Source organism: Stegostoma tigrinum, chromosome 21 (assembly GCF_030684315.1).
Source record: "Stegostoma tigrinum isolate sSteTig4 chromosome 21, sSteTig4.hap1, whole genome shotgun sequence".
Taxonomy (NCBI): domain Eukaryota; kingdom Metazoa; phylum Chordata; class Chondrichthyes; order Orectolobiformes; family Stegostomatidae; genus Stegostoma; species Stegostoma tigrinum.
The window spans coordinates 41,854,329-41,926,417 of NC_081374.1; the positions used below are offsets into that span (position 1 = coordinate 41,854,329).

The 72,089-nt window shown below is 43.1% G+C and overlaps 1 protein-coding gene across 2 annotated transcripts; it reads right to left on the minus strand.

Annotated features, from left to right (window-relative positions):
* Window positions 1–5,464: 5,464 nt before the first annotated feature.
* On the minus strand, window positions 5,465–55,457 carry ampd1 (adenosine monophosphate deaminase 1 (isoform M)). 2 transcript variants are annotated; one of them, XM_048553273.2, is made up of 15 exons: window positions 55,311–55,457; window positions 51,842–52,016; window positions 46,926–47,091; window positions 39,064–39,229; window positions 32,355–32,574; window positions 30,918–31,047; window positions 23,761–23,955; window positions 21,019–21,150; window positions 18,838–19,001; window positions 17,472–17,598; window positions 16,645–16,808; window positions 14,062–14,182; window positions 12,589–12,762; window positions 9,896–10,006; window positions 5,465–5,829 (listed from the first exon to the last, which is right to left on the minus strand). In XM_048553273.2, exons 1-15 carry the CDS (start codon window positions 55,330–55,332, stop codon window positions 5,671–5,673), a joined length of 2,226 nt encoding a protein of 741 aa, XP_048409230.1. In that variant the 5' UTR covers window positions 55,333–55,457; the 3' UTR covers window positions 5,465–5,670. The 2 variants fall into 2 exon arrangements, with proteins under 2 accessions (XP_048409230.1, XP_048409231.1); XM_048553274.2 differs by lacking the exons at window positions 46,926–47,091; window positions 51,842–52,016; window positions 55,311–55,457 and adding an exon at window positions 44,320–44,427.
* Window positions 55,458–72,089: the final 16,632 nt, after the last annotated feature.

The window sequence follows — 72,089 nt, forward strand, 5'->3', positions numbered from 1 at the left end:
CCAGTATCTGGCGATGACCTTCACTCAGGACAATCAGCCTTTCTCCCCATAATAATATCCTGTCCTCTTTGGCGATCTGCTCTCGCCACCGCCACCAGCTGTTAGTTTTTCCAGGTTGGGATCTTTTTGTGTCCACAATCTGGTATTGTTAGCAGTGAGCAGAAGGATGTCCAGAAAGTTTAAGGCCAGAATGGACTCTTCCAATGGCGATATCACCAGTGGTGTCTCCACTGAAGGTGGTTCAAGGCATCTACATTTGCCATTTGGCCTCCCAGATATCATTCCAACTTTGTAATTGTATGCACTCAGAATAAAAGCCAACTGCTAAACTTACCCTGAATCTGTGGGTGACACGGACCTGTCCTCTTTAAGCAGCCTGAACAGATGTTTGTTGTCCATTACTATGACAAATCTACATCTGTAAAGGTATTGGTGAAACTTCCTCGCACCAAAGGTGACCCCCAAACCTTCCTTCTCTATCTGTGTGCATCTTCATTCTCCATCAGCCAAAGTCCAGAAGCATAGGTAATCAGGCAGTTCTCTCCAATGGATCATCGGTGAGCCAGCAGTACCCTGATACTGTACAGGGAGGCATCGCATGTCAGCACTACCTCTCGCTTGGGATCGTATTTTACCAACACCTTAGGTGACGATTGCTGCTCCTTCACTTCCCTAAAGGCTACATCTTGACTATGAGACCAATTCCCAAGCTGGCCTCTTTTCAGTAGTAGGGTGCCAGGATGGAGGCCAGGTTACATATGAACATTCCATTGTAATTTTCCAACCCGAGGAAAGACCTAAGCTCTGATTCAGACATGTGAGCTGGGGCACCTTCAATAACCTTCATTTCATCTTTCAATGGATATCACCTGTTCTTGTCAACTCTGTACCCCAAGTAGGTCACTTGGGATGCCTGGAATACATATTTTTGCCTTCTAAAGCATACAATCACCTGGGAGAGATATTCAAGTACTATATCCAAGTTCTCCAAGTCTTCTTTATTGGTCTTCCCAGTTATTAGTGTGTCATCCAAATAAATGTCATCTGAGATGGACCTTGTAGAATGTTTTCCAACATCTGGGGAATGGCACGGGCTGATGATACACCAAAAGGCAGTCTTGTTTATTGGTATAAACCCTTATCAGTAGTAATTGTAGTACGCTTCTGGGAATATTCAGCTAATCACAATTGTAAGTACACATGGCTCATGTCCAGCTTCATCAAGGACAGCACCACCCTGCCAGCCCACCAGTTTTGTGTATAAGTCCTCTATGCGAGGGATTAAGAATTTATCCAACTCAAAAAAGTGTTTTACCATTTGTTTGAAATCCCCACAAAGGCAACTTGACCTGTCAAGCTTCACAATCGATATGACCAGTGCTGCCAATTCCACAAACTGGTTCAATCATTCCTTTGCTCTCCTACCTCTTGATTTCCACCTCTACCTTCACACACACGGCAAATGGCACTGGGCAGACCTTGTGGAATCATCAAATTGCTTCCTGGTCATCAAGTAAGGTGGCCTGGTCTCATTTGATAGCCCCTGGATCTTCCTGCAAAGTTTCCGGGTATTTATAAGTGTGAGGTCATCCATTTTGGTAGGAATAACAGCAAAATGGGCTATGTTTTAAATGGTAAGAAATTGCAGGATGCTGCTGTGCAGAGGGACTTGGGTGTCCTTGTGCATGAATCGCTAAAAGTAGGATTGCAGGTGCAGCAGGTAATTAAAAAGGCAAATGGAGTTTTGTCTGCCATTGCTAGAGGGATGGAGTTTAGAAACAGGGAGGCTATGCTGCAGCTGTATAGGGTCCTGGTGAGGCCACGCCTGGAGTACTGTGTGCAGTTTTGGTCTCCTTACTTGAGAAGAGATATACTAGCACTGGAGGGGGTGCAGAGGAGATTCACTCAGTTGATTCCAGAGTTGAGAGGGTTGGATTATGAGGAGGGACTGAGTAGACTGGGATTATACTCATTGGAAATCAGAAGAATGAGGGGAGATCTTATAGAAACATATAAGATTATGAAGGGAATAGATAAAATGGAGGCAGGAAGGTTGTTTCTGCTAGCAGATGAAATTAGGACAACAGGGCATTGCCTCAAAATGAAGGGAAACAGATGTAGGACTGAGGTCAGGAGGAACTTCTTCACCCAAAGGGTTGTGAATCTGTGGAATTCCCTGCCCAGCGAAATGGTTGAAGCTACCTCGCTGAATGTTTTTAAGGCAAGGCAAGATATATTTTTGAACAGTAAAGGAATTAAGGGTTATGGTGAGTGGGTGGGTGAGTGGAGTTGAGTCTCAAAAATATCAGCCATGATCTTATTAAATGGCAGGGCAGGCTCGAGGGGCCCGATGGCCTACTCCTGCTCCTAGTTCTTATGTTCTTAACTGGGTCTTCACTTGGGCAACCATTTTCCAATCAAGAAATGTTCAGCCAATCAAGTTAAATATTTCTCAAATAATTTCACCCCATCAAGTTTGGGCCTGAGCCTTTTACTACATTCAGTGGTAACTAAACCAGCTGCTTTTCCTAGGAACTAAAGTTGTACCCTTATTCTGTAGGGGTTTCCCAGTATATGCTCTCAGTCTCGCTGAGGTCCTACGCAAACTTAAAGGCTGGAGCCTAGAATGAATTTTGGTAGAGACTGGTTCCCCGATCACTGATGCAACTGCACCCATATTGACCTCCATTTGGACTGAGTGACCTTTTGACTAGTTGTTTATTTTGATTGGTTCTGATTTGGATGCTGCTAAGCAATGTAACTGCTCCAAGCCAGATGTAGGTGGGCTTTCCAGGTTGTGAGCTCTCCTGGATAACGTCCTATAAGTTCCCTTGTTCAATTCAGACCAAGTGGGATGCTTTTGTGGTCTTGAGTCCACATACCAGCAGCAAATGCAATGGCTTGCTAGATCTGAACCTGAGGAAACTTTAACCATTTGGTCGAGGCTTGGCTTTGTTTTGGGGTTTTGCTGTGGGCTGATCTTGGGTCCCTCTGTTCAGGAGGTGTCCTGAGTGAGGCTATGCCTTCACTCAAGTGGTGTTGCCCAAGCTCAGTCAGACTGGCGAGAGTGCCCACTTTCATCAGAATACCCTGCGACTCATATGCTTCACCTTGTTGCGTTTTCCAATGACAAAACAAGTTGGGTTTTGACTAGCTGATGCTTTTGCATGGTTACATCATTAATCCCACATACGAACAGGCTCTCAGCATCTCGCTAACTCACATGTCCCTACCTGTCATCTTAACTGATACAGATCCCTCTGGTTCTTGAATGCTGAGTGAAACCAATAATGTCTCAGTATTAGACGAGGTTTTGGGTCATAATATTCCTAACTAAATCCATCAACTCCTGAAAGGTTTTATCATCTGGTGCCTCAAGCAAAGTCAGTCTCCTAATAACTGAAAATTCTGCAGGTCAAAAGCTGTCAGGAGAATTATTGATAGCTTTTCATCTGCCCCAATGTCATTTGCCTGGAAAAATTAGCAGATACTTTCCACATACTGGGTCTAGTCTTTGTTGGCAGAATCAAATGAGTTAAGCTTCCCAAATAGCAGCATGATGCCGGAAATGCTTATCTCAACTCAAAGGTGACTATTGTGAGCAAATCTCTTCAGGGGCCTGTTTTTCTCTCATCACCACTGAAATAACTCCGCAAAGGTCAATATCCCATCTAAGTCACCCTTTCTTTACATGTGCATAGTACACGACACTGACCCAGCTGACACAGAGCCAGGTCTCAGAGTGAACAGAGTCCCTGACTCCCTGGTTTTCATCTGTCAGCTAAGGCTCCCTGATTGGACGAGGTCAACAGCCCCAATCGGGTAACTTGTATTCTACCTGGCTGATCTAACTACAATCACTTAAGCAGTGGTCAGTTCCCATTACCAATATTCCATATTGACTGTCAGGTGTATTCAGCTGCTAGTTACTTCAGCCAACTGAGGTGCACTTATCTTTATTTGCATGCTGACGTAGAGCTACATGTTCATGCCAGAGCTATGATTGACACATGAACCAAGATATAACCCAGTCTAAATATGAAGAACTGACACCTCCTAGTTTTATCTGTCATATTTCAGCACACGTTTTCCATTGATGCTTCACTCATGCCCCACCCCATCCTGAAAGCAGCGAACCTTATTCTGTTTATGGCCCAAAGAGCAAAATGGCCTCTCAAACACTGTCAATCTGGTATGGTGCCTCACTGGTTAGCACTGCTTCCCTACAGCACCAGGCATCTGGGTTCAATTCCATCCTAGGCCGACTGTGTGGAGTTTGCACGTTCTCCCTGTGTCTGCGTGGGTTTCCTTCGGGTTCTCTGGTTTCCTCCCACAATCCAAAGATGTGCAGGTTAGGTGGATTAGCCATGCTAAATTGCCCGTAGTGTTCAGCAATGTGCAGATTAGGTGGGTTATAGGGTGATTGGGTTTGGGTGGGATGCTCTGAGAGTCAGTGTGGGGATTTGTTGGGCTGAAGGACCTGTTTCCTCACTGTAGTGATTCTATGACTCTATGATTCTCCCCGAGTCTGTGTGGGTTTCCTCTGGGTACTCTAACTTCCCCCCTCAGTCCGAAGATGTGCAGGTTAGGGTGGATTGGCAAATTGCCCATAGTGTCCAGGGGTGTGCAGGCTAGGTTGATCAGCCAGGGGAAACGTAGGTACGGAGTGGGTCTGGGTGGGATGTCCTTTGGAGCATTGGCGAGGATTTGATGGGATGAATGGCCTTCCCCCCAACTGTAGGGATTCTACGATCAGCAGTGGTTGACATCTTCTGCCAATGGAGATTTGTCAACCAGGCCATATTCTGGCAGGCATGAGCAACAGATAGCTTGATGGAAATCTCCCTCACTGCTTCAAAAAATCTGAGGCCAATTGTAATTTCCTGATTGTCTCCCAGACTGAGGGATGGATATTGCGTGCCATCCCAGGCAGGCTGACAGGGGGCAATATGCTTCCATCACTAGAGAAGCATAGAGTGAGCCATTAAATCTTGTTGATAGAAATTGCTGGGTGACCTGCTTTGGAACAGTCAAAACAAAAGCTGAATTAAAGACCAACCACAATAAGGGTTAGTTACAGCAAAGCAGCACACTGAAATGGTGCAAGCAGGGGCTGACCTTCTGAACTTGTCTAACTCTATAACACTTGGAACTAGAAACAGTGGTTGAATTTGGACAAGGGAAGAACAGGGCTTAAATTTTAGAAAATATTATACTGCAAGGTAAGAATGTTCAGAATTCCAGCTGCCACAGAGGCAATGCACAGTCCCAAATCGTAGTCTGCATTTATACCTTAATGAAACTGGACTGAAAATAAATGGAGCTTAATACCATTACATTACTTTAGATCAAATGATTGTGCAATGGAGAAAGGCATAAGTATGCAAGTGACTAGAAAATGTGAGGCGTTCTTCAGAATTGAGGATCCATGATCATAGCAGAAGATAAAAACCTTAAACTCAGCGAAAGGCCAGGAAATCATCTATTTTTGTTTAAGTAAGATTTCACATCAATCACTAATATTTTTCCCAAAATGTTGCCATTGGCTTATGAAGATGCTATGAGTCTCTCTCAAGGTCCAAACAGCTCTAGAGCTACAGGAGCAGCTTTTGTGCTTAAGGGCAGAACAGCCCACATTGTCAAGCTCCCACTGATGTAGCAGTGCTGTTTTTACTCCAGATCTTTCAATCCTTCCTTGATCAGGTTCAGTTCGTAACAGAGTGTTTCGTAGCGGTAGGCCATTCGTATCTGAGGTACATTTGTCTTCTGAATGCAGTTTCCTTCCGGCCCTTCCTGATGGTAGTTAGATCCCAGAAAGTGAGCCTTCTCCTGAGAAGTAAGGTGAAGTAAACATTCAAATCAGTGCTTCAATCCCAACGAAAGCACAAAATCCTTCTGGTAAACAAAGTGACAGAAGGGAGACGGTGAACAAAAAAAGACCCATCCTTTTAAAAATATAAAACCAGTCCGTCTGGTTCATTAATGCCTTTTAGGGAAGGAAACTGTCATTGTTACTAGTCTTGCCTATATGTGACTTCAGACCCACAGCAATGTGGTTGACTTTGGGCAATTAGGGATGGGCAATTAACACTGCCTCGCTAGTGATTCCCTCATCACGCAAATGAATACAGAACCAAAAAGTATTGCTCCTCAGACTTGTACAAACCTGGATCTGTGCTTACTTGCATTACTATATATATAATGTTTATATATATGTTATATATATAGGGGTTGGTTAGCTCAGTTGGCTGGATGGCTGGTTTGCAATAGTGAGTGATGTCTAAGCCATGGATTCTCCTTTCATTTCAGGCATAGTGACCCCCAAGTTTAACCACTGCCAGTTGACTGTCTCAGACTGAGCAGCCCTATAGTCCGGTGGCACTATGATGACTTTACCCATAACTACAGATAGTCGATTGATTGACTGATTGGCCAAATAAAATGGCTAGATAACACAGCCAGACTAACTGATGAATTGCAGACAGAGTAAGATAGAGACCTCTGATGATCTAGATTCTTTAAAGATTTAACTCCTTTCTGAAGCCTGTGCTTCAACACAACATGGTTTAGGTTTTCATCATTGTAGCTTGCTTGGATTTAGGAATGGGAAGATCAAACCATGGCCAGGGTCTTACATTCATTTGCAAATTTGTGGCTGGATGATGTCTTGATTACTTACAGGTCATGCTAACCACGAGTCCACTCAAGACACACTGGTCCCGAATCTGTCAGCAAATGTTGGAGACTAATAAAGACCTAGCCACCTTTTGGCCAAGGAGGCGAAAGTCAGATCTTTCGGTCCCATAAGGAATCTTTCTTTCTCTAGGCATTCTTCACTGGGGGGGGTGGGGAAATGGAATTGGGGCCCAGGTAGATTTGCTAATCCACACAGATACTCCCTTACTTTGTCAAACACCAGTTCTGTGGACAAAAAAACTAAAAGAACTGCAGATGCTGGAAATCTAAAACAAAAACTGAAACTAGAAGGGCCACTGAAGGACAGTCTGAAGCTCTGCAGAAGGATCGCTGGACATCAACACTGATTTCTCTCCATAGATGTTGCCAGACTGGCTGAGCTTTTCCAGTAATTTCTGATTATGCACCAGATCCGAGGTCCACTCCAACCACTACAAACATCAGCATTATTCCTGCTGGCTCCAAATTGCAGTCAGTTTTATATTTTTACCAATTAATTCACCCTCTGAGGGAATGGTGGATCACCATCTGTTTTAGCCTTCACCCCAGCTTAATTTTCACCCCCAGTTAACATCAGGAAGTGTAGCCTTTAAGAGAAAAGAAAGGGTAGTTATTGATGTACACCTTTGATTTTTTTCTCTCCGTGAACCTCATGATGTTGCTAAAATCAGGGGATCTTACACATTTGAAGGAGGCCATGTGGTCCATCAGTGCTATTGACTTTTGAAAGTTTCTGTTGAATTTGCTCCCAACCTCCTTTCAGACAATATATTGCAAATCATAACAAGTCGCTTTGGCACACTGATAGTGGCCCTACCCTGGGCTGGGAGGCCCAGGTTCCAATCCCATCTACTGCAAAGGTGTGTTAAGAATAGCTTGATTAGGAAATATAGGTTAAACATAAGAATATCTCCAAATAGTTGTTTTGCTGCTTCTGTCAAATCTATGTTCTCTGGTCACCAGTGCACCCATGGATAGAAACAGTCCCTCTTCATTCGCCCTATCAAAACCCCTTGTAGGTTTGAACAACTCTGTTAAATCACTATTAAATTCCATAAACACACCCCAAGACAAATAAGGCAGGAAACTGCAAAGTAAAAAGGACTCTTAAAACATGATGTATGGAAAAGAAAATGTGAGTAATGGCTATTTGTTAAGAGCGGAAAAGCAACAGAGGGGCAAAAGGGAGGGCAGTGGAATGACTGATCAACCCAGGAATAATTGATGATGGATGTTACAGTGATTGAAGTTGAGTTACAGTGGATGTGTGAGGTTAGTACAAGATTAACAAGTAGGGGGCGGCACGGTGGTTCAGTGGTTAGCACTGCAGCCTCACAGCGCCGGGAACCGGGGTTCGATTCCAGCCTCGGGTAACTGTCTGTGTGGAGTTTGCACATTCTCCCCGTATCTGTGTGGGTTTCCTCTGGGTGCTCCAGTTTCCTCCCACAGTCCAAAGATGTGCAGGCTAGGTGGATTGGCCATGCTAAAATTGCCCATTGTGTTCAGGGTTGTCTGGGTTACAGGGGGATGGGTCTGGGTGGGATGCTCCAAGATGCGGTGTGGACCTGTTGGGCCGAAGGGCCTGTTTCCACACTGTAGGGAATCTAATCGATATCTCACTAACTAATAACTGTCGATCTTTTGGTAGGAGCAGTTATAAAGAGGTCAGGACAGGGTTAAACATTTCTGCCATTTCTCCAATCACTCCTGCTACCTCTTTCGGACCTAAGGCATGTTCCTAAAGTGCAGTGTCCAGAAATGGTTTCAATATTCCAGTCTATTACCAACTAGTGATTTACAGATGTTTAGCACAACACTGTTTCTTTTGATTTTTATGCCTGTGGTTTTCAACATATACTTTTCCTTATTAGTATATAATCAATGTGAATCAGCACAACATCGAGGGCCGAAGGGCCTGTACTGTGCTGTAATGTTCTATGTTCTATGTTCTATGAGTTGAATTGTGCCGTATGGACTATATTTAATAAACTGGCTAAACTTTCACCTTGAAGTGGAGAAAGGTATTTAATCAAAAAAAGCTAAGGCGTGATAAGACTAGGAGGTTTTTTTTGTTCATTCACAAGATGAGGGCATCATTGGCCGAGACAGCACTTATTGCCGTTCCCTAATTGCCCAGAGGGCAGGTAAGAGTCAATCACATTGCAGCGGGTCTGGAACCACTTGTAGGCCAGACCAGGTAAGGACTTTAGTGAACGAGGTGATTTTTTTTCCAACAAGTGACAATGAATTTACGGTGATCATTAGACTTTTAATTCCAGATTTTGATTAAATTCAAATTCCAACTTTTGCAGTGGCAGGATTCAAGCCCATATCCCCAGAGCATTCACGATAATAAAATGTCAGGCTGGATGAACACAGCAGGCCCAGCAGCATCTCAGGAGCACAAAAGCTGACGTTTCGGGCCTAGACCCTTCATCAGAGCGGGGGATGGGGTGAGGGTTCTGGAATAAATAGGGAGAGAGGGGGAGGCGGACCGAAGATGGAGAGAAAAGAAGATAGGTGGAGAGGAGAGTATAGGTGGGGAGGTAGGGAGGGGATAGGTCAGTCCAGGGAAGACGGACAGGCCAAGGAGGTGGGATGAGGTTAGTAGGTAGGAGATGGAGGTGCGGCTTGGGGTGGGAGGATGGGATGGGTGAGAGGAAGAACAGGTTAGGGAGGCAGAGACAGGTGTCCGACCGACCTCTATCTTCCTCCCATCCCAAGCTGCACCTCCATCTCCTACCTACTAACCTCATCCCACCTCCTTGGCCTGTCCGTCTTCCCTGGACTGACCTATCCCCTCCCTACCTCCCCACCTATACTCTCCTCTCCACCTATCTTCTTTTCTCTCCATCTTTGGTCCGCCTCCCCCTCTCTCCCTATTTATTCCAGAACCCTCACCCCATTCCCCTCTCTGATGAAGGGTCTAGGGCCGAAACGTCAGCTTTTGTGCACCTGAGATGCTGCTGGGCCTGCTGTGTTCACCCAGCCTCACATTTTATTATCTTGGATTCTCCAACATCTGCAGTTCCCATTATCTCTCCCCAGAACATTCGCTGGGTCTCTGGATTAACAATCTAGCTACAATAATAGGTGGCCATCGCATCCCTGTGTCAATGTGTAAAAGAGTTAGCTTTTCAAAAACGGCTTTGCAAGGTCACCAGCACAACCTAAGTATCCCCAAATCACATCCAATTACCTGTTTCGAGAAGCCGCTCTGCAAGACACTGTTCCGTGCTATCTCACAGATGTCACAGGTACTAAGTTTGAAGACCTGAGCAGCAATGGCATATTCCTCCATCAACGGTTCCTGTCAACAAGTTACAGAGTTTAAAGATATGGCAATAGTCTATTTAAATTAACAGTGGGAATACAGGAATCTAGTAGCATAGTGGTTAAGTTACTAACCAAACAGCCTAGAGGTCTCGGTTAATGAGTTGGTAAACATGAGTTCAAATATCATTGTGCCAACTTGTGAATTTAGAATTCAACAAAAGACGTGGATCAAAAAGCTAGTAATCTGTCTATGTGAAAATCAGGCAAATGTGAGGTTGTCAACTATGACAGGAAGAATAGAAAAGCAGAACATAATTTAAGTAAAGAGGGTGATGACTGAAGTCTATAGTAAAACAGGTTCTGGGTGTCCCCTATTGGGGCTGTTAATCTGGTCCGTTTATGGTGCCGTGGCTGACATAAAAGGGTGAAAGCCAGGAAACTGGGCCTCCTGGTTCTGAACATAGAACAGTACAGCACAGTACAGGTCCTTTGGCCCACGATGTTGTGCGAACCTATTATCCTACTAAGACCAGTCTACCCTGTATACCCTACATTAAACTAGCATCCGTATGCCTATCCAAGAGTTGCTTAAATGTCTCCAAGTTATCGGACTACACTACCACTGCCAGCAGCACATTTCACACGCCCACCACTCTTTGTGTAAAGAACCTACCTCTGACATCTCCCCTATACCTTCCTCCAATCACCTTAAAATTATACCCCCTCACAAGAGCCATTTCAACCCTTGGAAAAAGTCTCTGGCTATTCACTCTTCCCCTGCCTCTCATTATTTTGTAGACCTCTATCAAGTTACCTCTCATCCGCCTTTGATCCAATGAAAAAATACTTAACTCCCTCAACCTTTCCTCATAAGACCTGCCCTCCATTCCAGGCAGCATCCTGGTAAATCTCCTCTGCAGCCTCTCTAAAACTCCCTCATCCTTCCTGTAATGAGGTGATCAGAACTGAACACAATATTCCAAGGTAAACACCGCACCACAAGAGCCCAAACCTGCCCAGTCTCCCACCACAAAGCATTGAGATAATGGCCAAGACAGTTCCATTGTCAATAGCTCACAGATGGTAATAGATCGGGAGATTCCTGTGCTGTATGACTCTATGAAGCTCCACACAATAACCTGTGCAAAAATCTATCAACGCCAGCTAAGGCTGAGGAATTCATGGTTCTGGAAATGTGAGACACTCTGTTGATTCTGTCGATAAATTGCTGCCTATTTTTCAATGGAGTCATACTGAGTAGGAGGTTCCCTGGCACATTTTACCATCTCTGTTAAACTATCACACCCCAGTTTGTGACTTGGGCTCTGGGGAAGGCATTACTCATGACCTCCAGCCAGCTAGATAATAGGGAGGAGATGGAGAATGGGGAAAGAAAAGCTACTCTTGTCACACCCAGCAAACCCAGCTGCAAATTTTAGTGAAAAAAGCAGTTGACCCCTAACCTGCTCAGTTTTGAAGAACATCTGAGATAATTGAAGATGTACCATGAATTGTGTGCTCACAAGAACAGGTCATTTGGTGTCTGAGTCCTCTCCTGAGGGCAGTGTTGGGCACGGGCTGCCTCCAGGCCCTTGCTCAAATGGCTTTAATCTTGGCGGCTTTGTAATCCTAAAGCATGTGTTGCCCTCTTAGGCCTGTTACCACTCAACTATGTACTCCTTCATTGTAGTGATAGCTTTGTGCCTCTGAGTCCGAAGGTTCAAGCCCCACACAAATGATTTGAGCAGTTGATTTAGGCTGCTACTCCAATGCAGTGTTGACAGTGTATTACAAGTGCCATATTTGAATGAAACATTAAACTGACACTCCATCTGTCCTCAGAATGATGCAGATACCATATGAAGAACAGCAAAGATGTTATCTCTAGTCAATATTCATTGCTCAATCATTGTCAGTTGAAAAATAGCTCTTACTTCTTGGCTGTTTTGAGGGCATAGAAGTTGTGAAAGATGCTATGCCAATGCGAATTCTTTACTTTCTTCCAAATGGGGATGGTGGGAGAATGGGAATCTTGCTGACACTTGTGCCCGCTAAGTTTCATTGACTGTGGAACCTCAGATGGTGCCTGGTGTTGAGCAGCTGCCTTTGGAGAAATTGGCAAACTGCCTCTGCTCTAGTATCTAATTTCTTATTATGTGCAGAATTTATCCTTTGAGCTATCAGGATTGCTTTAAAAGTGTTTATACTACAGAAAAAAACCCTAGATATCTTTACAGTAATGCTGGCAAAGCAAAAGTCTGCTTTAGAAATGATCTGGGTTGTGATAACAGGATGAAAATGATGAAAATGATGAAAAAAAAGAAACGGTTACTATATTGGAACAATTAATTCACAATAGTTACAGGGCACTGTACCCAGTATTCAGTTAAGTTTTCCAACAGAGTTAACTTAATCTAAGTTCTTCTTTCTTTTGTTTGCAATTTAACTGCAGTATCTAAACAAATTGTGTTTTTGTTTAATGTTGAGTAGTTTGACCAGTCATATTGCATCTGGAACACAGCACTTCCTCTGCCTTCAAAATAAAAAATGTTACCTGGTAACATGCGTAAAATATTTTGAGGGGTTCTAGTCTGGGTCCACAACAGTTGCGCTTACCTTGGTGTAATGGAATTGCATGGGATCATCAGTGGAGAGTGAGACCATCAGCCCCTTCCTCAGAAACTCAGGAAGTGGATTCTTGGCATACTCCAGGAACAGGCTGTTATTGCTGAGAGGAGACAAGGCGATGGGGGTCTGAGTCAGAAAGTACAAGTACTGCAGCACTGGGCTCTGAAAAGAACAATGGGACCTCTAAATATCAGTATTATAATCTTCATTTCTGCATTCAATGTGTGCCTCTATATGTCTGAACATGTCTGGTCTTCTCACAGAACAATGAGAACAAACCCCAGTCCCAGATCTGGGACGAATGGGGTAATATTTGAACTAATAAGGGATTAAATTGTCCAGGAGTCTTTCTCAACCCAACCTTTGAATTGCCCACTGATTGTCATTGATAAACCAGATGCTAGTTCACCAAAGAACCCATGGACATTGATCATTCAGTGGTTGCTACTAACAGCTTCAAATGCAATATTTTACAGAAGCCATTTCCCAAATATATGGGAAAGGTATTCAGTCACCACCCCATTGTTCTCATGGGCACCAACAACCACATTTTTGGATGGGATTTGGAGAGTACTCCAATCTGCTCCCCCTTGTAGATCTCTTGGCTACACATGGAAAACCCACCACTGGATCTTTCAGGTGAAAACACTCCAGCTGGAAACCTTCCTACTGGAAACACTTTCTGTTGGAAATAGCTCCCAGTGCCTCACTGTCCATCCCTATCCCACTGACAGGAGCCACTTGTTGGAATGACCTGTGGACAGAGCTTAGTGAACTGGTCCAAGCCTTCCTGAACAGCCCGACAGCTTATGCGACTCAGTGTGCTATCCTCCATCGACCCTATCCTGGGCTGGGGAGGCTGGAGTTCCCAGCTTGGAGATTTCCCAGTCCCAGCTCTGTCACATTGACAGGCTTGCCCTGTTTGACTCAGCAGTGTTTTCCAACAGAGACCAGGTTCCCAATCAGGCTCACATTACTTCAGCGCTAATAGCTACTGCGCCATTAGGTTTGTTTTTACTTTTTCAAATGGATAGGAATGGATTGGGAGGAATTAGCTCAAATGGTAGGGCACTCACTTAGCATGTGAGAGCTAGTGGGATCACTGGCCACGTTCTCCAGTTTGGTGGAGTGGCACGATGGCTCAGTAGTTAGCACTACTGCCTCACAGCTCTAATCCAGCCTCGGGTGGAGTTGACTCGTTGTCCCTGTGGTGTTTCCTCCCAGGGTGTACAGGTAAATGTGGGGTTTACAGGGATAGGGTAGGATGCACTTTGAAGGGTGCGTGCAGACTTGATGGGCTGAATGGCCACTGAGCACTGTAGGGATTCTACGAGAGTGAGCTAGCCTGTGTGAGTCGATTACTCCAGTTGGGAGATTGAGGAAAGTCTATTTGTTCGGATTCCCTGCAAACCCTCCAGATCTAACTCCTTCTCCAAAGTCTGCATCTCACTGCATTCCAACCTTTTTCAGATTGAGTCCGTGGGAGATGTTATCTGCTGTCATGAAGGCTGCCAGCAGATGTGTCACAGCTCCCGCCTCACCACAGTGTGGACGGAACAAGAAAGTGTTTAACCCTCTCTCCCTGAAAGAAAGACACAAGATAAAAGCATGAATATTACCTCACTACAAAACCCTTTGATTCACAGAATTAAAATCCATCTTGATCATTTGTCTGAAGCTATAAGGATAACATTTATCACTTTCATCCTTTTGGCGATGTAGTATAATCGTGATAATTCTGATATGTTCCAACTTCTCTTGCTCCCCCATTGCTTCCCACCTCAGTACTCAGGTTAAAATAGCAGCTCAGGTCTCAGTGAGTTTTGTGCATATCTAAAGGGGACACCATCAGCCTGAGACTGAACGTCATTGACATGACAATTTAAAATTTAGTCAGTCAAATTGAAATGAGAAAGGAAGTGGATAAATCCCTTGATTTATTTTAATTGTCCCACTTCCTTGCCAACTATCACTCTATTTAATGTAGGCTGACAGTTTGATTAAGTGGAGGCTACAGTGTACTGGCAATGTTGCTGAGCTAATTACCTAGAACACCACGTTAAATATTCTGGGAATATGGGCTCAAATCACATTGTAGCATAAGATTAAAAATGGAATTTGACAAAAACCTAGCTCCTTTATAAACATTGTCATAAAAATCTGAAGAAGGGTCCTGACCCGAAACATCAACTTTCCTGCCCATCGGATGCTGCCTGGCCTGCTGTGTTCCTCCAGCCCCACACTGTGTTTTGTCATTAAAATCTATCTGCTTTACCAATAGCCTCCAAGAAAAGGAGACCTACCATCAGTGGTTGGCCAACATGTGACTCCAGACCCACAACAATGTGGTTGACTCTTAATTGGCAACAAATGCTGGCCTTATCAACATCCCATGAATACATTCTTAAGAAGTAGAAGTTAACGGGTTGATCGGTTCTAAGTGGCAAATGTTTTTGGGTGGTAAAATCCTCCTACACATCTGCCAAGCTATAAAAGGTCGTTACTCTAATGAGGGAATTTTATTTTACAGGCATTTGTTCCAAAATTTCTTCACAGCTTTGCTAATGTGCTTTGTTTTAAACTCAGCAATTTGACTGGCACCAATAGAAAGACTGAGCTATATCTGCAAACCATAGGAACTCTTTATCACTTAAACCATGAGTGACAATCTTCCAAGGACATGTCTTAGATTTGGCGTAACACAAAGGTGGAAGTTCTTCCTTTCCAGCAACTTTGAAAAGAATTGTTACATTGTACAAATCCCTTTGAGTACTGGGATCTTTACTTATGTCTTCAGCGATTCAGGATGCCCTTTCACTTCATCATTGCACCGTAATAATATCTATCTCCATACGATATGTGCTCAGTGCTTGAAACTGGAAATTCTAATAGAAATCAATGTGGAGTGAGGGAGACCCCGAGCGAAAATCAGCCTGAACTATTTCCCAGGTAATGATTTTCTGACACATTCCATTCTCAAATACAAGCACTCTCTCACACCCACCCCATCTACTTCAAAGAAAAGTCATAAGTATTCTTCAACAATTATAATCAAACAAAGCCACAGTGTAAAAGTGAAAATAATGAAAAAGTATTAAATCCCATGAACTTTTAGGGGAGAAATCTATATTTAATGTTGGGCTAATGGAAGGTATGGAATTGAGTTTTCTTAGAAATTGATTTCTGGTACAACACCTGGCTTCCAGTAAACGATCATTTGTTCCAGAACAACAAACCAGCATGGTGAGCCAGCCAACCTAGGGAAAAATGTTCATAAGAACTTCAGAATAGGGATGAACGGTTCGCATAGTGCTCAGAACAATCTGGCTACAGAGCAAAGAACATTTCACTCCAGTGGAGGTGGTGGAGGCAGGTAGGTTAGGAACATTTAAGGCATATCTTGATAGACACATGGTTGTGAGGTGAATAGGGGGATAGAAACGCATGGCCAATGAGTAGTGGGTCAAAATAAGAGTTAGGAAATGGTGGGTCGAAGGGCCTGTTCCTGTGCTGTATTGTATTGTATAACTGGGTGGGTTTTTACAACAATGACAATTGTCACAGTTGTTACAACTGGTACTAGCTGCCAATTCCAGATTTATTCATTGAATCTAAATTTCACCACCTGCTGTGGTGGGATTTGAAGCTATATCCCCATCCTCTTGATTACTAGTCACGTAGTAACATTATCAATTCACGACCATTGTTGGGGGGGGGAACAATATAGATTGGTAAGGATAGAAGTAATGGGATTAGGTGATGGTTAAGAAGTGGACAGCACATCTTTGAACCAGCTCAAATTTACAGAGGGTGGAAAGTAGGAGGTCTAGAAAGCACTGAAACAGCCATGACTAGAGGTAACAAACTGCTGAATGCATCCAAGGCAGGGGTGAGGAATGGTCAGTGTTACAGAGGTGGAAGCATCTGGTAACAGAATGATGCGAGGAATTAATCTGTGGCCTCTGTCCATGTAAATGGTCAACAAATATAGCAGCAGGGTTCACAGTCTCCTATCGCAGCTCATGCCTGATGGAAGGGCTTTACCTTCGGAGGTTGTTGAGGATCATGATGTTAAGATACATATAACAGAGGTAGTAAGAGTATGAAGGATTCTTCGGCATATTCCATTCCTCCGGTTTGGGGCTCTTTGTGCAGAACATGTGGCCACTGTGTTTGGACTCATCATCGACACTGTCAAACCCGGTGATCTAGGGAATTTAGGAAAGGACAAGATGAATCATGAATCGTACAGAATTCTCCACTTCTACGATAAAAATTTGCATTTATACACTGCCTGAACACCATGTATCTTAACCACCCCAAGCTGCTTCACATCAAACCTATCAATCCGTTGTAAAGAAAGCAAAACCAGCGTTTATACAGCACTTACAGCACTACAGCCTCAGTGCCTTAATAGCCAAGCAAAAACTTGTAAGTATCATCAAAGTTGTAATGTAGGCAATATGGCAGGAAAATTTACGCGTAGCAAGCTGCCACAAACAGCAATGTATGTTAAACAAGTTGAAGGGCAAACAGTGTTGCTCCCACGTAACACTTGTTTGCCGCTGTAACGGAATAACACCCTCTGTGATGATACGTAGAAAAGGCCTCAAAGTTGAGGACAACAATCAGAAAATTTCATAAGTAACAAAAATTAGTGTAGTGTATCTCAAAATTTCCAAGGTAAATTTCACTTTAGTACAATATTGTCAGGTGGGTGGTAGACAAATGGGAGCTATTTTTACATCTTTCCTCATGTCCATTAAAATCAATGAAGAGCTTCTAACTCTATCAGAGGCTTCTGTCATGTACAAAGTTACTGAGCCCATTAAAGGGCAATGGATCTGATCAGTTTGGTGATCCTCACTCACATGTTTCAGGAAGATGCTGAGCTTGATGTTATCCTGAGGGTTCACCGTTGCTTCAAAAATTGGCATGAAGATGTTTTCAAGCATTTTTCCAAAGTGTGGGATGAAATTTTGGGCTCTGAAAATATCACTTGAAAGTAATTAACACAAAAGTGATCAGAAACAAGGCAAGCAAATTTGGTACCAAATCTCAAAATATATACAAATAAGCAGAAACTTCAGGTCTCTAAGAAGCAATGGAGAAAATCAATAACTCCTTCGGTGTGTTTCAACCTGATTGTGTTTTGCAACATCACCAAGTTGTTCATCCAGCTCCACACCTCGTTATCTCAGACTCCAGCATTGGCAGGTCCTGCTAGCTCTGACCAAGTTGGAACTGTCAAGATATTTCAGATATTGTTACACACTCTCCTTCATATGAGGAATTCAGTTCAGTTTTTGTCTGCTTTCCGCCACTCAGACTTTCTCTTCAGTTTGAGGAGATGGTGGCACGGTGGTAATCTCGCTGAGCTGGTATACCAGAGAGCCAGGTTATTGCTTCAGGTTCACATCTCACCCCGGTAGCTGGTGGAATTTAAATTCAGTTCATAAATAAATCTGGAACTGGAAACTAGCGTGTGTGACTGCTATCTGGGTGATCGGCCAGTTATGGTAAAATCCATCTGGCTCCCCTAATGCCCCTTCAGGAATGAAAGCTGTTCCCTTACATGTGACTTTAGACACAGAGCAATGCAGCTGATCTTAATTGGGTTAGGCTCTGAAATAGCAGAGCATACCATCCAGTTCAAGGGCAATTAGGGATGGATGCAGAGGCTGGACTTCCCATATCTTGTGAAAATAAAAGTATTAGTATGGCCAAGTGACTACCCTGAGGAGTAGCAGCCTCACTGTTAAGAAACACTAATCCCAGCCTCCCACGATCCTGACATTCCATGTGCAGAGTTCCCAGATGATGGGACACTTCTTGTGACAGCCTGTACTGCACCATACTTCCACTTCACTCCCTCCCGGATCAGATTTTTTTGCAGTTATCAAGAATAGATTGATACAAGAAAACTTGTGTTTGCCTCCCATTGTACGCGAATGGAACTCAGAGCACAAATTGTCTGGAACTTTCCTTTTAAACAGACACCACCATTCAAACAGCAAACAAAAATTCAGAGACTGGCTGAGAAATGTCAATTTTCTAATTTTCTTCGCCTTCTCTCCTGCTTTGTAACCCTTGGGGTGCCCTGTGCACACCCCATTCCCTTCAGTTTGCCATATATCAGCAACCTGTCTCGATCAGAGTCTGGCCAACAACTCAACTGCAGTTCCTACTATCTCTGAGCTCCTAAGCGACTCATTTTTGGTACAGCTTTTGACTTACTAAATTCTGGGGACCTGAATCATCCATCTCATTTTGGGAGAGAAGACCCTGTGCTTGATGAACCAGGTTGCCAGCTTAGACCACTCATCTGGTGACCGCCCATAGATGGACAAACGTGGCTCTGCATGTTGGTACTTGGCATCTTCCAAATCCGATGCCACTTCCTGCAACAATACAGAGACAACACCAGTATGACCAACAGCCATTACTGTATTTTAGGACATTGCGCGAGTTAATGGGTTGGGACAGACACATAAACATCGACATACCGAGAGCTGGTGATTGAATCCACACCAATGTTTCTGCAACTCTGTATCTCCACTGCCAGTCATATCCCAGTGGGGAGGAAAGTCATTAACGACTGTGCTTTTATCCCAACCCTGCTAGCAGGTACCCATCACAACCAAGCACAACTTTGGTTTTTCACCCAGCCTAGATTCATACAATCATGGAATCACTACGGTGCAGAGAGAGACTAATCAGCCCATCGAGTCTGCACTAACCCTCTGAAGAGCATCCCATCCAGACTTACCTCTCCCCACCATATCCTCATAACTTTACATGGGGTCTTTACCATGGCTAACCCACCTACCCTGCACATCCCTGGAAACTACAGGGCAAATTGTAGCATGGCTAATCCACCTAACCTGCACAACTTTGGACATCTTCTTAATTTGGGTTTCCATCAAAGGTAGCGGGGAATAATATTTGTAGGGCGTAAAATCTGGGGTTTCTCACCAAGGGGGATAAAGATCGGCTTTATTCCCAGTACGGGCTGGTTGGCATGGATATGTTAGACCTAAGGGCTCGGTTCCATGTTTTATGTCTCTATGACTCATAATCATCCCAGTTTAGCTGCTACAACAGCCTGCTTTCAGAAATCATCTGTGTCTGTACATTGCTAGTTACCTTCTTAAATAGACAGAACAAGGAGCAGACTGAAGGACTGCAAAGCAAACTCAGACTCTAGGTTCACACAGAGTTGTTAGTTAATGCAATTTAAATGCAGAGAGAAGGATCAATTCCAGAGTAGTTCTAACCTTTTGGCTTCTAAGCAACATCAATTACGTTTTGAAAATAAACAAAGAAAAGATTTCCCATCAATTTTCTTGAGGTAAATTCACCTCACGTTTTAAGGGTTTGTAGAAACATTAGTTGATTGGAAGGTGTTGTTACTACAGATGAATAAGGAGCATTGTATTCCTTTAATTTTTTATCCATCTCCCTTGATGACCAGTTCAAACTGGGCTGCTGTTGCCCAGCAGCTGTCCCATACTTGCCCAAGAGACACCACTCCTTATATCAGCCTGAGCATTGAGTGGTGATGAGCTATTTGACCCCATGTGCCATCACAGCTGTACCCTCAGACGACCTTTTCACATTTGGGTCGATTGCAACTTTCAGATGAATTGTGGAAGATCATTGATCATTCAGTATTAAGGTGAAAGCGTCCTACTCTACATTTAAATTGGACTGGTAAACTGTTCACTCCTAAATGGCTTTGCCTAGACACTGTGCTGGATTCAGATGGCCCATGATACATTCTAGGGGGAAAAGGAGGAGGAAGCTGCTTGGAATTCTGGGAACCTATAAGAAGCAGAAGTATTCCTCCGGTAGCCCCCAAAATAATTTACCACTTTTGTCTGTTTGCTTGGTGCCATTCAATCAACCTGCCATTGAAACTGATCAGAGCATCCATAATGTAACCACTTCTGTTCTAAATGGACAATCAGGATTCTAGGCACATCATGTGACCCATCATTCCCCATAGATACCAACTTGGCCAAGTTTACATCAGCCCCATTTATGTAGATTCTGGAAAAGTCCCAGGGAACTGCCAATTTAACATCTTTATTTAAACATGAAAAGAAATAAAAAACAGATAACTACGGGGCTCAGCCTCGATCCCCACTGCCAGCCCCTGCTGAAGGGTTTAGGACAGTGTGGCTAGAAGGGAGGAGGAATATACAAAGAGGTCACAGTTCAAAGAGCAAAGAGTGTGGTAGGTTTCACAGACAGGAGGAGAGATGTCATCGTGGCTCTTGAAAATGAGGGTATCAAAGTTTGATATATTGGGACAGAGAGCTCTTGTCGAGCAACCAGGACCTGAGTGAGGCTTAGAGCAGTATAGGATGTAAATATTGATGTGGAAACAAATCTATTAAATCGATAAGACTTTACCTTTATGATGTGAGCAAAATATTCTCCTTCAATGGCATTCTCTGTCTTCAGGTAAAGGTCACGGAGTTCACTGGCACCCACTGGATTGTACTTGGCATTAAACTTATCAAAACGTTGGAAAGTCTGACGACCCTGATTAAACGTAATTTCAAACTTGTTAGTTCCTGCATTTCATATCCTACATTTGTATTATTCTCTGGATGAAGACATCACTAACAAATTTAGCATTCACTGCCCATCTTGATCTGACCAAATATGTTACTAAGCCACTTTCGAGGCAAAGTTGAGAGAGTATGCTTCCTTAAATAACTCTCTTGAACCAATTGAGCCTTTATGGCAGTCTGTCAGTTTTAGTGCTCACTTTGACTGTAACCAGTGGACCTGGGCATGAGCAAGTCTGGGGTCCCAAAAAGGCCTAAAATCTAATCTTCTGAATCTAAACACTAACTGTTACCAACAGTTTCTATAAACACAGCTCCCTCAGTCTCCTGGGACTTTTCCAGAATCTACATAAATGGGGCTGATGTAAACTTGGCCATTTGCTGAACTTTCCGAACCCAGGACTTTACCATCTAGAACACAACGGCAGTAGACACAGGACAATCCCATTACCTGCAAGCCCCCTCCAAACCACACACCAACCTAACTTGGAACTTTTGTTCCTTTACTATCGCTGGGTCAAAATCCTGGAATTCCCTCCCTAATAGCATTGTGGGTCAACTCACAGCAGACTACAGCAGTTCAAGAAGGCAGCTCACCACCATCTTCTCAAGGGCAACCAGGGATGGGCAAGAAATGTTGGCCAGCCAGCGATGCCCACATCTTACGAGTGAATAAATAAAGTACCATTAGGCTTTTGGTTTCAAATACTTTTTTAACATGACAGACACTAGAGCTTCTGAAGAAGCGTCCTGACCCGAAACATCAAACTTTCCTGCTTCTCTGATGCTGCTTGGCCTGCTGTGATCATCCAGCTTCACACCGTGTTATCTCAGACACTAGAACCATTTGGGTTTGACAGATTTCATGCTTACTGCTTCCAGTCGCAACCCCATCTTTTACATCCTTTCACTGTATGGACACAGATGACTGAATGGCTACAGTGAGACCCACACCATGAGGCTATCTACCCTGCTGGGTACTGAAATCCTGAACCACTTGCACATGAGGTAAGCTTGTAGCTGCGGTCAAGACCAGCTGCAAATACCTATGCTTCACCAGTTATTACAAAATCCCAATCAATACCTAGTAAAAACAGAATGGAAAAACAAAGCTGGTCACATCAGTGGCCCTGATAATGTGATCAGTTGTGTTGTAACATCAGTTGTATCAATGTGAAGCATTGATTCCCATAGGAGGCAATGTTAGGGCTGGAGTTAGGTTCTACTTGGACCTTCTTCACTGGAATAAATATTTAAAAATTATATCCGTACCCTCTAATTTGAAATGCATTGTCATCTGTAGGTATCCTGAATACTTTTGATACAATCCAATTGTCACTCTTTAGGGTGAGCCAGTTCATAAGAGACACATGACAAATAAAGATAACACAGTGTGGAGCTGGAGAAACACAGCAGGCCAAAGGCTCACACTTACATAATGCTGGCCATGATCATCATTTCAAAGGGATTTACAGGGAGTGAAGTACTTTTGAAACGTGGCAGCTAATTCGTGCACAGCAATCTCCTACGTGCAACAATAAAGACTAGATATTCTGTTGCTGATTAAGTTAATTGATCCTATCCCTTCCTCCACTCTGAAAAACAACTGCTTTACACAAGCTTCAAAACCTCCCCTCCCCCCAGCGTATCCCAAAACCAGTCCAGCTCGTCCCCGCCTCCCTAACCTGTTCTTCCTCTCACCTATCCCCTCCTCCCATCTCAAGCCGCACCTCCATTTCCTACCTACCAACCTCATCCCTCTCCCTTGACCTGTCCGTCCTCCCCGGACTGACCTATCCCCCCCTACCTCTCCACCTACACTCTCCTCTCCACCTATCTTCTCCTCTATCCATCTTCGGTCCGCCTCCCCCTCTCTCCCTATTTATTTCAGAATCCTCTCCCCATCCCCCTTTTCTGATGAAGGGTCTAGGCCCGTAACATCAGCTTTTGTGCTCGTGAGATGCTGCTTGGCCTGCTGTGTTCATCCAGCTCCACACTTTGTTATTTCTGCTTTACACAACTCTCTGTTTCCTGTCACTCAGCCAATTTAATCTTTTCTCATTTAATAAATAAATGACAAGCCTGGTCTATGCTATTTCATCAAATGGATTTTGGAAATCCATGGGCTCTATGTGAACTGCTTTGTTACTGTTACTTCGTTACAAAAAAAAATCAATACGTACCGATACATAAATAACTATCTAGTGAAACGCCTTTCCCAAAGGAAATATAAAAGCAGTGACTATGAAAGATAGATAATGTCCTATACAAGCCAAATTCTAAAACAGAGGCCAGATTCCATGTAAGAAACCCCATCAGACATCTGCTTTCAAAAGCAGAGCAGTAAGGCAAATAACTTGTGTTGCCATCAGAGTCGTCTAACATCCTGTGCCCCTGCCTTAACCACTCACTCTCAAAGGTTACTCATACAGGGTAAATTCAGCACTCCTGCCCATCAAAGTTACTTATGCAAAGCGAGAATCCGTCAAGAAATATGGCCTTCAGTCTTGTATCAGTCCTCCAAACCCACACATCTTCAAACACACACAGGAAGACCCAAAATGTAACAGACTCCACTTACTGCATGCACATCCAGAGAATCAACCGTCAGATCATAGGCATTCAGCTTCAGCTTATCAAAGAGCTCTTTCAAGGTTAACTTCTTGTCTTTGGAAGTCCAAACAATGCGGTCTGAATCAACCCTCGAGGACTTCTTGATGAAGCGTAGGAGATGCTTCTGATTCATGCAGGCTGCTGCGTGGATGTGTGTGTCAACCTGAAAAGAGAAAAAGTAGAAACAGGCATTTATTAGGCCTTCTCTGATGCGTTAAAGTCTGAAGGTCATGGTGCACAATATCTGCAAGGTGTAAAGGGGTGAGAAAACTGGATGTCAATCTAGAAATTGGCTTGTATCTACCGAGATTTTTTTCAAAAACTTTACGCTAGGATTGAATTGATGACTTGATGAAACATGAGTTGAGTAGGAGAACGTGTGCGCAATATCTAGAGCAGAGCTATTGATTTCTGCACCAGAGCAAGTGGGTCATCCATCTTTCAATGGTTTTTGGGTCAAGGAGGGTAATGGTGAAATCCAGTGTATTCTGTATATTAGGTAGAAATGGACCATTGTGGTTGCAGGCAGATTAGTTCAGGCTTGCAGAATGGCAGAGGCAAAGATTAGAGTCAGGGATAAAGAAGTGGGTTTGTGCCTAGGGCGATGGCAATGGTGCATTCGTGTTTAACTGGAGAAAATTGTGCCTGTTTTGAGAATGTGGAATTCGGACAAATATGGAGGGTTTATATAAGAACATAAGAAATGGGACCAAGAGAATTAAGCCACTTAGCTTACATTACACCTGATTTGATTGTGATTTCAATTTCACATTCCTGCCTGCACCTCCATAAACCTTCAGTAGTCTGCTTAATCAAAATCTGTTTGACTCAGCCTTCAGTATCTTCGATGATCTAACCCACACTGCATTCTGAGGGAAGAATAAGAACAATAAAGAATAGAGGTGTGATGAGGTCAAACTGGAGGTTGTCAGTGCTCATGTAAATACCAACCCTACATGCAGAACATGCCCAAGTGGCATGCATATGAAGGAGAGTCAGAGCTAAGCATTGAGGAGACAGAATCTCTCAAGAACTCCTTAGCTAACAATGATGGAATGAGACAAGAAGACCTTGCTAGATCTACTCTGGCAATGATTGAATTACTGTGTAACCATTGAGCTTTACAACTGAGGTAAAGCATTGAAGGCGAATGTGAAATCAACCAAAGGCCATAGAGATGCAGAAGATGATGACGAAGAATAATATATAGATAGAGAGGATGTCGTTTGTGACTTTGGTTCACACTATTGTAGCATTGGAACGGTGATGGAAACCTGATTGGGAGATTGGGCAGTTTATAATGCATGAGAAGACTGGTTGTCTAGTGGAGCCTGATTGGTACCAATATCTACGTCTAACTGTACCATTCTTACTCCACTTACTAACCAATCAGCACCCTCTTCTTGTGCAGTATAACTGTTGTTCTCTTGAGATTTGGTAGTCTTGCAATTCTGTCCTGTTAGGTAAGATGAAAAGTTTTGACAGCATGCGGTTTTTCTTTAAGTACCGAGCTCATTGCTAAACTTACATCACAAGGCACATCCACCAGCAAAACATCTGTAAGAACTTTATAGAAGAAAATCTGTAGAAGAAGAAACTGAAGCATGGCTCATCTATAAATCTCTCTCCACTTCAATTTTATGCATAGAAACATAGAAAACAAGAGCAGGAATAGGCCATTCGGCCCTTCAAGCCTGCTCCATCATGCAATGTGATATTGGCTGATCACCCACTTCCCAATATTCTTTGATCCCTTTAGGCCTAAGAACCTTGTCTATCTTCCTTTTGAAAGCATTAAATGTTTGGCCTCTATTTGCTTTTAATAGCAGAGAATTCCACAGGCTCATCACCGATTGTGTGAAGTAATTTCTCTTCATCTCAGCCCCAAATGGCCTACCCCATGTCATGAAAGTTTGATCACTGGTTCTGGACTGCGTGACCATCGGGAATACCCTTCTTGTATTTACCCCAACTAATACTGTGAGAAATTTATAGATTTCTATGAGATATCTCCTTTATTCTTCTAAACTCCAGTGAGTAAAGCCCTAACCAAGCTTCATACTTCAATCCAGCCATTCCCGGAATCTGAGATAACAAGGTGTAGAGCTGGGTGAACACAGGCCAAGCAGCATCACAGGAGCAGGAAAGCTGGCCTTTCGGGATGAAGGGTCTAGGCCCGGAACGTCAGCTTTCCTGCTCCTCTGATGCTGCTTGGCCTGCTGTGTTCATCCAGCTCCACACCTTGTTATCTTGGATTCTCCAGCATCTGCAGTTCCTAGTATCTCTGATATATCCCCGGAATCAGTCCGGTAAAATTTTGTTACATTTCGTCCACAGCCAGCACATCCTTCTTCAGGTAAGGAGACTAAAACTGCACACAGTGCTCCAAGTGTGGTGTCACTAAGGCCCTGTACAATTGCAGCAAGGCGTCCCTGCTTCTATACTTGAATCCTCTCACTATGAAGCCAACACACCATTTGCCTTCTTCACTGCTTGCAGAACCTAGAATACTAACTTTTGGGAACTGGTACATGAGCATACCCCGGTCTCAGTGCATCAAGAGATTTACCAATCTGTCATCATCCAGACAATAACCCACCGTCCGATTTTTGATACCAAAGTGAATAATTTCACATTTACCCCCATTATACCTCATCTGCCATGCATTTACCACTCGCTTATCTTGTCCAAGTCACACTGAAGCTTCGCTACATGCTCCTCACAGTTCACACTCCCAACCAGCTTTATTTCACCTGTAAATTTGGAAATATTGCATTTAAATCCCTTATCTAATCATTAATATGCATTTTGAATAGCTGGTCCCTGGTGTATCTCACCAGTTACTGGCTGCCACTCAAAAAATGACCTGTTTACTCATTTCTTCCCTATTTTGCTCCCATCATTTATTGTCTTTCGCTTTTCTCTTTCACTCTCTTGACACACATCCTTCTGTCATCTTAATTCAGTGTTTTTATCTGTTCTTCTTCCCTCCTTCCCTGCGTCTTGTCATTAAGTCATACAGCATGGAAACAGACCCTTCAGCCCAACTCATCCAAGTTTCCTGAACTAAACTAGCCCCACTTGCCTGTATTAGGCCCATAACTATTTAAACATTTCCTATTCGTGCACCTATTCTAATGCCTTTTAAATGCTGTAACTGTACCTGCATCCATCACTTCCTCTGGCAGTTCCTTCCACTTTTGAACCACCCTCTGTGTGAAGAAATTGCCCATCAGGTCCTTTTTAAATCTTTTTCCACTCACCTTAAAATTATGCCCTCCAGTATTAAACTCCCCCACCTTAGTGAAAAGACCTTTGCTATTCACTTTACACCACTCTTGTTTTTATAAATCTTCATAAGGTCACCCCTCAACCATTTATACTCCAGTGGAAAAAGTCCCAGTCTATCCAGCCTCTCCCTATCACTCATACTCTCCAGTCCCGGCAACATCCTGGTAAAGTTTTTCTGAACCCTCTCCAATTAAATAACATCCTTCCTATAGCAGGGCAAACAGAACTGTACACAGTACTCCAAAGATGGCCTCACCAATGTTCTGTACAACCTTAATATGACGTGGTCTGAGCAATGAAGGCAGGCATGCAAAATGCCTTCTTTACCACCTTAATATCCGTGATGCAACTTTCAAAGAACTATGTAGCTGAACCCCGTGATCTCTCTGTTCGATAACGCTTCCAGGGCTCTGCCATTTACTGTTTAAGTCCTGCCCTTATTCATTTTACCAAAATGCAATACCCTACATTTATCCAAATTAAACTCCGTCTGCCACTCCTCAGTCCATTGGCCCAATTAATTGAGATTCCTTTGTAATCTTAGACAACCTTCTTCACTGTCGACTATACCACCAATTTTGTTGTCATCCACAAACTTGCTAATTCATTTATATAAATCATGAACAAAAGTGGGCCTCCACCGCCCTCTGTCTCCTTCCATCAAACCAATTTTGCATCCAATTGGCTAACTCTCCCTGAATCCCATGTAATCTAACTTTACTGGTCAGACTATTTTGTGGAACCTGGACAAAGGCTTTACTAAAGTCTGTGTAAACAATGTCTGCCACTCTGGTCTCATCTACCTTTTTGATCACATCCTGAAAAACTCAATCAAGTTTGTGAGCCATGATTCCCCATGCATAAAGCCATGTTGACTATTGCTAAACCTTGCCTCTCCAAATGCATGCAAATTCTATCTCTCAGAATTCCTTCCAACAACTTACCCACCAGTGATGTTAGATTCACTAGTCTATAATTCCCAGGCATTTCTTAAATAAAGGCACAATATTAGCCACATTGCAGTCCTCCAGCACCTCACCTGTGGGTATAGATGATATAAATATCTCTACTAGGGCCCTGTAATTTCTCCTCTAGCTTCCCACAATGTCTTGGGACACACTTGATGAGGTCCCAGAGATTTGTCAACCTTTATAGTTTTTATGACCTCCAGCACCACCCCTCCTGATTTGTTGACTGTTTTCAAGACATCAATATTCACTTCCCCGAGCTCCCTGGCTTCCATGTCTGTCTCCACGCTATATACTGAAGCAAAATGTTTGTCTAGAATCTCTCCCATTTCCTGTGGTTCCACTAGTAGATGATCTTGTTGATGTTTAGGGGGCCCTATTCTCTCCCTAATTGCTCTTTTGCTCTTAATGTTGTTGTACAATCTCTTTGGATTATCCGTAACCTTACCTGCCAAGGCTATTCCCTCTTTGCCCTCCTGATTTCCCTCTTAAGAATGCCCCTACACCCCTGATACTCTTCAAGACATTCACTTTTCCCAGTTGCCTCTACCTGGCATATATTTTCTTCTTATTCTTGACCAGAGCCCCAACAATTTTAATCATCCATTGTTCCCATTGTAGCCTTACCCTTCACTGTGACAAGAATCTACATCTGAGCTCTCATTATCTCAGCTTTGAAAGCCTCTCAAATGTCAATTACCACTTTACCCGAAAACAGTCTACTCCAATTAACTTTTGAAAGTTCCTGTCTACAGTCAAAACTGCCTTACTCCAATTTTGAACTTTAACTTTTTACAAGTCCTAACCCTTTCCATATCAATTATAAAACTAATAGAATTATTATCACTGGTCCAAAAGCGCTTCCCTACTAACACTTCAGTCACTTGTCCTGGCTTATTTCCCAAGAAAAGGTAAGAATTTTCTCCTTCTCTTGTAGGTACACCTATGTATTGAAAAAGAAAATTTTCTTAAACACATGTAGCAAATTTCTCTCCATCCAAGCCCTTAACACTATGGCAGCCCCTGTCCCTGCTTGGAAAGTTAAAATTCACTAATATTACATTCCTATTATTCAGAGATGTAACTGAGATCTCTCCATGTATTTGTCCCTCAATTTTCCTCTGAGTATTATGGGGTCTACAGTCCAATTCCATCAAGGTGATCATCCCCTTCTCATTTCTGAGTTCTACGCACATAGCTTCATTGGATGATCTCTCAGGAATATTCTCTCTAAGTACAGCAGTAAAGCTTTTCCTAATCAAAAATGCAACACTCCCTCCTCTCTTGTCTTCCTTTCTATCCTTCTTACAACATCTAAACCCTGGAAAATTGAGCTTCCAGCCCTGTCCTTCCATCAACTATGTTCCTGTAATAGCTGTGATATTCCAAGTTCCCATAGGTGCCCTGAGTTCATCTGCCTTACCTGTAAGACCCCTTGCTCTCCCTACCAGGATATTAATTCTCCTCCAGTTCAGTTTGAAACCCATTCCTTTTAAACAGGTCTTTTTTGTCCCAGGAGAGATCCCAATAATCCAAAAATCTGAATCCTTGCCCACAGCACCATCTCCTCAGCCATTGATCTTTCTGCCCTATTTCCTTGCTCCAATCTCACTGGCATGTGGCACCAGGAGCAATGCAAAGATTACTACCTTTGAGGTGCTGCTTTTTCACTTCCTGCCCAACTTCCTACAAAGCCTCAACACTTTCTCTAACTATGCTGTTCTTACTAATGTGTACAACAGCATACAGCTTCTCACTCTCTCTTTTGACCAAATGCTTCAAATGCTTTGAGACCTCCTTGACCCTGGCCCTAGGGAGGCTACATATCATCCTGAATTTCACTCATGGCTACTGAATCTGTGCCATTGACAGGAGAATTCCCTGCATTAATTACTTATTTGAACCTTCAGAGACCCTGCTTAACAGAAGATTCATTCTTGTTGTCCAGATCTAGCTGCCACTGCTATCCCGTGGCTTTCCTCTGTCTATCCCCTGCAACAGTTTGGTATATCTGTTTGAGACAGGGATAGCCACAGTGGAGTCTTGCAGCACCTGCCTATCTCTCCTGACAGTCACTCAACTATCTGACTGAATCTGCAGTGTAACCACCTCTCTAAAGCTACTAGCTATCACACTTTGTGCCTCCTATATACTCCTCAGTGACTCCAACTGCCTCTTCAGCCAATCCAAATGGTCTGACAGGAGATGGATCCAAACACACCTCCTGCAATCATAGTCTCCCGGGACAATCAATTGTTCCCTAGTCTCCCACATCCACTGACTGCCACTTTACCCCTTAAACATATGCTCATGTAGATTTGCCTTAAAATTCCCACTCTTTTTCCAAATCCGTTGTTTGTAGACAGATTGCTACTGACACCCTATACTGTAAGAGCATAAAGCCTATATTTTATATTATAGGGCCTAAGATAAGAAGCTCTAAATACCAAACTTTTTTTTAGAAAGTCTAAGCTTGCCTCAAACATCGTTTTTCATTTTAACCATGCAAAAGAAGAATAACAGGTAAGGTTTAAATTCTTAAAAATCCAGCACTTAGTTTAAATTCGCAGCAACCTAAAACACCCTCCTCCTCAAATCCTCTACCAGACGGTTCTCAGCTCTCCAACTTTGAATCTCTTCCACTTCTTCCACTCTTGTAGTTCATGTTGGCCCCTGTCTACTGCATCTCTTTCACATCTGACCATCTTTCTCTCCTCTTCTCTTGCCCTCTCTATGCCCTTCCATGTCACTTTTATTCTTGCTTTTGAGTGGACCAGTCTGACGTTTGGGAAGATAGAGTAAATGTGGGTAAGACATGTGTCCGACTTCTGTAATATATACCAAGATAAAGAAAGAAACACTCCACCTTTCTGACATTGTAGAAATCTCTGTGAGGATTAGTCTTCACTTCCTTCATCTCTTCCATTTCATTCAGCATCTCGTGCAGATTGAACTTAGAATTCAGAAATTTCAAGCGACGGTGGGCGTATGTTTTCCTACACCAAGGAACCAAGAGAAGAAATCCATCTCAATCAGGATCATTTCAAGACACAACGGAATTGATTCTCAAATAGATTCCATTGTATGCGATCACACAGCACCAAAACAATAAGGATGGCGTAGTGCTATTATTGCTGGGCTGTTAATCCAGAGACCCAGGTAAAATTCTGGGGACCCAGGCTTAAATTCCCACCATGGCAGATGGCGGAGTTTGAATTCAATAATAATACAGAATTAAGAGCCTAATGATGTAACCATTGTTGGAAAAACCCATTTGGTTCACTGATGAGAAAACAAGGTGTAGAGCTGGATGAACTCAGCAGGCCAAGCAGCATCAGAGGAGCAGGAAGGCTGACATTTCGGGCCTAGACCCTTCTAAGCCCACAATGTCAGCCTACCTGATTGTCTGATGCTGCTTGGCCTGCTGTGTTCATCCAGCTCCACACCTTGTTATCTCAGATTCTCCGGCATCTGCAGTTCCTACTATTTCTGGTTCACAAATGTCGTTTGGGGTAGGAAACTGCCATCCTCACCTGGTCTGGCCTACATGTGACTCCAGACCCACAGCAATGTGGTTGACCCTAACCCTCTGGGATGGGCAATACACACTGGCCTAGACAGCAATGCTCACATCCCATGAATGAATAAATAAAAAATATACATTTGTGCCTTAAAATCAAGCTCAACTCCAGGAGCTGGGGCTTGGGTTAATGTTATCATATCCTGCCTAATCAGATTGGGTAACCATATTCCACCCTGTCCAAGTTAATACTACTAGTTCTGCATTGAGTGAGTTGGTATATCCTGGGTGATTGAGCATGTCAGGAGATGGTGTTGAATTGCCTGAGCACTGTATGGGTGTCAGCGGTGATGTGGCCAAGCTCTTTTGAACTTACCTTTCAAAAGGTTCCCAAATCCAGACTGTGGCTCACATCTCTTCTGAGATCAACGATCCAGGGCTCCAAAAAGATTAGGGGTGAGGAGGGGTATGATGTGTGAGGGTTAGGAGATGCTGACCAAAGGGGCCTATCAGATCAAGGGAATAGGGGATGGGCTCACTGCCCACACCCAGCCATTATTTTATTGTTCTGGACTCCTTTGACTGTGTGAAAATCGGGACCTCAAAAGCTACGAGCAATGATGGTGTGCAGAGTGAGTATGTCAATACTAAGCCAAGGGGGCCTCTGGATGTAGAGTGGTGCCTTGATTTAATAACCCATTAGGAAAACCATTTCTCACTGATTTTAATTCACAGAGGTCAATTTAAAATATCTTTTCTGTTTTCGGCAAAATTGTAACTTACACAGGCCCTTGAGCAATCAATGCAATTAAAAAGTTCATGTCATCCAGGAAGGTGGCCAGGTCTAGGAATGGTAAGTCTTTGGGCTCATTTCTCTTGACTGATTCTTCATTTGCATAAACGTAAATCACTCCATCTTTCATCCTACATACATAGCCAAGATTTTCAGGTAGGTCCTTTGGACTAAAGGGGTCTCCCCCTGTCTTTAAAGGTGGAGTAAATACTGAAACAAAATAATGACACTTTTTAGTCTATGTACAAACAAAATTCCAGACACAAAGCACAAGTTAAGGATTGTCAGGCCCCACAAAAGTGCCCTAATTTGTTACAGTTCCAGATCGGATATCCCAAATTGTTGAGGTCCTCAGCAAAGGCAGACAAACTGCTCCATATCTATTAATTCACCCTTTGGTTGGTTGCAACAAGATTGAAGTAAAACAGACCCCTTCCCTCATGGACACGTGCCTTAATATTGAACATGGTTTCATCACATCCTTGTTATCTTTGTAATTGCAAGCAAGCACAATCCAGTCTGTTTTGACTTGTCTTTTCCTCAGTACAGTTAGCTGTTGTTTGAAGTTTCCTTTGTATCTGTAGATTTGAGACTCTAAGTAGCTACTTAATTTACAGTCACATCCACATTTATCAGCAAATTTCAGAGAACACGTTTTGGAATTACAAGTGAAAAATGTCAACTGTACTTTAGGGCAATGACTCGTGGTCATGACACAGGAGTTCCAATGTTCCTTCACCACTAGTTTCTGACTTCCAACCTCTTTGCCATGCCATTTTATTGATGTTGCTATGGTGGTAGTTCTGAACCTGACACCACTGTCCTTTTTTAATGATGCTACTGTAAATATACTGCCCTCCACCACCTACAAACACCTTGCAGTGTTCCTGCTTTGAAACAGAGTCAGTACATCATTGCCATTCATTCTGCTCCAAGTTCATTCCTGTAGAATTATGATCAGAGGGAATACTTTCAGGGCTATGGGGAAAGTGTAGGTAATTGAACTCATTGGATAGGTCTTTCCACGAAACAACAGCCTCGATGACCTATGAGTGAGGATAATTCCAGAGCCAGACCATGCTATGTCGTTATGTGGTAACATTGAAACAATTTTAAAATCTAAATATAGGCCCGGATCTTCCTGCCGGCATTGGTGTTAAATGCATTGACTCCTGAAGCATGCTACAAACCAGCCTTTTTACAAGTTTATAACAGGGACTTCCAATCCCACCTGTGGCATTAACGAGTCAGCACAGCCTCTCCATGGAGAAGATCATTGGGCACAGTAAGAGTTAGAGTCATAGGTTCACCAAAAATCCTCAGACAGCACCTTCCAAACCCATGACCACATCCATCTAGAAGGATAAGGGCATGGGAACACAAACAACCTCCAAGTTCCCCACCTAGTCACTCACCATCCTGACATGGAAAAATGTCACCGTTCCTTCACTGTTGCTACGTCAAAATCCTGGAATTCCCTCCCGAATAACATTATGTGTCAACCCACAGCAGGAAGATTGCAGCAGTTCAAGAAAGCAGCTCACCACCACCTTCTAAAGGGCAACTATGGATGAGCAATAAATGTTGGCCAGGCAGCGACACCCACATCCCAGAAACAACTCATCCATGCTGACCAGACATCCCAGTTTGACACAGTCCCAATTGCCAGCATTTCACCCATATCCCTCTAAACCCTTCTAAGCATATACCCACCCAGATGTCCTTTAAATGTTTTCATTGTACCCATTTCCACCATTTCCAATGGGCAACTCATTCCATACATGCACCACCCTATGAATGAAAAAGGACCTCAGATCGTTTTAAAATGTTCCCTCTCTCACCTTAAACCTACGCCCTCTAGTTTTCGACTCCCATGGGAAAAAGTCCTTGACTATTCCTGCTACTCATGCCCCTCATGATTTTATAAATCTCTGTAAGGTCATCCCTCATCCTCCGATGCTCCAGGAACAATATTCAGCCTCTTCTGATAGCTCAAACCCTCCAGTCCCATTCACCTCCTTGTCAATCTTTTCTGCGCCCCCCTCATGGTGAAAGGAGGGCACACCTGCTTTTCAAAATGGTAGCTGCTACATCCAGGTAAGTTTTTAAAAGTCCAAGTCTTTCAGTGAGTGAGTGAGCGAGTTACTGAATGGTCAGTGGGTGAATGGTACGAATTGTCAGTGGGTGAGGAAGGTAATGATTTATCTTGTGCTTTTAGCCAATGTTGCTGCCTCTCATTGAGATACCCATCTGGGTTGCTGCTGTCCCTGTGATTATTTGCTCCTTAACTCTGACTCCAAGATAGGTTTATTAACTTGTTATGGACTGTAACACTCCTTCCTATGCATCTGTATGTAGGAGATTCCCAAATATAATTCTCTAGTGTAGTGGTCTAAGACTGCTTTCTTCATAAGTTCATTCTAGATTGGTGTCTTCTCTCTGACCTATGTAAAAACCATACGATCATTCACAACATCATGGCTTACATGAATCGCACTGTACCTCAGTGGAGGAAGAGGGGATGGTTGGTATCTGAGGATCAAGAGGAGTAGTTGGATTCGGGCTGGGTGGCAAGGGGATGGTGGTGTTGGCAGGAGGCTGGGGTGTTTTCAGGTCGGCTCAGTTGGGAGGGATGGTCAGGGAGACTTGACTGTGGTGCTCCATTCAGTAACGTTGGCCATCACTGGGTTAGAGCAGGTTTTAAACAGTGGCATACATTCAGGGCGGGGGCATTGGTCCATTCCATGTATCAAGCCCAAGTCTTAGCCCTGAGCTTAGGGTCAGAGATATTTGCAGGGGGTCCCAGGCACTTCATCCAGAGTTTAAACGTGTACAGCAATGGCAGCACAAATGTCTACAAGAGGACTTCGGTGCTGACATGCATCTGCAAGCTTATATTCAAAGATCCACAAACAGGAAGATTTGGATTCTATCATATTTTTCTAGTGTTTAACAGGGTTGAAAGATATAGCTGGACAGGCCACTTGACTTTCAAAAAACCAGGTAATAAATAAAGCATGCTGGGAAATCGAGCCAAGCATTGGACAAAAGTATCTGCGCTTAAAAAAAAACACCGAAATAAACAAGCTACAGATCCAGAGATAACAAGGTGTAGAGCTGGATGAACACAGCAGGCCAAGCAGCATCAGAGGAGCAGGAAGGCTGACGTTTCGGGCCTAATCCCTACTTCAGAAAAGGGTCTTGACCTGAAACGCCAGCTTTCCTGCTCCTCTGATGCTGCTTGGCCTGCTGTGTTCATCCAGCTCTACACCTTGTTTTCTCAGATTCTCCAGCATAGGCAGTTCCTGCGATCCCTGAAGCTACAGACCCAGATAGGATGCAGCTGCAAACAGCACAATATACAATTGACCCAGCCCATCCCTGGGACAATAGGAGGCATTGAGTTGTTTTCCAGAACAAAGTAGCACCTCACACCCTTATTTGCAAAAAGCTGCCTGACCTATGTTCCAGCAACACCTTCAAGAATGGAGGCCCAAGGACCACCCCAATACAACACATCAATCCTGATTGGATCTGATCAGTCAGGGTGATTGAGCCCTGATCAATCCATTGGAAGGAATCAAAAACCCTCCCAAAAGGACACAAAAGCTTCCAGGTATAAGAATCATTGTAACACCACCCTTGGGAACGATTACTCGAGGCCAACAACCGTGAAGAAGAGACGGCCCTGGGATCACCGGGAGAAGAAGGATCAGATGGTCGTTGCCATGTGAATCAAGGCCAAGATCGAGTGAGGTGGTATATGATCATTGAAAGTTGTTAAAGTATAAGATAGTTAATTAGATTTGTAGCGTTAATTGTTAGTTTGCAGTCTATTTTGTTATGATAGTATTGTTTTGAAGTAGATAAAAATCATTCCTCATTACCATTAAGAGTTGACTTGCAGTTTCTTTGCTGGATTGAAGATTTAGAACACACTGAGTGGCAGGCGCAGTGTGATACGGTAGCCTAGCGGTTAGCACTGCTGCCTCACAATACCAGGGATCCAGGTCAGTTCTACCCTCAGGTGATTATCTGTGTGGAGTTAGCACATTCTCCCACTGTCCAAAGATGTGCAGGCTGGGTGGATTAGCCACGGGAAATTCAGGGTTACAGGGACTGGGTAAGTGGGTGGGTCAGAGTGAGAATCTGTTCGGTGTAGACTCACTGGGCTGAATGGCCTGCTACCATAATATAGGGATTTTATGGGTGAGGAAGAACCCATCACAAAGTGGCAGGCATACCAGCCTGTATTGGTTCCATTGCCAGTCAAGATAAATGGGGAGGGTTTGTATCTGGTTATAAATCAGCCCTAAACAGAAAATGGTTGAGGTGAATGGATTTGGAGAAGATGGTTCAGCAGCATTGACTTACATGTAACGTGGGAAAAACTGATTGAGAAAGACAGCGAGCTGGATTGAAGAAAGACCAGTGATTTGATGAGTAACATCTTAAGTCATGCCCGGAATAAGTATTTCCATCGCAGTCAATACAGAGGCAGCCTTGGCTTTGCCCTTCTGCTTAATTCTTTCCCAACTGTCAGATTCCTAGATATAGCCTCCTGCCCTAAACTCCAATCCTAATATAGAACTGTCCAAGAATCTAGCTTTATTCCCTCTATTACTTTCCACATTTAATCAGTTATTGCATACAGTTCTGGTCACTACACTACCAGAAGGATGTGGATGCTTTGCAGAGGGAACAGAAATGGTTTACCAGGATGCTATGGAGGAATTGCAGCTACCAGATAAAGTTGGATAGACTGGGCTTATTTCCACTGGAGCACAGGAGTTTGAGGACTGACCTGATAGGAAGTTTATAAGATTGTGAATGGCCTGCATAGAGTGGAAAGTATGAGGCTTTCTCCCAGGGTGGAGGGGTCAATTACGAGGGGACACAGGTTCAAGGTTCGTGATGGGAGATGTGCGAATCAAGCTTTTCACTCAAAGAGTGGTGACTGCCTGGAACACGCTGCCAAAGGAGGGGGTGGAAGCAGGCACAGTATCAGCTTTCAAGAAGCACCTGGACAAATACATGAATAGGAAGGGAATAGAGAGATCCGAATCCTGTAAGTGAAGGGCAAAGTGCGTCACAGGTTTGGAGGGCCGAATGGCCTGCTCCTATGCTGTAATGTTCTTTGTTTTTTGATCTTGTTGCCTTGTTTACCCTTTTGTTGAGTGAAACCCATGTGACAGAAAAAGCAGAGATGAAAGAACAGTGACATTGGATAACCTGGAAAGATCAATTGAATATGGGTGTGTTCTACCTACAAACAATTTCAGCTGAAGAACTATGATATAACAGAATTCAGTAGTAACACACACGTTCCTGTAAGTGCCCTGATACACAGGCACTGCATTTCCACTCCCATTAAATAAATGCCAAATAATAGCAGCCATCACAGTTACAAATAAAAGCAGCAGTTTGATTTGAGATAAGGGAAAAGCAGTGAATTAGATCACCATGTAAATAAGAAAGATTAAAGAACACATCTACATGGACAAACATATCTGTTTGTTCAAAACATGAACATACAATTTGCAAGAAGGAACAGGCCATTTTGCCTTTGAACTTGCTCAGCCTTTCAATAAGTTCATGGCTGATCTAATTGTTGGAAGAGAGTTCAATGAAGTGTACAATCGAGATTTATAATTTAGTGAAGGCATCAACACATGGAAGGAAGTATAACGGACAGAACCATCATAGCAAAGCGAGAAGACATGGCTCATTGCTAAAGAATCTTTGATATACAAATCCCTGTAGAATTCCAGCTACCACATAATACATTTTCATTAGCTTCACTGAAGTAAATCCTTTCTTAATTAAACTCCATGCTCCCAGTTGTTGGCTCTGCTCTAGCCTGCCAGTTATATTTGGTACTGTTAATGATCCTCACATACGGATAGGCAGGCAAGCGGCAGACTGAATTTAATATAGAGCAGTGTGAGGTGGCACATTTTGGCATAAGTGTTTGAGAAAGGCTATCTAAACTAAAGATTTTCTCAAGAGTTACTAAAGCACTTCTAAAGTGTGCAAATGATCCCAGATACTTGACTCAAAAACAAAGTTGCTGCAAAAGCTCAACAGGTCTGGCAGTATCTGTGGAGGAGAAAACAGAGTTAACATTTCGGGTCCGGTGACCCTTCCTCAGAACCCGTTTTCTATATAGAAATATATAAAATCCTGATGGGGCCGGATATGCTAGATGCAGGACGAATGTTCCTGATGTTGGGGAAGTCCAGAACTAGGGGTCACAGTCTAAGAATAAGGGATAAGCCAATCAGGACGGAGATGAGGAAGAATTCCTTCACCCAGAGAGCTGTGAACCAGTGGAATTCTCTCCCACAGGAAGCTGTTGGGGCCAGTTCATTAGATATATTCAACAGGGAGCTGGACATGGCCCTTGCAGCTAAAGGAATGAACAGGTGTGAAGAGGAATTGGGAATGGGATACTGAGATTGCAAAATCGAAAATGATCATATTGAATGGTGGTGCAGGCTCAAGGGGCCGAATGGCCTACTCCTGCTCTTATTTTCTATGTTTCAATAAAAGCAAATTTGTGTGATCTGAAACCAGTGCAAGACTTGACTTTGTCAGAGAGGTACAATGAAAATGGTTGGATCAGGCTCTGAAATAGGACAACGAGTCTGAGTGACTGAGACATGCTGACAATTTTTCCCACCGTGTTCTTGTCCTTACTTGGGTGCACTTCATTCTCCTCTTTCCATTGCTCATTTTCCATGTTCCGCAGGAAGTGTGCAGTGGTCCTGCAGAATCGTTGAAATGATAGCCGCATGTATTTCTCCCGAATGGTCAAAGCTCGATACAGGCCCTTGCAGGCAACTTCAAAATCTTCCACGGTTACCTGTTCATAAACGATAAATAATCAAACTCACAATGGGTTTGGAGTGTCCCACAGTTCCTAAACTTCTCCAGTCCTCTTACACCCTCAATCGGGGAAGGATCACCCGACCAGAAACTTAACTCTGATTTCTCTCCACAGATGCTGCCAGAACTGCAGAGATCTTCCAGCAATTTCTGCTTTTGTTTCTAATTTACAGAGTGTGCAGTTCTTGTGGTTTTCATTCAGCACGGATCAAAGATGATGGCTGTACAAGTGGACAAGTCTCAAGGTGAGTTGTCACCTTCACAGTCTGGGAGTAACTGGCTGCAATAAGTCACCGAAACATCTCAAAACCCTTGAAGCACATGTAGATGCGAGTTGCTGGGATGTACTGGGATTGTGGGGGAGCACTTCAGTTTTAGAACATGGAACTGCACAGCACAGGAATGGGCCCTTCGGCCCACGATATTGTGCTAAACATGACGCCAAATTAAACCAATCCTTTCTGCCTGCCCCTAGTCCATATCACTCCATTCCTTGAATATTCATGAGCTTATATACAAGCCCCTTAAAAACCCTTCTCATGACTGTCTCCACCGCCAACCCCTGGCAGCACATTCCAGACTCCTACCACTCTCTGTGTAAAAACTTGCCCCTCACATCTCTTTTGAACTTTCCCCCCTCACTGTAAATGCATACACCCCTAGTATTAGACATTTCAACTCTTAGGAAAAAGATTCTGATTGACAAACCTATCTATGCATCCTCTAATTTTATAGACTTCTATCAAGTCTGCCTTCAGCCTCTGCTGCTCCAGAGAAAATAGCCCAAGTTTTTCTAGCCTCTGCTTATAGCTCATACCCTCTAATCCAGGTAGCATTCTGGTAAACCTCTTCTGCACCCTCTCCAAAGCCTCTACATCCTTCCTGTAATGTAGTGATCAGAACTGGACACAATACTCTAAGTGTGACCTAACTAAAGCTGCAACATGACATCCTGGCTCTTGCACTTAATTCCCCGACCAATAAAGGCAAGCAATGCCATATGCCTTCTTTACCACCTGAAAGACTAAAGAAGAGATTGCTCCCCATCAAGGACAGAAGGTTAATGGGCAATTTGATGGCGATTTTTCAAAATTACAGGAGGGGAGTAAATCTTGTCAATGCAGCAGGAACCAAGCAAAAGTTTCAGTTAACTGCTGAGTGAACCAAACAGGAAAAGGACAGTTTTTCAACTGTTGAGTTATTATGATCTGGAATGCACTGACTGAAAAGTTGGTGAAAGCAGCTTCAGGAGTAAATTTCAAAAGGAATTTGGATAAATAATTGAAAACAGAGATATTTTAAGATCGCATGGTGGCTCAGTGGTTAGCACTGCAGCCTCAAAGTGCCAACGATCTAGGTTCGATTCCAGCTTCAAGTAACTGTCCGCGTCAAGTTTATATGTTCTCCCTGCATGGCTTTTCTCCAGGTGCTCTGGTTTCCTCCCACAGTCCAAAGATGTGCAGGCTAGGTGAAGTGGCCATGCTAAATTCCGTGTAGTGGCTTTGGCCATGGCAAATGTGAATGGGGTGGATGCTGTGTGGTGAGTTAGCATAGGCTTGATGGCTAAATGGCCTCCATCTGCACTGTCAGATTCTATAATACCTGTAGAGGAAGGCTCTAATGACAGCTCTTTCAAATAGTTGGAATAGGCATAAAAACCAAAAGAACTGCGGATGCTGTAAATCAGGAACAAGAACAAAGTTGCTGGAAGAGCTCAGCAGGTCTGGCAGCATCTGTGGAGGAGAAAACAGAATTAACTTTTCAGGGCCGGTGACCCTTCCTCAGAACAGGCATAACATGTTGAACAACCACATTCTGTACTGTATATTCTTAGTCTATGAGGCATTAGCCAATTGACACTGGTATTGCATCATGATTATGTGCATATTCACCAAAGTTTCTTTGTATTCATTTGGGTTGCTTTGGATACTATCATTATTGACTCCGGCTACTTCAATTATATTATGTTTATGGCACCAGCTGGAACACTGTAACTTTCATTGATTAGTAAATTCAATCATTTAAATTAGTTTAACTTTTTATTCCCTTTAGACTTGGCTGAAGTCAGGCTCTTTCATTTATTCACTCAGGGAAGTGGGCATCTCAGACCGGCCAGCATTTATTGCCTGTCCCTAGTTGCCCTTGAGAAGGTGGGGGTGAGCTGTCTCCTTGAACTGCTGCAGTCCATGTGCTGTAGGTAGGACCACGTTTCCCTTAGAGAGGGAATTCCAGGATTGTGACCCAGTCACAGCGAAGGACAGTGATAATTTCTGAGTCACGATGGTGAGTGGTTTGAGGAGAATTTGCAACTGGTGGCACTCCCTTGTATCTGCTGCCCTATTCCATGTAGATGGAAGTGGTTGTGTGTTTGGAAGGTGCTGTCTAAGGATCTCTGGTGAATTTCTGCAGTGCATCTTGCAGATAGCACACACTGCAGCTACTGAGTGTTGGTGATGTGGGTTGTGTGCCAAACAAACAGGCTGCTTTGCCCTGGATGGTGTCAAGCTTCTTGAGTGTTGTTGGGGCTGCACCCATCCAGGCAAGTGGGGAGTATTCCATCACACTCCTGACTTGTGCCTTGTAGATGGTGGACAGGCTTTGGGAAGTCAGGAGATGAGTTACTCGCTGCAGTATTTCCAGCCTCTGACCTACTCTTGTAGCCACTGCATTTATGAATGAGTTTCTGGTCAATGGTAACCCCCAAGAAATTAATAATAGGGTACTGAATGATGGTAACACAATTGAAAGTCAAATGTGTGGTTGTTAAATCTTCTCTTATTTGAGATGGTCATTGCCTGGCACTTGTGGGGCACACTTGCTACTTGGTACTTGTCATCCCAAGCCTGGATATTATCCAGGTCTTGTATTTGAATATGGACTGCTTCAGTATCTGAGGAGTCAGGAATGGTGCTGAACATTGTGCAATCGTCGGCGAGCATCCCCACTTCTGACCTTATGATGGAGGGAAGGTCATTGATGAAGCAGCTGAAAATGCTTGGTCCTAGGACACTGTCCTGAGGAATTCCTGCAGAGATGTCCTGGAGCTGAGATGATTGACCTCCAACAACCACAGCCATCTCCCCATGTGTCAGGTATGACTCCAACCAGCTGTGAGCTTTCCCTTTCATTCCCGATGTCTCCTGTTTTGCCAGGGCATCTTGGTGCTACACTCACACTAGATCCAACAGTCTTCAGCTGCTTCATCAATGACCTTCCTCCCATCATAAGTTCAGAAGTGGGGATGTTCACCAACGATTGCACAATATTCAGCACTATTCATGGCTCCAACACTGAAGCAGTCTATGTCCAAATGCAGCAAAACCTGGTCAAATACCTTGGTCTGACAAGTGGCAAGTAGCATTTGTGATACACAGATTCTGGGCAATGACCATTTCCAATTAGAGAGAATCTAACCATCACGCCTTGATATTCACTGGGCCAGTCATATAAGTACTGTTCCTGCAAAGGCAGATTCAGAGTAACTTGCCTCCCAAAAACCATTCACCATTGGTATGCCACAAGTCAGGAATATGATGGAATAATGCCCGATTCCCTGGGCGGGTGCAGCTCCAACAACATACAAGAATTTTGACAGGCTCCACAAACATTCCCTCCTTCCACCACCGATGTTTAGTAGCAGCAGCGTGTACCGTGTACATGATGCCCTGCAGAAATTCACTAAAGGTCTTTAGACAGCATCTTCCAAACCCATGACCATTTCATGACCAGGACAAGGCACCAGATAAATGTCACACCACCCCCTCCAAGTTCCCCTCCAAGCCACTCACCATCCTAACTCAGAAATATATCGCCCAGTGTCGCTGGGTCAAAATCCTGGAATTCACTCCATGAGGGCTTTGGGGGTCCATCTACAGGAACTGGTTCAAAAAAGCAGCTCACTGTCACCTTCTCAAGTGCAACTAAGGTTGGGGCAATAAATGCTGGTGCCCATGTCACTTGAGTAAATTTTTAAAAATCCTTGTCGCTAATTGTTAAAGAGGAATTCTGCTGTGTTTTTGAGTCTTTACCAATCAGCCAGTGGTACCTCTTTCTCTGAGCCTGAAGTGGGTTCAATCCGCACTCAGAAACTTACTGACCAAGAAAGGAATGCTTATGATATGATTCAACAGACTGGATAATTCTTCCAGCATTCCCCCACTGTTCCCTAAATGGGAACAACTGTGCGTGAGGATATCAGACAAGCCAGACTGCTTCCTTCCTGAATGTTCTAAAACTCAAAAACATAAAAAGAAAATTCAATTTCTGAGTAGATTATTTTTAAAGTTGCTTAACATAAATTATTTGACCATTTATTAACCCTGCTAAATTCCTCTTTACATTATTTAGAATGATATGTATTTGATCATTCATTATCTTTAGTACATCACAATATTGATGGATTATGAGCAATAAAAAAGATAATCAAAAGAAACTGTAGGTTAGGCAGTATTGATGAAGAGAAATAGCTACCATTTCACATTAGTAGCCTTTCATCAGGGCTCATCAGTCATCAAACATTCATTAGCCTGAGATATTAACCGTTTCTTTCCACAGATGCTGCCTGACCCAATGAGCTTTTTCCTGTTCTTATTTCAGATCATCATAGAATCTATACAGTGTAGAAGCAGGCCATTCAGTCCACACCAAACCTCTGAAGAGCATCCCAACCATTCTCCATAACCCTGCATTTCCCTATGACTAATCCACATCTTTGGACTGCATGGGGAAACCAGAGTACAGGGAGCAAACCCACACAGATATGGAGAGAATGTGCAATCTCCATGCAGACTGGGTGGACATGAACCAGTGTCCCTGGCCCTATGAGGCAGCAGTGCTAACCACTGAGCCACCATGCCATCATCCCAAGTCTCTGCAGTATTTTGTGTTTTGCAATGAATGGTTATGAATATTTAAAATGTGCACATAGAATAAGTGACTTTAGGATGTAGCAATGCCTGAGAATGTGTGGTATCTAATTACGCTTGGTTAAATCGTAATGGATTTGACATCATTTGCTCTCGTTTTCTATCAATCAGTTAGCATTTTGTTAATTATTTTAACTGTTACCTGTTAAAACCTTGTCTTGGTTGGATGTGAGTTCAATGTCAGGTTGAGAGAGCATTATTTAGTGTCATGATCCAGGAGCACATTGGCATGAAAATGTCCTCAGCTGACAGAGGAACCTAATAAAGGAGAGCCAACTGCTTCAGCTGTGGACTTAAAATAGGTGGCAGACCTTAGCAAGATTCAATTACAGAGTGAACTCTGACTCGCGCTGATATCTTCACATTCAACAGACGTGACTCTTCCAAGAATCCAGTATAAAAAGTTCAACTGTTCTCAAAGTCAGTAACTGTCGTGCAAAGCAGTCCCCCCATTAGAGAGTGACAACTGAGTGTCATCATACCTCAGCCAGGGAGCAATGTTGAGGAGGCAGGCTACTATTCAGTCAGGGCAGGAATTAAGCCCAAATTGCTGTGCAAACCTAGTGCCATATGATTTCTGACCCGAGCCAGTTTCCAAGCAGCTGAGCTAACACAATGACTCACAGCTCCCTTTAAGCAGGCAATAATCCAAATCCCAATTGCCAGCCACGGTTTCACATCCCTCTGAATGGAATTGATGTCCGTGAAAGATCAACCACCTATTCCAAATCTAGTGAGAGTTTTAACATCTCTGCCAAAGGGACAGATTAGGCTGCCGCTGAACAAATGCAAAAGAATAACCGATTCACAAAATATTTGTGCCTCTAGATGTGAATGTTCTGCTTTAACACTGCAGTTTTGAGGAAGAGTCACCAGACCTGAAACATTAACTCTGATTTTGTCTTCACAGACCTGCTGAGCTTTTCCAGCAACTTTCTCCTCGTTACTGCAGTATTAAAGTTTGCCAGTCTTTTAAGTTCGTCGCCACATGCAATCATCTGGTTATAGGAGAGGTAAAGCTAACCAAGTACTGGGAATAGAGGGTGTGTTGACAGGATGAGAAGGAGTAGAGTGTGACACTACGCCTGAGGACTAGAAACTTCATTCAGGACCAGAAACTATCTGGATCGAATAATTTGTTTCTGTACTGTAAATTTTAGATAATTCTAGTCAAACCTGAAATAAACTTTACTTTTGTCATACATTGCTTTACCTCTGAGAAGGCTGGTTAATGGTTTAGCTAAATAAAAACTGAAAGAATTGCAGAAGCTATAAATCAGAGACAAAATCAGAAGTGCTGAAAAAGCTCAGCTGGTCTGGTAGCATTTGTGGAGAGAAATCAGAGTTAATGTTTCAAGTTGAATGACCCTTCCTCTCAATTGATCTGAGGAAGGGCCACTGGACCCAAAACATTAACTCTGATTTCTCTCCACAGATGCTGCCAGACCTGCTGAACTTTTCCATAAAATTCTGTTGTTAATGTTTTGTTCAGATGAAAGGTCATGGATATGTAACACTAATGCTATTTCTCTCTCTACAGATGCTGAATACTCCTTTTATTTTTATTTTCATTTATCGTTTATCACTAAACTGTCTATCAGACCATTTTCTGTCCTTCACCACATTAACTTCCAGATTCTCTTTGCCTGTTCTCATTCTCAGTTTTATCTGGTGCTGTTCCTGGCAAACTTTTCTACATTTCCTCATCATGCTAGGGTTGGTCACCTTGTTTGTTGGCGATGAAGGGATAAACCAGGAAATGAAGTCACAGATTATTAGGCAATACATTTCTGCTGGTGTTGATGGCCCACAGTACCTCAAGAATACACAGTTTTGCACTGTTGTATCTCTTGATGTATTGTATTTAGAACAACGATGGGGCCATTCAAAATAATGGAAGGTGTCTTCCATGTTAAACCAGGACATGGATTCCACAAGGAGTTTGTATTGGTTACCGCTGCCAATTCTCTTGAGGAAAGATGCATCTTCAACAAGCAAATTTGTGAGAATGAGGCCAAGTATTTTGTAATAGTCAACTCAGCTACTGCAATTAGATGATGGCTGGTAGTGTAATGGTAAGGTCATTAGTGCCCTGGGTGATGTATTTAAACTCCACTCCAGTGAAACTCGAATTCAATAATAAGAAAAATCTGCAATTTTTAACTGAGACTATTTCAGAGGGCAGTTAGGAGCAATGTGGGACTGGAGTCACATACAAGCACAATTGGGGTGCGCATAGAAGATGTGGGTAAGGGGAATTATCCGTAACTTTGGGATAGGAGGCTTAGGTTCAAGTCCTACTTACTCTAGAGGCGTGCAATACCAGAACTCAACAGGTTGGCTGGAAATGGTATAGAAGATTTTGTTTTCATGAATGATGCAGTTGTGATTTTGCTCTAGTTAGGGGGGAATTTAGTACAGTCTGACAGCTTCGTGGTGAATTTTACTGAAAGCAGTTCCAGTGAATGGAAATGATGACTAGGCACTGCCCAATCTAGTACTGCCTGTTTGTATGACTTCATCAGTGCAAATTTCAACGTTTTTCTCTCTAATATTCTTCTGGTTCTCTCCTTGCATTTAAACATCCTTCGTCTACCATCAACTGGCTGAGGTTTCCTGAGCCACTCTGCCCTGCATTGCCCAGTCCTGCCCATTTGACATCCTGGGACACAGAGATTTTCCTCTCTATAATAGCAAGGGTACGACAATACGTCAAAGCCCCATTCAATGAAACAGGGTTAGTTTTACCCCTGACGCGTAGTCTCCAGAAATGACGACTCTCTGAAATTCTGGCACATTTGTGTACGAAGGCAGGCCCTTCTGATCAGCTGATTCTTTGGACTGTGTAACTGCAGGGTCCTCGAGAACTGGAACTGGTTCAGTGATTGCCTTTGCTTTCATGATCATTTTCAACCTAATACGAAGACATAATCCAAGAGTTGTACAACTGTTAATTAGAACAAAGATTGAAACTTGGTTTTGAAATGCATTACCGCCACCAGAAACTGCTCTACCAAAAGCCCTTTCCTGGGACTGGCTTAATTAGTACATTCACTCACTGCCTGCTGTTGTATTGGGCTATGGTACATGTATCACTGAATTTTAAGCGCTGAAATTAATGAGGATGCAGGCAGGTCATTATAGTCAGGCTCACTGCTCTCATCAGTGGGTTGTAGGCCTCTGTCCAGTCACCTCTGCTGGAAGATGGGTCTCAAGCAAACACAGAATTTAACTTTGTAGTCATGTTCTGACAATAATCTATGTAGTCTGAGAAAACAAGAAGGCTAACTTGAGAAAGGTACTAGCTGTTTGGAACTTAAACTTAATTTCAATCTTAGTTTCTGACAATGTTGTGGCTTTAATGGGTGTATTTTGTCCTGGCTCCTTTTAAGGGAGAGATTGAACACCAAGGGGTAACAAGCAGTAATATAAACAGATAACAAAATTTGGAGCTGGAGGAGCACAGCAGAAGGGGCTCTTCTTCTCCCGACCTGAAAAGTCAGCTGATGCTGCCGGGCCTGGTGTGTTCCTCCAGCTCCACACTGTGTTATGTCTGACTCCAGCATCTGCAGTTTTTGCTATCTTAGTAAAGTAATCAGCTTGTGAGGCCTTGGGCTTTTTCTTAAAGTTGGAACAATAGAAGCCGCCTGGCTGGGTGTGGCCAGCTCTCACAAACCAGGATTTTTCTAGCTTTTTATTTAGATTTTAGATTTAACAGAAGCTGCTGGAGTTTTGAAGAAGTAGAAACTTTTCTCCCCCTCTCTCACTTACAGCTCGAAGCTGGGGTTTCTCTTCCTACTGCAGACACTGCATGTCAGAAAATCTGATTTCTGAATCTGCCTTTTTGCCAAGGGGTGTGGTTATAGGATGTTACGATATTGGAACAGCTAATAAAGAATAGTTATTGTATCTATTATTCTGTTAAATTTTCCAACAGAATTAAATTATTCCAAGCTCCTCTTTCTGTTGTTATATTTTAACTATGCTGTTTGAATAAATTGTGTTTTGCCTAATGTTGTGTAGTTTGACCAACTGAATTTCATCTGGAACATATCATCTTGCATTTAGGCATTCAGCATGAAAATAGACTGTTTGGTCCAACTCTTCCATGCTGACCAGATATCTTAAATTAATCTAGTCCCTTTTGCCAGCATTTGGCCAATATCCCTCTAAATCTTTCCTATTCATATACCCACCCAGATACCTTTTAAATGTTATAATTGTACCAGCCTCCACCACTTCTTCTGGCAGCTCAATCCATACCCTCTGTGTGACAAAATTGCCCGCTAGGTCCCTTTTAAATCTTTCCCCTCTCACCTTAAACCTATTCCCTCTAGTACCCCACCATGAGCAAAAATGACCTTGGCTATTCACTCTAACCACGCCCTTCATGTTTTTATGAACCTCTATATAATCATCCCTCTGTCTCTGACACTTCAGGGAAAATGGCCCCAGCATATTCAGCATCTTTCTGCAGCTCAAACCCTTCAGCAATGGCAACATCCTTGTGAATATCTTTGGAACCCTTTCAAGTTTCACATCTTTCCTATAACAGGGAGACCAGAACCGCATGCAGTATTCCAATCTAACCAATGTCCTGCACAGCCGCAACATGACCTCTCAACTCCTATACACAACACACTGACCAATAGAGACACGTATACTAAACGTCTTCTTTACTAAACTATGCAGCTGTGACTCCACTTTCACGGAACTGTGAACCTGCACCCCAAGGTTCCATTGTTCAGCAGCACGGCACAGGACCTTACCATTAATTGTATTAGTCCTGTTGTGATTTTCCTTTCCAAATTGCAGCACTTCACCTTTATCTAAATTAAACTCCATCTGCCACTCCTCAGTCCATTGGTTATTTTGAAATAAGAAAAGTTTAAGGTCTAGGCTACCTTCTTAATATATTTGGAGGGGTCTAGTCTGGTCCACAAAGATTTACTGTTGAACAGTCAAATGGAAGTGTAATGGCTCAACACATTGCTATTCCAGTATTAGTCATAGATCAAATTATTGAAGGGAAATGGGGTGAAATTGATGGCATAATGCATTCCTCAACCAACATCACTGAAACAAACAGGTCATTTATCTGAGAGATAGCAGGAACTGCAGATGCTGGAGAATCTGAGATAACAAGGTGTACAGCTGGATGAACACATCAGGCCAAGCAGCAAAATTTTCTGATGAAGGGTCTAGGCCCGAAACGTCAGCTTTTGTGCTCCTAAGATGCTGCCTGGCCTGCTGTGTTCATCCAGCCCCACATTTTGTTATCTCATTTGCCATGTGGGTTACCTGGTGCACACAAATTACTTCCGATTTTGTGTTCAGAACCACAGTGGTTGATTTTTAAAAGATATTCATTGGCTGTGAAACCACTTCAGACACCTCAAGGCAAAAAGATTTGCAAGATCTTTCTCCTTCACTTTCTAAACACATTGAGCCCAACAACAGGAGTTTACTAATGATGTGTGATTCACACCTCCACCCTACTCTCAAAAGGTTAAGCTGCAAACAAAGAAGGAGGTGAGATTTAATCGATAAACGCATAGAGTACGAGCATTCAAATCAAGGGCCATCTTACAAGGTAAACTTCTAGCATCCCAGCTGTTTTAATTTCACTTTTTCAATCTAATCTCACTGTAGAAAGACGAAGACACGAACTATTAATTAAGAAATTTGTTGTTGGCTTTTACAGAACTTTAATATTGTTCATTAGTGGGAGCTTTTCCTCACATCTTCATCAATACAAGTGCAAGAATGCCGAGGTTGTTTGAAGTTCGGTTGTTTATATGACAAGACAACATGATACAGATTGTAATTGGCATGTTGTCGACTGACTGTAGTAGTGTTATGTAGGAGGCAATGGGACCCTGGGTTTGCCTAAGCCCCTGACCAATTCAAAAAAGTCACGAGGCTGAAAGATTTTTCTTTTATTTAGAAGAAGGGTCCCTGCTTATGAATGCATGCTGATGCAGTAAATGAACATAAGCCACATGACAGGCTTAAAATATTATCTTTAATTGGGTATTGTTTTAACTAATAGCATGCTCAGGATTGTCATTCAAATACTGCCCAATCACGGAATTGCACCAAACACTAGACACTTTGTTTTGGGTTTTGCAAGCATGGATTGCATTCTGCCTCTGACAAATGACTCAAGAAACATGCTGTTTGATTCAATCAGGTAATCAGTGACGGACTACATATTTGACATTGTACCAACATTGAAATTCATAACTAACATTTCTCAGTTGTGTGATAGACAGAATATCCATTTTTTAAAGTTCATGAATGAGATGTGGGCATCTCTAGCCATGCCAGTTTTCATTGTCAATCCCTAAACACCCAGTGGGCAGTCAACCACATTGTTGTGGGTCTGGAGTCTCATGTAGGCCAGGTAAGGATGGCAGTTTCCTATCCTAAAGGGCATTAATGAACCATTTGGGTTTTTCCCAATGCTCAGCAATAATTTCATGGACATCTTTAAGTCCTTAATTCCAAATTATTTACTGAATTTAAATTCCACCATCTGCTGTGGCAGGACTTGAATCCAGATCCCCAGAACATTAGTGATAATGGGAACTGCAGACGCTGGAGAATCGGAGATAACAAAGTGTGGAGCTGAATGAACACAACAGGCCAAGCAGCATCTCAGGAGCACAAAAGCTGATGTTTCAGGCCTAGACCTAGTTGCTGCTCCTAAGATGCTGCTTGGCCCACTGTGTTCATCCAACTCCACACTTTGTTATCCCCAGAACATTCGCTGAGTTTCTAGAATAATAGTCTAGCAACAATACCATCCGGCCATAGCCTCCCTTATTTGATCCTTTCGGACATAAAGGCAGTGAAATGTTTGTGAAAAGTAACACTAGTATAGGCATTGTATAGTAACATTTGAAGCTGAATGCTTGATTCATTGCTCCACAGATACATGGATTGGGCAGAAATTATCAAATCAAAAATTCTAAATGCATTAATAACTATAATAACAACTATAATTAAGAACCAATTGATGATAATTAGCCAAGCTCACAATGTAACTAATATATTCTTACTTGAAGAAACATAAATTCATATGCAAGCTCCCACTCCCTGCAAGCAAAAGGAATATGTTCAAGTCTTGAACCTTTTTGAATTACCCGGAAACTTGGGAAGCCTATAGTTTCTCATTGGTTTCTCTACGGCAATGCCTCAGCTAATCAGATTTGCTAACTAATAAGTATCCTTTTCTCCTGTCATACAAACTGTTGTCATCATTTGTAACTTGGTATTCTTGAATTGCCCTGGTCATCAGTAACATGCTCCAACAAAGTCTCTCCTTTCAGCCATTGGGAATCATAAATAAATAAATACATTAAATAGTCATGTGAACTTGATAGAATATTCAATAGCTTCAAATGTGATAATAAATTCCTATTGCATATCAGATTTTATTTCCCCTGTTGGCAACTATGTTTTAATACATCACCCTGGACTAGCAGCTGGGAGACTGGGTAGAATTCTTCATGCGTAAACTCACAATGCACTCTTTACTTCCAGTCTAAGTGATTCCACAGAGTACAAAGCAAAATCTTTAAAACAGCAAAACCAAAGTTTTGTTTTTTGGTCCCCAAAACAAACTCTACTCTCTGACCACCACTTCTGCATTTTGTAACCTTTTGCTTGAGGATTCCTTTGCTTTCCTGTCAATTAAATGGTGTTGCATCTCAAGGTGTCCAATTGGGCAATTGTCAGCCATATCGAATGGCGAGATCTCATCTCGTTCATCTTCATCTTTAGCATCATGGGCGAAGACTTTTTCAGCCAAGACCCGTGCTTCTTCATCAAACTCTGTAAAGGATTGTCAGGTAGTTACTTAAAATGACAAGAAAATTTAATCAATGAGCATTAAACTATTAGCAGCAGGGAATCGCCATTAAAATTTAGAGGCACAGGACCATTCCCATCGCAAATCTACTTGAACAACCTTTAAACAAAAAATAAGACTTTTTGTACAGAGTTGTGATGCTTTTAAAACTTATTTTAAGAATGAATACAACCTTTCAGTTAAAAGCATGTACTAGATATCATAAAACTATTGTGTGGTGTTGATTGGTTTGTCTTCATGAGGCAGCTCTAATGCTAGAAATCACATGACTCTAGGTTATAGCCCAACAGATTTATTTGAGAACACAAGCTTTTGGAGCCTCGCTCCTTCCTCGGGAGTTAATGAGGGGGTAGTATCAGACTCAGAATTTGTGTGTAAAAGATCAAAGGCTCACATCACTGATGAGAATGAATTAAACAAACGTAAGATGCTGTACTTATACTGGTGGCGTAAAGAAGAGGTGATATTTTTGGGCAGACAATACACGTTAGGTATGACTGATAAAATCTTTTGTTCTCTCAGGACTGTGACTTGAAAAGAATTTGGTGATTCCAAAATACATATTAACCAAATAAAACCTTCAAACTGATGGAAGATTTAACAGCATCTTAGGTTTGTTTATAGGTTGTCATCAGCGGTGTGATCCTCTGACCTTTTACTTATAAATTCTGTGTCTGATACTACCTCCCTCACTAACACCCGAAGAAGGAGTGAAGCTCTGAAAACTTGTGTTTTCAAATAAACCTGTTGGGCTATAACCTGGCGTTGTGTGATTTCTGACCTTGTCCACTCCAGTCCAACACCAGCAACTCCACACCATCAGCACTAGTGTAGGAAGGCTTTATAAATAACAGGGCTGTTCCAAGTTAGTACAAAAGAAACACACAACCACGTTCAGGCAGGCTTGAAAAGCAGATGGAAACTGGAGAATTCAGCTTTTATTCCTGTTTTGATATAAAGACCCCAGTGTCATCCATTCGTTTTGCACTTGACAGGCTAAACATTTGTAACATTCGTGAAAAATAACTTGCTTAAATCTAATGCCAGTATTCATAAATAAGACCAATCCTGCTTGACACTATGAATCAACCTAATGGGGCAACCTTTAGGATTATTTACAGTTTTCTGTGTTTCAGCCAGCTCTGGTCTCTGTCAGTTCTAGTGAAGTGATGATGGTATGCCTGCTAACATGGTAAGTTTCAAGGCTCACACTTTCCCTGAAGAATCCTGATTCAATTACATCTCTCATTCTGCTGGCTCCCCTGAAATTGTCTGCAGTGTCCTCTTGCAGTTTCATCTCTGTAAGTCCATTATTGGAGTGGCTAGGCGTAACTTTATTGAAAAGTAACAATAACGATGGTCTCCCCTACAAATCATTTTTTATTAGCTATATCTAACAACTCTGAAAATGAACGTGAATCTTCCTTTCTGTCCTCTCTCTTTAGTTATTAATACACATAAAGTAAAAGTTAGAGGTAGTAAATACTGCTGATGCCCATTAAGACAGAGCCACCTTTCAACTAAATCATGGCTGATTTTATTACAGGATCCCCACTGTGTGGAAACACGCCCTTCGGTCCAACAAGTCCACACTGACCCTCAGGGCATCCCATCCAGACCCATCCCCCATAACTCTGTCCTAATGGACTGAGTGGCTGTTCCTAGCTCCTACATAAATTGACTTTCCAAAGTCTTGCCTTTTGTTTGCTTCATGATTACTGCATATGAGTTGGAAAATGTAGGCCAGACAAATTGAAAGGACTTTTAGATTCAATGGATTCCAGAAAGCACAGCATTGCATAGATTTAGGTAGGTTACAAGGTGATGGTTCAGGGAATTTCTGCGACAAATTCATAATGAGTAGTGCTTGAAGTTGAGTCAAAAAAGTTAACTTCTACTGCAGACAACATGGTGTGGAGCTGGAGGAACAGAGCTGGCAAGGACAACTTAGCACCAACCCATATGGCCTGTATATCTTTGGACTGTGGGAGAAAACCCATGCAGACACAGGAAGAAGGTGTAAACTCCATGCAGACAGTCACCCGAGGGTGGAATCGAACCCAGGTCCCTGGTGCTGTGAGGCAGCAGTGCTAATCACTGAGCCACCGTGCCACCCCTAACAAAATGGTGTTTGAGAGAAGTTCAAATGAGGAAAAGTGGGTGTAAAGCAACAGGCACCTTTGGGATTTGAGCCCAGCATCTCCCGTTTACAAGGCTGGCATGTTAACCAACTAAGCTACCTCAACTCTATACTACATCGTCCTTTTATCCCTTCATGTCTGAGATCCAATACTCAATAGATCTCTGGCCCATCCAAAAACAAACCAATTCTTTCTGACTGACTATAGAACCAATACTTACACACATGAATTACTCAGTATGATGACCAGTGCTTTTCAATGCTCTCGGTCTCAATGTTTTGTCAGCCTAATTATATTTTGGCCATATTCTGAGTCTCCAAATTGAAACACTACCTCATAACACATTCTGCAGAAGATATAACCACTTTCCAACACAATACATGGCTGGAAAAAGATGGCGATCCTTTAAAGTACAAGATAAATATATTTTTGTTCCGACAGGGATCAATTATTGAGCAACAATGTCTGAGTAGGTAGAACCTTGTCTCTGAACAAGAAACTCCAGATTCAAGCTCCACTCCTGGAAAGAATACTTATGACATGATAATGACAAGTTGAAAATCAGCCTACAAACATTTCCAACAGTTCCCCAAAGGAAGGGAAAGTGTATGAAGATGTCAGACTAGTATTGAGAGATAATATGAAATGTTAGCTGTATTCCTAAATGCCAATCAAATCTGTCCACAGGAGCAGTTTAATCAGAATGCATTGGTTTTAATTCTCCTACCTAACTGATCAATATATGGATTTGGACCACACATAATTACAGCAACAGATTAGACTCCCTTCCATGTGCCTGAAAACTAGTTCAGATTAATGCAAACATTTTTAATATCATTCAGTGGTGTATTAGCTCACAGATATAAAACAGAAAGTACTGCAGAAACTCAGCAGATCTGACGAGTGGTGAGAAATAAAGTTAATGTTTCGAGTCCAGTATGACTATTCTTTGCAGATCAAAGAGTCATACCAGACTTAAAACTTTAATCCTTTTCTCTCTGCGCAGATGCTGCCAGACCTGCTGAGTTTCTCTAGCACTTTCGGCTTTTATTTCAGATTTCCAGCATCCGCAGTATTTTGTTTTATTAGCTCACAGAACTTGTGAATGTTTTGTACCTGGCTTTTTGATTTTCGACATCTTGGTAGGTAGATCACAGAGATTTCTCTGTCTGAGGCAGAACACAGCAGTAGATGAGATTCAAAGTCAATCTGACGGTCTTTTACGGAGTTTGGTCCTGCTTTTCGGTTGCTGCTTGACCTCGCCAGTTCCTCTCCTATTAAAGGCTGGAAGTATTTATACATGTAGCTATTTCTGGAGGAGTGTCCTTGAGTGTGAATGCTATGTGATAGATACTGCAGTGTAGTTACTGGGTTACCATCCTCAGCATTAAAAATTATTTTATTAGGTTTTCTCAATCATGCACGTATTATAGAAATTGATGCCCGTTAAGGAATTTGGCTTCAACCATTGCAAATAAAGCTGAGTGCACATGCAGATGGACACTTCTGGGGGCTGGGGGCGACCTTGTAACCTGCAAAGGAGAGCTTGTGAAGGTTTATAAAATCGTGAGGGGCATAGGTAATGTGAATAGCCAACGTTTTCTCCCCCAGGGTAAGGGAGTTCAAAGCTAGAGGGGCATAGGTTCAAAGTGAGAGGGGAAACATTTAAAAGGAGCCCAAGGGGTAACAGAAGATGGTGTGTGCATGGACTGAACTTCAGAGCAAGTGGGAGAGACAAGTACAATTAGAACATTTAAAAGGCATTTCGACAGGTACATGGATTGGTAAGTTTAGAGGGATATGGGCCAAACACAGGCAAATGGGACTAGTTTAGTTTAGGAAACCTTGTCAGCATGGACGAATTTGACCGCAGGGCCTGTTTCCATGCTGTATGACTCTATGACTCTATGACTCTATAAAAATGCCAAGATCCTGACACCTGGCCTGTTCACCGTTTGAGGTACTGTGTAACTCCCACCGGGACAGCAGGGGAGCGGGGCTGGGTTGGTTTAGTGATTTAAATGTACAAAAAGGAACAGTAAATTCAATTTGTGCCATCCGTCTTTATCTGCTAGCAGACGGCTCTATCTGAAACTCACCGGGGTCAACACAACTAAAGGACAAAAGAGGATTAATGACCTGCAAGGTGAAAAAACTTTAAATAGTGAACCAAGACATCTGCTTCCCTATATAAGTGAGAAATGTTTGCCAGCTGGGTGACAGAAGATCGGCTTTCTGACTGAGCAATATTGGCGTATGAAGGCCTTTTGGCAGCTTATACCTCACATCTCACCTTGACCTATGTTAAAATATCATGTAGACCAGTAAAGAATTGGCAACACACTCTCAGCAGCTAAGTAGATCAGCGCATCCCTGAATTTCTTTGCCTCTGACCCCTTACAGGATTTCGCAATTTTCTCCTCATAACTGCATCTTCCAGATAAAAGCAAAAAGTGCTACAGAAACTCAGCAGGTCTGGCTGCATCTGTGAAGAGAGCAGGAGTTAATGCTTTGAATCCAATGGCTCTTCTTCAGAAGAAGAATCAATATTCAACTTGAAATGTTAACTCTGTTTCTCTGTCCATTGATCTTGTCAGACCTAAGATAACAGTGTGGAGCTGGGTGATCACAGCAGGCCAAGTAACATCTTAGGAGCACAAAAGCTGACGGCACGGGCCTAGACCCTTCATCAGAAATGGGGGACAGGAAGGGGGTTCTGAAATAAATAGGGAGAGAGGAGGAGGCAGATCGAAGATGGATGAAGGAGAGGATAGATGGAGCAGAGACAGAGAGGTCAAAGAGGCGGGGATGGAGCCAGTAGAGGTGAGTGTAGGTGGGTAGGTGGGTAGGTGGGGAGGTAGGGAGGAGATAGATCAGTCCAGGGAGGAACGACAGGTCAAGGAGGCGGCATGAGGTTAATAGGTAGGAAATGGGGGTGCAGCTTGAGGTGGGAGGAGGGGATAGGTGAGAGGAAGAACAGGTTAGGGAGGCAGGGACGAGCTGAGCTGGTTGTGGGATGCATTGGGGGGAGGGGAGATTTTGAAGCTTGTGAAATCCACATTGATACCATTGGGCTGCAGGGTTCCTAAGCGGAATATGAGTTGCTGTTCCTGCAAATCTTAGGGTGGCATCATTATGGCACTTTAGGAGGCCCAGGATGGACATGTCGTCTAAAGATTGGGAGGGTGAGTTAAAATGGCTCGCGACTGGGAGGTGCAGTTGTTTATTGCAAACCGAGCGGAGGTGATCTGCAAAGCGGTCCCCAAGCCTCCGTTTGATTTCCCCCATGTCAAGGAGGCCACAATGGGTACAGCAGATGTAGTATACCACATTAGCAGATGTGCAGGTGAACATCTGCCTGATGTTGGAAAGTCTTCTTGGGGCCTGGGATGAGGGTGTGGGGGGAAGTGTAGCACTTCTTGCGGTTGCAGGGGAAAGTGCCGGATGTGTGGGCTTGGTGGGGTGGGAGTGGTGCCATCTGGAGCGGACAAGGGAGTCACGGAGAGAGTGGTCCCTCCGGAAAGCAGACAAGGGTGGGGATGGAAAAATGTCTTTGGTGGTGCGGTCGGATTGCAGATGGCAGAAGTGTCGGAGGATGATGCAGTGGTTGGCAGAAGTATCGGAGGAGCGTTTCTCCAGCGCTCTCTGTGTTGGTTTAAGGTCTTCAGCATTCACTGAGTTTTGCTTTTATATCACATTTTCTAGATGACTGGCAGTATCTTTGCCCAGGCCATCACCTACATTCTGCTTTCCAACTGCTGAGCTTAGCCAGAACAAGAGGGCTGTGAGATTTTCTGCCATGGCTGAATCCCCGCAATCCTTGATATCATAGACTATTGTACCAAAAAGGCAATCAAGGAGCTCTTAGATCGCCCTAAATTTCATTCATATTAAGCAATTCCATCCCGTTGATGCTAATTGGTGCGTAACCACCCTAATATTATCATGCACGTCTGTGCAAGATATCCAGGAAACTGCCAAGATTCAGTGCCACTTAAATGGGAATTAAAAAATGCTCAAGATGGGACTAATGGTTTTTTTTTAATTCATTCATGGGATGTGGCCATCACGCACTGGGCCAGCATTAAATGCCCATCCCTAATTGCCCAGAGGGCAGTTAAGAGTCAACAACATTGCTGCGGACCTGGACTCATGTGTAGGCCAGACGCTGCAGTTTCCTTCCCTAAAGCATAATAGTGAATCAGATGGGATTTTCCCCAACAATTGATTCATGGTCATCACATAGGGGCATGGGCCTGGGTGGGATGCACTTCAGAGGGTTGGTGTGGACTTGAAGGGCCAAATGGCCTGCCTCCGCAACGCGGAAATTCCATTATTAGATTCTTGAATCAAGTTGAATTCAAATTCCGCCAACTGCCACGGTGAGCCTTGAACCCGGACCCCACGAATATTATCCGGGTCTCTAGACTAACAGTCTAGTGATAATACCACTAGGCCATTGCCTCCCTGGCTTCCTTCCACTGCAACACAGATGAGGTAAGATAGTATCTGCATGAGCCCATGAGTAGCTATAGAGCAAGAGACCAGCTTGCTGAAGAGATGGTTCAACTGTCTGCTCAGAGATGGGGACACCCAGCCATGTGCACTGACCTGACGCTGTAGTATGGTAATGGCCGTGTGCCACATGGCACAGCGGAGAGGAGTGGATCTGCAGCAGGGCAGAGGTGAAAATGGCAGCACCTCCTCCGGCAGGAAGAGCAGGACACTGTCAGGGTCCCTAAAAACCTCACAACTAGCTGCCAGAAATAGCCAGATAGAGCACCTGAGCTTTGGCAGTACCAAGGATGACCGCACTGACCCAACAACACAACACCCCTGCCCCATCCCATAGCATTCCCCCTCTGTTAATGACACCCACTGCTTGCCTTCGCCTCCTACTGTATCATTTAACTCAAGACTGCTATTCACTTGAAAGGTCAGAGGCAACAATGGAGATGGCTGAACAAAGGAGACTCAAAATATCATTTATGGCTCTCGAGCACTTTTCATGATTTTGACAGATAGTTTAAGCAACATAGTGATTTCCCCACTGAAAGCTTTTCTCCCACTTTCACTCTGAGTTAGTACCACCCCGTTTCTGAGCTATAGGCAGGCTGCTCATCCCTTTGCTCTGATTGCTGAGGTGCTGGTGAAGAATGTTGCTTCAGTTTAGGAACCTGCAAGGTCTGAAAACTCCAAGAACTACTTTACTGCATGTTTCCAGGATAGAATCAACCATAGGGTGGGAGGAAGAGAAGGCAGCCAATGTGGCTCAGACTGAGACCTGGAAGGGGTAAGGATTGGTGTTGCTATTTCAGTAGCGAACTCTCTGAGTTCTTTCTGCTTCACCCATGGGGAGACAGACTACTACAATCCTTCGTAGTGCTGTGCAGGGCTTTGATTGATTCTTTATTCTTCCGCAGATAGTGGGTGTCACTGGTGTGAATGTCATTTGCTGCCTGTTCCTCATTGCCCTTGAAATAAATGGTTTTGTTACCCAAAAGGAGTACTCAACTTTCTCCCAAGTGTTCTCCCCCTGTGTGACAGACTAAAAACAGGGAGTTGCCTCAACAAACCCTTCTTTATTTAAGAGATAATGAGAACTGCAGATGCTGGAGAATCCAAGATAATAAAGTGTGAAGCTGGATGAACACAGCAGGCCAAGCAGCATCTCAGGAGCACAAAACTGACGTTTCGGGCCTAGACCCTTCATCAGCTCTCTGATGAAGGGTCTAGGCCCGAAACGTCAGCTTTTGTGCTCCTGAGATGCTGCTTGGCCTGCTGTGTTCATCCAGCTTCACACTTTATTACCGTCTTTATTTAACTCTTTGGGTACCAATACTCAATGTAAAATATCCATTCTTTGCAACATTTCCCTCTTATTTCAATTCACTAGAGCATAGGTCTGGCCTTCTGTGTTATTAGCCAAATGACATTACCACTAGCCCAACATCTCCCCTGCCAAGTCTCCATCTATAAGGCTCTCACGAACACCGCATATTGTCTCCCGAGCTCCTGAATAGCTTTCTTGATTGATAATCTCTAATGCCTAGCATCAGAGCTTGGAACACCCTGTTCATGCCCATCATGAGCCCATCTTTTTTTAAAAATTCTTTCAATCAGTGAAGGCAGTGGCAGCCGGAAACAAATTTCAGGAATAATTGACAGTGCATTAAGATGCGCCTATGTTACATGCCATTTGGCTGTGTGATCTCATTTGCTACCATATGTCTTGATGATGTCCATCTCTCTATCTCCAGTAGCTGTGTATTTTAACATTTCTAATGAAGCCAAGGTGGCTATTCCGAGAGGGTTTCACATGGTTCCTGGCTCCACCAGGAACTATGCACTCTCTGACCCCTGCAAGGCAAGAAAATACAGAGCTCTGAATGAGAGAAATAGACTACAAGGAAAGGATGGGCAAAGCAGGCCTATGGATGGTGCCTGAGAGGGAATGAGATGGCAATAGCATGACAGCTGGAGTCACTGATGACTGTTCCAAAAGGGACGTGAGGAGTTTCCTGGAGAGAGGAGAATGAATGGAACTGCAAGGTATGCTGGTCTGAGTGTAGGAGAATGCTGGCGAAGTCAGACCAAAGGGGTTAGAATCTCCATACTTATGATTCCTGCTCTCATGTGGGTATTGAGCCTCTTTCAGCACTGTTTCTATGAGACAGAGTCTACACTTTCCTGCAGCTTCCCCAACTTTGACCCATGCTTATTCTACAATAGAAGTACTCTCAAAATGGACCTTTGTAGTGCACAGCATAACCTTCAGCACCACTTCAGAGAACTCTGTAGGTGGGGGAGGGGGAGGGTGAGGGACTACACAGACTTTCAAATTGAAACTCGGTCATTGAGATTTCTGCCTATGTCCTGACAGTTATAGTGCACATTCATTGGGAGCCTGAGTCCTTACAAATAGTGAGGTTTTAATGGGCAGATATATTTTAAATCTTGAGTAAAGAGGAACTGCTTTTGGTAGTGTTTGACCAAGTGTGGCATCAAAAAGCCTGAGGAATGTCAAAGAAACTGGGAATCAGGGATGAAACTTACCACTTATCGGAGTTATACATAGTACATTGGAAGATGGTCTTCGGAGGTGGATCATCTCAGTCCAAGGACCCGACTACAGGAGTTCCTGACAGAAGTGTTCCAGCATAACTATCTTTGTTGCTTCGTGCATGACCTCTCCTCCAACACAAGGTCAGAAATGATGATTGTACAATCTTCTGTCCCATTCACAACTCTTCCAGTGCTGAAACAGTCCATGTCTGCATACAGCATGACCTGTACAACATTCAAACTCAGGATAGTGTCTGGTAAGCCGAAGTAGCAGGCAATGATCTCTTCCAACAAGAGAGAATCTAACCACCTTGCCTGATGTTCAAAGGCATTTCCATCCCCAAGCATTGACATCTCAAAGGCTACTGTTGACCAGAAACTTCATTGGAACAGCCCTATAATTACCGTGGCCACATTGGCAGGTCAGAGTTTGGGAATTCTGCTCCAGATAACTCACCTCCTGTGATTCTGAATACCTGTCCACCATTGGCAAGGTGTAAATCAGAAGTATGGCAGTATATATTCCACTTATCTGGACAAGTGCAATGCCAACAACACTCAAAATGCTCAATGCTTTCCAGGACAAAGCAACCAAGTTGACTGGTACTCCATTCTCCACTTCACATTCACTGCCTCCACCACCAGCACCTTTACAAGATGAAATTTGCTGAGTGTTATTTAGGTACCTTTCAAGCCTATGACCACTACCATCTAGAAGGATAAGGTCAGAAACCATACAACACCTGGTTATAGTCCAACAGGTAAATTGAAATCGCAAGCTTTCTGACATCACCTAACAAAGGAGCAGTGCTTCGAAAGCTTGTGATTTCAAATACACCTGTTGGACTATAGCCTAGTGTCACATGACTTTTGATAATGTGACCCCCCCCCCCAGTCCAACACCAGCACTTCCTCATCACAGAGGAACATGGGAACACCACCAACTGTAAATTCCCAATAGGCCACACACCACGCTGACTGGAAATATATCGCTGGGTCAAAACCCTGGATCTCTCTCCACACAATTCCCCCCAACTCCCCCTCCACCCCACCCACCCCCAACCCCTTGAACAGCATGGTGAGTGTATGTACAATACAAAGAGTTCAGTTATTCAAGAAAGTACCTCAGTGCCATCTTCTGGCGAGCAATTAAGGATGGGAGACAAATCCAGGTCTTATTGGCAGCGCTCCCATTCCATGAATAAATAAAGGAAAATTCAGGGTTTTTATAATTAGAGTTTATTTTACCACAAGAATTAGTCTTGAAGGATATTTTTCATTGACTTCAACCATTAGCTTCTCTAAGGTTTTGGAGTAGATCTGTAGCTCAGGTTGCAGGTGTTGAGGTTGGCCGGCTCGCCGAGCTGGTTTGTGGCTCTGCAGACATTTCATTAGCCTGCTTGGTAACATCCTCAGTGCAGCCTCTGATGAAGAGTCGGTGTGTTTTCCTGCATGGTTTTTAGTTTCTCATTCATTTAAACGTTACTTCTTATCCCTTCAAAAATACTTTTGTAACCAATAGAGTGTTGCAAGAAAGTGAAAAACGCAGCACAATTCTTTTTTGTGTCCTCATCTTTATCGAGTTGCTCACAGCATCGGAGATATTAATCTTCAGTTCCTGGTGTCTCCAAGAAATGCTGTCAACCCTCACTCCTGCATAAATGTGTACTGGAGTCACCTGAAATGATGCTGGAAGGGGACCAAGAATTAGGGCGCATAGGATGGCACAGTAGCTCAGTGGTTAGCACTGCTACCTCACAGTACCAGGGGCCTGGGTTCAATTCTACTGTCAGGTGATTGTCTGTGTGGAGTTTCTCCCCGTGCTTGCATAGGCTTCTGCTGGATATCCTCAACATGGTCCAAAGACGTGCAGGTTAAGTGGATTGGCCATGCTAAAATGCCCAGAGTGTTCAGTGATTTGCATGCTAGCTGGGTTAGCCATAGGAAACTCGTGGTTACAGGGGGGGGAGGGCGGGGTGGCTCTGTGTGTGATACTCTTCAGAGGTCAGTATGGGCTGAATGGCTTGCTTACACACTGTAGAGGCTCAGCTAAAAGAATACATTATTATCTAAGGGACAGTGAGCATTACTGAACTGGGTTTTAGAACATGGCAGAATCAGTGACACAATGCAAACTGAATTTATAAAAGTGTCTTTTCTCTTGTAAAACATCTCAAGGGGTTTCATTGCAACATTACCAGATCCAATTTTATACCAAACCCAGTAAGAAGGCATTAGGACATCTTACCCAATGGCATTGCCAAAGAAATAAATCTTAAGCAGTGAAGTAAAGAATCAAAGTGAGATAAAGAGGTTTAAAGGAAGAATCTTTGAGTTTAGCACGTGGCCGGGTGAATGAATGACCACTAATAGTGGACCAGTGGATATCAGGGAAGCACAAAATGCTGTCAGCAAACTGTCAGTCAGTAATATTAACAATTGTCATGCAAAACTTTCTTGTATTTTCCAGTTAGAGTCATAGAGATGTACAGCAATGGAAACAGACCCTTCTATCCAACTCATCCACGCTGTCCAGATATCTTAAATTAATCTAATCCCATTTGCCAGCATTTAGCCCATATCCTTCTAAACCCTTCCTATTCATATGAACATCGAGATGCCTTTTAAATGTTGTAATCATACCAGCTACCACCACTTCCTCTGGCAGCTCATTCCATACATGCACCACCCTCTGAATGAAAAAGTTACCCCTCAGGTCTCTTTCAAATATTTTCCCTCTCACCTTAAACTTATTCCTGTCAGTTTTGGACTCCCCCACCGTGGGGAAAAGACCTTGTCTATTCACACTATCCAAGCCCCTCATGATTTTACAAACCTCTATATGGTAACCCATCAGCCTCCAACGCACCAAGGAAAGTAGCCCTAGCGTATTCAGCCTATTCCTATAGCTCAAACTATCCAACCCTAGCAACGCCCCTGTAAATCTTTTGTAAACCTTTTCAAGTTTCACAATGTTCTTCCTATGTCAGGGAGAGCAGGGAGAGCAGAATTGCATGCAGTATTCCAAAAGTGGCCTAACCAATGTCCCTTACAATGTCCCAACATAACTTCCTAACTCCTATGCTCAATCCACTGACCAATAAAGGTAAGTGTGCCAAACTCCTTCTTCACTATCCTATCCAGCTGTGACTCCACTATCAGGGAACGATGAACCTGCACTCCAAGGTCTCCTTGTTCAGAAAGTCCCCCAGCACCTTACCATTAACTGTGTAAGTCCTGCCCTGATTTGCCTTTCCAAAATGCAGCACTTCACACTTACCTAAATTACACTCCATCTGCCACTTCTCAGCCCATTGGCCTATCTGATCAAGATCCTGTCGTACTCTGGGGATAACCATCTTCATGTCCATTGCACCTCCAATTTTGGAGTCACCTGCAAACTTACTAACCATACTTCCTACGTTCACATCCAAATCATTTACATAAATGATTAAAATTCTTTACCCTGTGCACCCAGTGCTAAATACTTGTGGTACACCATTGGTCACAGGTCTCCAGTCTGAAAAGCAATCCTCCACCACCATCCTCTGTCTTCTACCTTCAAGACAGTTCTGCATCCAGTTCTCCCTATATCGCATGTGATCTAACCTTGCTAACCAGCCTACCATGAGGAACCTTGTTGAACACCTGTCTGAAGTCCATATAGATTACACCCATCGCTCTGCCCTCATCATTACTCTTCATCACTACTTAAAAAACTCAATCAAGATGATGAGACACGATTTCCCATGCACAAAACCATGCTGACTATCCCTAATCAGTCCTTGCCTTTGAAAATATATGTAAATGGGGCGGCACGATGGCTCAGTGGTTAGCACTGCAGCCTCACAGCACCAGAGACCCGGGTTCAATTCCAGCCTCGGACGACTGCCTGTGCAGAGTTTGCACATTCTCCCTGCGTCTGCGTGGGTTTCCTCTGGGTGCTCCGGTTTCCTCCCACAGTCCAAAGATATGCAGGCTAGGTGGATCGGTGATGCTAAATTGCTCGTAGTGTTCAGGGGTGTGTGGGCTATAGGGGGATGGTTCTGGGTGGGATGCTTCAAGGGGCGGTGTGGACTTGTTGGGCCGAAGGGCCTGCTCCCACACTGTAGGGTATCTAATTTAATCTAATCTAATCTAAATCCTGTCCCTCAGGATTCCTTCCAACAACTTTCCCATCAGTGATGTCAGGCTCACCAGTCTATAGTTCCTGGCTTTTCCTTACCACCTTTCTTAAATAGTTGGCACTTTGTTGGACAACCTCCAGTCTTCCAGCACCTCACCTGTGGCTATTAATGATACAAACACCTCAGGAACGGGCCAACAATCACTTCCCTGGCTTCCTACAGATTTCCAGGATACACCTGATCAGGTCCTAGGGATTTATTGCTTCATGCATTTTAAGATCTCTAGTCCCTCCATCTCTGTAATATGGAAAGTTCCTCAGCATTTAGGACAGTGAAAGACTTGGCCCTTAAGACATAGGTTGTGGAGGATTTACCACAGGCCCATTTCTACGAGCTCATGTAAACTGCTGAGTCTCCAACTCCAAGCTGATCTCGAATTATGGAGATAATTATAGAACTAGGCAGAAGGTTGACAGGATCTGGCTTCCAGGCTGCTCTTTCTCTCCCAGCTGGACGCCTGGTGATGGTTAATGTTCAGAACACAAAGACAAATCAGCTCTTTGCTCATAGTCATAAATGAAGTTTACAAAGTTTATCTGGATCCTTGCTTTGCACGTTGTAAGGGACAAGGAAATTGACAGTTCTAGGGAGAGACAGGAGTGTGGAGTTGAGACCACAAACAGATCAGCCATGATCTAATTGAATGGTGGAGAAGGTTTGAAGAGCCCACTCCTGATCCCAAGTCCTCTGCTCTTAGTACATTTCAGATGTTCCCCTGACAATTTCAAGTTTTACACTTTTAAAGTTCAAGTTGATGAGAGGCGGATAGTTCAAAGGAGATATGAAGGGCAAGTTTTTTACCCAGAGAGCGGCTGAAGTCTGGAATGCACTGACAGGGGTGGTGGGGGAGGCAGATACAATAGGGGTGATTAAGGGATGTTTAGATAAGCACATGAAAACGCAAGGAATGGAGGGATATGGACCAAGGGCAGGCAGAAGGGGTTTGTTTAATTTGGTGTTAAGTATGGCACAATATTGTGGGCCAATGGGCCTGTCCTGTGCTGTATTGTTCTATGTTCTATATTCTAAGTCCAGGTGTTAAATCAGGGCTCAGGTTTTCTCGAATATTTGTAGCTATATGTCAATTTATCACCTTTCTTCTCCTTCTTCTATGTCAGGTGGCATTTGAACACTGCTTGAATATGACTTCACAGGGCATCGGTAATCTTCTGCCATCTCATACCCATTTCTTATGAGTACAAGCAGACTGTGATGAGGGCATGACAGCAAAGCTCTTACCTGTTGTCTGCATTTGCCAACAAGGTCCACTATGTGGTGGCATTGAGTGAGAAGCAAGCCTGAGCATGTGTTGAGGAAAGGGGGAGAAAGTTATCTTTCAAACACAAACAACCATTTTATACATTTTTTTCTGAAGAAGGGTCCCAACCCAAAATGTCAAACTTTCCTGCTCGGCCTGCTGTGTTTGTCCAGCTTCACACCATGGTATCTCAGATTCTCCAGCATCAGCAGTTCCTACTATCTCTGTAACCATTTTATACATGTAGCCAGAAAAGAGAACATTTCTAGTATTGCAACAGTGTCACCACTACCCATTAAAACGACCTAAACTGCATGTAAAATATAGTGAAGTTTACAAAAGGTGCTATAAGAATGTAAGTCTTTCTCTATCGTATTTATAGAATGACTGAAACTGCTGGTGAGGATGTTCTTGAAGGGAGTCGGACAGGTGCCAGCATGTCATGGTGATGATTAAAGCTGCTTACAGCTGTCCTGGAATTTAGATTTGTGTTCCATCTTCAATTACTTGAAGCTCATGTGACACTCTTGTCATGGCTTGTAACTTTAGCCTGGCGTCACCCCATCCCACAGTTGCATAGTGATGGAGATAGCAGTGAGTACATCACTCACTATGATTCCATTTTTGACATGCTTTCCAGAGAAAACATTATTCCTTGAGACCAATTTATTTCATCCTATTTTCCAGCATTTTGGAGTGGACACTTTACTGTATTATCATTTTATAATGTGGGGAATCAGGAATAAATTAAGATTGATCTGATTGAGTAGTCCAGAATCTAGAAATGTATTAATACTGGCCTACAGATCCTGACTTCTTAACCTGTTAGGATTAAAACGATTCGGTAATTGTATTTTTTTAATCTCCTAGGTTATCAACATCTGGACTTCTTTTGAGATTAGCACAAAGTGATCAAGATTAGCAGCTCACAAAAACAGCTCAGAAGTTAATGAGAATAGAAATCTGAATGCCCACTATGTAGGGATTTCAAAGGCATTACAACAGAGTTCTTGTACTGACATGGAGTGTTGGAACAAATGTCCTATTTACCAAATTGCATTTCTTTTGGAATGAAAACGCAGACCAATTAACTGGTTATCAAATCCAAAAGTGCCCCTGAACATAGCAACAACTATTAGTTGTGGGCTATTCCTTCCATTGGTTTGCAATACACTATAGAGTTGATGGGTGAGTTGCTGCGAACACTTCACACTATTTATTTCCGGAATGGTTTCCCAGCTCCAGAGTGTGGATCTGGCAGTCGAATAGACTGTACAACTAGTAGAGATAGGATTTAATCAATGTGTACATGAGCTTCAGGAGAATGCTGTGATGTAACTGTGACCTCAGTAGACAAGTCAAAGGACTCTTCTAGGAGACTGGAACTTGCACAGCTCAGAGGAGAAGTTCTGTAGTCTTGCCACCATGTGCAGTCTGTTAATGCACATTGGGTTAAAATAACCTAAAAGTCTGGTCTGAGTATGTGTAAAGAACTGATGAAACCATACTAAAGCACAGCTTCTAGTGAGAAACCCTATTTGTCACAATGTGCGTGTGTGCTTCCATCCTTAGTCTTTCACTATGATATTTTTGTGCACCACTGTTGCATGAAAAAAATACAAAGTGGAATAAAATTTTCTCTACTAGTCTCATTGACGTTAGGCAAAGTCGTTTTGAGATAATGCTGACTTTATTCAGGATGGAGTCCAAAGGAACGGATTGGTGGAAAATTGAAAGTCACGCTTCCCAAAGGTATTAAACATTGCCAAACCTGCTCACAAAATGTTTACAATCGATAAAAAGTAGATATATTTTTAACTCATTCATGGCATTTGAACGTTGCTGGTTGAGCCAGTATTTATTTCCCATCCATTGTTGCCCTGGAGAAGGTGGTGGTGAGTTGTCTTCTTGAACCGCTGCCATCCATGTGTTAATGGACAATGCCCTTGTGGAGGGAATTCCAGGATTTTGACCCAGTGATAGTGCAAGAACAGCAATATATTTCCAAGTCAGGATGGTGCGTGACTTAGAGGGAGATCTTGCAGAAGATGGTGCTCCTATGTATCTGTTGCCCTTGTCCTTTTAGATGGAAGTGATCTTGGCTTTGGAAGGTGCTAAGGATTTTTGGTCAATTTCTGCAGTGCATCTTGTAGATGGTGCACACTGCTGCGACCAAGTATCTGTAATGGAGGGAGTGGATGCTTGTGCCAATCAAGTGGGCTGCTTTATCCTGGATGGTATCAAGCATCTTCAGTGTTGTTGGCACTACACCCAGCTGAACTGGTCAGATTTGCATGCATTTGGCCTATATCCCTCTAAATCTTCTCTATCCGTGTACCTATCCGAATGTCTTTTCAATGTTGTACTCGTACTCACCTCCACCATTTCCCCCGGACCTGTCAGTATCTGCGGAGAGAGAAGCAGGGTTAACATTACGAGTCCAGTACGACTCTTCTTCAGAGCTTTGTTATATAACACTGCAGGTATGGGGTCTTGATGTGCACAATTTGACTGATGTACCTCCTCCACTTCAAAAATATTTAATCAGCTATGAATTCAAAAGGCTGCATCTTTTTATTTTTCAGTATTTTTGACTATGGACTGAAATGAGAAAAAGGGAGGCAATGGCCTAGAGGTATTAGCGCTGAACTCTTAATCCATTGACCCAGATAATGTTCTGGGGACCTGGGTTCAAATCCTGCTATGGCAGATGGGGGAATTTGAATTCAATAAATATCTGGAACAGAGTCTAATGATGACCTTGAATCCATTGCCAATCGTTGGGGAAAAAAAAAATCTATCGGGGTTCACTAATGCCCTTTAGGGAAGGAAACTGCCATCTTTACCTGTTCTGACCTACTTGTGGTTCCAGACCCACAGCAATGTGGTTGACTCATAACTGCTCTCAGGGCATTTAGGGATGGGCAATAAATGCTTTCTTAGCCAGTGAAGCCTCACCCTGTGAATGAATTTAAAAAAGCCTAAGGATTGTTAAGAGACAGTAGGGAATGCCGATGTTGGAGAATCTGAGATAACAAGGTGTAGAGCTGGATGAACACAGCAGGCCAAGCAGCATCAGAGGAGCAGGAAAGCTGACGTTTCGGGTTAAGCCTTGTTTCCACTGCTGCTTTATTCAGGCAGGGGCAGTGTTGGAAGTCTTTTGTAGATGGGCCAGCATTACGGGGTGTGTATAAATAGAAATCCAGCTGGAAATCAGTAGTTTGTGCAGTTGTGACCAGTTGTAGATGAGAAAGGTCATCAGCCTGACAACAATCATTTGACTGGCTCCTGATTGGTGAACAGCTTGTGGGTGTTAACGATATTGGCAGAAGCTTTTGGACCTCTGGAAGGGGAACTGGTCTATCTTTCTCTAGTTAAATGCCTAAAGAAAGCTAGTATATAATCCCTCATCAGTCTCTGTTGGTTGTTGTTTTTGACCAGTAATTAAGAATCTTTGCAGTTAATGTATCAGTCACCAAAGGAAATTAATGAACTGAAAATCCTGGCAAGACAAGAATTATTTCAGCAAGCCCTGTGGGCTGGGCCATTGAATTACTTTTGCACTTGCATCCACCTTTCAGTGATTGGAAACAATTTATTTTCAACTCTGAGGCATTTTTTATGAAATTACAATTTAAAAATTAATGGATTGTGGCACAGATTCTAACACCATTGGTTCTGTGTTGCGACAGGCACTACCCATTCAACTCTGTGTTACAACGGATGACCTCCAGAATCCATTCCACATAAACAGCCAATGAGCTCCAAAGGACAGGAGAGAGAGAGAGAGAGAGAGAGAGAGATGCTGGAACAATGGAGGAGGAACGAAGAAGAGTAGTTGAAGGCTTGGTTAAAGCGATATGTGTTAAGAAGTTCCCTACTGCCAATACTGGAAATGCTCTGGCTCTGATTAAACTGTTGAATCACAGAAAGAAGAAGCAGAATTAGGTCATTTGACCCTGAGCCTGCTCCATCATTTAATAAGTTATGGCTGAACTTCTATCTAGGTCATATTCCTCCATACTCTTTGAGGCCTTTAAATTACAGAACTGTATCAATCTCTTTCTTGGATGTACTCAGTAACCTGGTCTTCATTCAGCTCCTTGAGCCTGCTCTCCCATTTAATAAGATCATTGTTGATCTTTATTCAGGCAGGGGCAGTGTTGGAAGTCTTTTGTAGATGGGCCAGCATTACGGGGTGTGTATAAATAGAAATCCAGCTGTGGCTTAACTCCACATGCCTACCTTAGGGTGCATGCCCTATACCCACGTCCCTTGCTATCCTTGCTTAATAAAAAAACTTTGTCTCAGATATTAGGTTTCATTCCTTCAGGTTCCTTGGCTCCTTGCCTTGAAGTCCGTATGACATCATCACAGTCAAAGGTGCATATGGCACTCCTCAGGATTAACCCTTTCAGACTCACATACAACACCACACACAAGAAATAGCTGAATTGCCTCCTCCTACGTTCCTTTCCGAGGTAGGTAGACCAAAGCCACACACAATCCTCCAGGGTGTGGCCCCACCAAGGCCCTATACATAAGACATTCCTACTTCTAAACTCAAATTCCTTTGCAATGAAGGCCAAAATACCATTTGCTGAACCTGCCTGTTTGCTGTTATTGGACTGATGTACAAGGATACCCAGATCCTCTTGTACACCCACATTTCCCAATACATCGCCACACACATAAAACTCTACCTTTCTGTCTTTTACATCAAAGTGCAGAGATTCACATTTATTCACATTGTGCCTCATCTGCCACGTGTTTGCCCATTCATTCAATTTGTCTAAATCATCTGGGAACCTCTTTATATCCTCAGAATCCTGCCCAGTTTTGCGTTATCGGCAAACTTGGAAACGTTGTGTTCAGTTCCTGCATCCGGGTCAATTATACAAAGAGAACATACACCAATTCTTGCAGTTGCTACTTGGCATTCAGAAAAAGACCTATTTATTCCCACTTTCTGTATCCTGTTGGTCAGCTAATTCTCAATCTGTGTCTATATATTACTCCCTTTCCCATGTGTTTTAACTTAAACAATGGAGGACTAGCCCACAGATCTGGGCAGCAAAGCAGTTACTTTAGGAGGATTGAGCTGTTGACAGTATTGAAAGCAGCAGAGCAGGTAAAGGAGGCAACAGAGTGAGGAGATAAGTGAGAGAATTCCGGATTCTGTGGTTTGGATAACTGAATCAACCAGGACCAATAGCAAAGGAAAGAGAAGGGGCATGCATCAAAGGCTAAGAATCAGAACAGAAGGGTAGGCATGGAAAGCAGTGTTAGAGCATTCAATGGACATTTAGGTTTTTGGTGAATGATAGAATACAGGTAGCGGTAAATTGAATAGGCTGAATTTTAGACAGCGTTGGAGGCTGATCA

Bases quoted from the DNA above. Each gene is read 5' to 3' on its own strand.
- ampd1 (XM_048553273.2), bottom strand. From the start codon at position 55,332: ATGTCGAAAATCAAAAAGCCAG. The intron at 17,599-18,837 runs GTAAGTCAAAAG...ATTACTTTCAAG, and splicing joins ATTCAGGTCCCCAGAATTTA to TGATATTTTCAGAGCCCAAA. The intron at 16,809-17,471 runs GTGAGTGAGGAT...TAAATTCCCTAG, and splicing joins TCAGCATCTTCCTGAAACAT to ATCACCGGGTTTGACAGTGT.